The following is a 72,089-nucleotide window of genomic DNA, read 5'->3' as shown; positions in this document are numbered from 1 at the left end:
AATTGGATAACATTTGAAATAAAAAGGGCCAATGCACAAAATCAAAGGCTTTATGAAAATCTAATTTAAGAGAAAAATAGGGCTGGCCACTAAGATGTAAGGAGTGAATGACTTCAGAGGCCAAAATGAATGAATAGTGAATCCTCTTATTCTGGATAAAGGCGAACTGAGAGTTTGAAAAAATTTGGTGAGTTGTGACCTTCAATCTATTAGCCAACACCTTGGCAATCATCCGATAAAGGGCACTCATAACAGAAATCGGGCGAAACCTAGCGATATCAGTGGCAATATCCTCTTTCGGAAATAAAGAAATAATTGCCAAGTGGGTTTGAATAGGCAATCTGGAGTTGCGATAGAACTCATCAAACATGTTAATAACATCAGGCTTCACACAAGACCAATTTTTTTTGAAGAAATCTACATGAAACCCATTAGAACCTGGAGCTTTCCACCTCGACAAACCTTTGATGACCCTAAAAATCTCATCTTCAGAGAACTTCATTTGCATAATTTTGGCTTGATCTTGCCGAATCGAGCCAACAGAAACAGGACCAATAACACCCTTCACAGTAAGTGAAACAGAATATAAATCTTTAAAATACTGAGTGACAGCTAAAATAACGTGTTGATTAAGGTACGAAACACTCCCAATGGTGATTGATGGGACGACATTCATCCTTTGACGATGAGAAGCATATGAGTGAAAAAATTTAGTATTACCGTCTCCGGCTGCAAGTCATTTCACCCTTACCCATTGCTTCCATCTAATTTCCTCTTTGACCCTTCAGTTCTTCAAAAGCGTTGATAACTCAATAGATCTGGACTGCAAACTTTGTAGGTGTGAATCAGATAGAGACTCCAGAAAAGACAAAATTTGATACAATGGTGAAATCTCTTATTCCCAAGTAGCCATTTGCTGAAATTTAACCACATCTCGATTATGGAGCAAAGCTTTGATATCCTTAGCGAGACAAGACAACTTTTCATGACACCGAATAGCTGCCCACTACTCATTGGAGGGCTTGTTCCAAGAGTCTGAAATAATAGTGTGAAAGTCTGGCTCCTGGAGCCACCATTGTTCAAACACAAAACTCCTGGCGTATTTAAAACCATCCTTCCAAATAGTGATTAACTAACCATGGTCCAAGATAGAGGGAGCCAACAAGACACACTTGATATCGGGAATGAGATCCAGCAAATTTGGAGTGACAAAAACCTTGTCAAGAACTCTGTAGCATGGGCGAATCCGCCTATTAAACCAAGAGTAACGCTCCTCAATAAAAGGAATTAAGTAAATGTGGTGCTGATGAACAAAATCTTGAAAACCTCGCATAGATGGATTGAGAAGAACGAGGTTATTAGAATTCTGAATAGACAAAAGGCAATTAAAGTCCCCCATAAGAAAATGATACTCCACGTTTGAGATGACGATCCTATTTAAGTCGTTCCAGAAAGCAGGCCTCATGACAGTGTGATTAGGGCCATATACAGAGAGAGAGTGTATAGCTGACAACGGCACTAGGTGCCAACTCCTGCTCGATGGACGTTGCTCATTAATTTTTTTCTGCTGAATGATCTTTAGAGGCTACTTATGCGTGACACGCACACAAAGTGCTTCAATGCCATCCATCACCCACAATGGAGAGCGCATGTGCATTGACAAGGGTTGGCTCAGCTACTCCTCTCTCTCTCTCTCTCTCTCTATATATATATATATATATATATATATATATATATATATATATATATATATATATATATATATATATATATATATAGGGTGCTTCTATGGTGGTTCACACTTTTTAGGAACATCTAAGCTCCAAAAGAGAAATCTTACCATTGGATCATGTTTAATATATTTTATTTATTATTTTTATGTGTTAAAGTTGACTCAAATATATGATGTTTTATATCTTTTTCAAATCATCCTTATTTTCATTAATTGTGAGCAATTGATTTTCAACTTTCTAAAAAAAAAATCTTATGGTGTATTATACATGATAAAACCTTTCAAAAAACAACTCTTTTAATAGATTTACTATTTGATGGTTAGATCTATACAAACAAGATTGTGTACCACCGAATGCTATCACGGTACATAGCTTTTCCATATATATATCACTACCCTCGTGGGTAAGGAACCCCTTAGTTGGAACTTATAGGGAAAGTTGTTTTGACCAAATCTGGATGTTCATCATGGTCAAAATAATAGGAATCAACCTTGGATCATAGTTCTTTTTATATAAAAATATGTTTTCTTAAGGTTTGAAATTTGGAAGCAGATCAGGTCATGCTGAACATGAGCGTTTTTTCTCATGCATCGTGGCCATCCGATTTGCATTTTAAAAAGCTCAAAAGTCAACAAAACCATGTGGCATTCATCCAAAATGCAAACAGACGGCTACGATGTCGGCATGAGCAAAAACTCTCATGTTCAGCATGACCTGATCTGCTTCCTTGAAATTTTGGTACATTGTAGGCTGTTGATTTTTCAACCATCGTAAAATCTGAGATGTACCTAAGGAAAACAAGAACCAACTGTTTATGTAGATCACATCTGGACTTAGAGGGTCAGATGTGCAAAAAAAAACTGAAAAAATAAAAAAATATTACATTTTTTCACTAGGGGGTTCTTTACCTACGAGGGTAGCAAACCCTACCTATATATATATATATATATATATATATATATATATATATATATATATATATATATATATATATATATATATATATAACCTAAGTTTCCTTTGACCAAGGTCTGACTCTAACCTGGGCCAAGATAGGTGCAGGTCTGATTCAGATCTTGGTTGCTTTGACCCAAGTCCAAACCTGGGTCTAAAAAGATACAGGTCAATCAGACCCAGGCCTGAATCATGCCTGATGATCCAGATTATAAAACGTGGCTGGGGACAAACTCAATAGTTGGAACACATTTGGTTTCGATCAATTCAGTCTTTTTTTCTTTTGAAAAACCAGTTCGATTTAGAAACAGATTCTGAGTCACCATTGGCTGGGAACAAGCTCAAAAAGCCGTCCTTTAAGTTTTGGGTCAGATTTGGGTTGAAATATTCTATAGCAAGCCCAATCTGATATCAAACTGGATCCAATTCAAATCCTGATAAAAAAACGACTTTAAAAAAGCACATATGATCGCCTCTGTATATAATAATAATTATCTAATAAGCAAAACTGATCATAATCAACTGCAACTTGAATTTAAAGTTGAGGGTACAATCTGCAATAAATAAAATATTAAAGCTGAAAGTTTTGTTGCATCATTCAGATATGATGGGTAGAAAGTTTGAAATGTCAAAAGTAGTAGTTTTAGATTGTACCTTCTTAACTTGCATCTTTTTGGTCCATGAATATTGTTTTAAATACCAATAAGTTAAAAACATATTTAAACGTTAAAGAATGCTAAATTCAAGTAAATATGGGAAATCACAAGTTCGTATCAAGGTGATTTTTGATCCATCTGACTTGTAAGGTTCAACGTGTGTGTGTGCCCATTATAAATAAAATATAGCTTCTCAGATTTTCAAGAGAAAGTTGCCGACTTTGACAGAATTTTGTACATTTTCAATAACAAAGCAAGCACACAATTCCATGTGCATCCACTCCATATCTACATTCAGCAGAAAGAATACGAGCTGAGCTATGACTCCATCTACTTTTGAACTGGAACTAAGTAGCAGATTCCACTCGAGCACCAAATGTTTACACTTGAGTCCTATCAATGTAAGATGAATCCATTCAGTTTGATATGCAAATACTCAAGGCTCTGAGCCTGTGACTTGGCTAGACTTCAACTGTAGCAACAAAGCTTGCACAAATATCTAAAGATCAGGAAGCACATGCATTCTTGATATTTTTGTGCACATGCATGCACAGAAAGAAAAAGCAGATGAAATATTTACTGACGCTCTCACAAAACAAAAATTGATGAAACAGAACAGTATCAAACAATTCTCAAACATGCAACAGAACAACATTCACGATACAGAAAACCTCAAGCCCTCAAAATCGGTCAAATCATACAACCAAAAGAAGAGATGCAACGCCCAATGCAAGAAGAACACCACTCAGAATGACACTTCCAACTGCTGTACGCCTTGATGCACCACTGCACGAGTCATTGGTGCCACTGTAGCACCCAGGCCTCTGAATTTTGGCTGTGCCTCCCGGCAACACAAAGCTGCTATTCTTTTTCTCGCTGCTGAACAAAATGCACCAGAAATATGGTGACCCACCATCTGTCCCACTCACTCCAGCACCCAACTCAGTGTGGTTCTTGTCATAAACAATGGACAAGCCACGTGCATCTTTTACCAAAATTTCAGAAAAAGCTTCAAGAGCATGGACATATTTGGTTTGGCAACCAATTAGACGTCCGGTAATGGAGCCCAGTGTGGATGCATCAACCCCACAGTTGGGTGCAAAGACTTGTGCAAAATCAGAATCTGCAGGCTTCTTGGCATCAAGACCTGACACTTCACCACATTGGCCCTGGTAGGCTTTTATGTACTGCAAAGCAATGCAGCCAAGGCCAGGATTGTCATAGAGTGAAGTTGAATTGTGAGCAGTGCGGTTTCTGTTCAGCACAGCGACCAGCTCATCAGCAGGGTTGCCTGTTGAATGCACACACACACAGATGGAGAAGCTTTAGTTATGAATCTTGAAAAAACAGGTGAAATATATGCATGATGGATCAGGGACATATTAGTACTTTCAGAGATCATTGGTAGAATACATGACAGATCATCATACAATGGGAATGGACCTAAAAATAGAATACTACCCGTTAACTGAAGCAGTATTTCCTTTTATTTTTTTCCCTTTGGCATGTCTGTGTAGGTATTTTTTGTCCACAGGATAAATGTTTGTGACATTTTCGTAGGTGAGACACAAATTTGCTAAAGGGAAAAAGATGAAGTCGAGAATTTATGCCACAATAAACAACTTCCAATTGTTTACCCATATTTCTGTATTCCCAGTAATGCAAGAAAATTGTCAGGGTCACTTGCATAGGTGATTAAAGAAAGCTTAAAAGACATAAACATGACCATGAAATGAAAATGAACGGTTCCAGTTAGTTTAAACACTACTGCAACAGAAAAGATTTTATGCAGAAATTTATGTTAGTTTTGCAACCTTCAGTCCGTCCCACGTTGGAGCTGCAAAACAAAGAGAGGTAGAGGAAGAGAGAAAGAGGTTTGGGAGAAAACCGATACCCTGCTGTACATGGGTCGGCTGCTGCTGTGTATTACTTTATATTAACATGAGATTACAAACAAAATTAGGGTACTAGAATACCCTTTTTACAATAATCAATATTACACAATGCCATTAATGAGAAATTGGGTGTCACGGGTCTGGATCTTCAGATCCAAGACCCGTAACCAGAGAAACACTTCTTTTCAATTTAAGCCTTATTTTTGGGATCTCAAGTCAATCAGAAGCACAAAAGAGATTAATATATAGGCTAAGTTTTTAAAACCACCACATGATTACAAATATATGAAGATGTATAAATCAAGCAACAGTAAAACACCATTTATTTTACTGGGAAATTTCTCCAGAAGCCGATTTAAAGCTAGTGTTTTTGTAGAACTACTGGATAATTTATTGAATGTATGTGTTGGGAGGATTGCTTGATCGACCTACTGATTACTAGTATTTTGGTTACACTTTCTGCCCATATATATGATAGATCCTCCTAGCAACGATTGTAAAATCCCAAGTTTGTTAAGTACATTATGGCTTTGAAAAGTTTGGAGATGAAGATATGATAAATTTATTTTACATTTTATTAATTTACAATGCCGCCTCTATGAATCTTTTCTACAACCACATTTCCTTAACAGAAAGAGCCTCATCCATATGCTGTTATAGATTAATCCTTTGCTTGCCGCATGCAGCAGTATTAGCTTATATTTTAGAAAAACAAAAGAAAGGTCGTCCTCTAAATGCACAAAAGGCCTGCTACATTTTGCACATTACGATCATAAGAGACTGTCTAAGTTAATCAGTTGGATTCTCCAAGGAAAGATGTTCAGGTTGACTTTTCCAAACATTTGCTATCCATGATTATAAATCCAAAGTTGTGCCTAGTAAATAGAAGCCCAATTTGACTGCTGATACACCTGTAAACAGAGGAAGAAATGTCCAGATGCACATTCAGTAATTTGATGATGCATACATGCTGCATTTCAGGACAGAATCATGTGGCATACTTGGGCTTTGTTGACCATTATTTTGAATAATCTGCTAGCAAGTGTGAGAGCCTTATGTCATTGTGGAATCAATTGTGGGATTGATCCACCTCCTTTACACTAGCGACATATCTATTTGAGATCAATTGTGGTATTTTGATTTTAGATGGCTCTCGTTATGAGATGTGATCTCTTCAAGATCAATGATAGAGATTAGCTTTACTTTTAGATGGTTGTCTTTGCTTGATATTTACATCTCTTTAAGCTCATCACTCAAGTACCTTAGAGATTGATGAATGGTTTTCTTCAAGAGGTCATGGGTCATGAAGTGCCCAAGCACTTACATGTGTTTGGACAGAAGTATTGGAGTTTTGAACCAAAAAGACCATATTTTTCTGGCATAGCCAGTCAAGCCATAGTCACAGCCCAAAATAAAAAAATGTAACAATTGCAATCAGAACCATCACTATTTAAGTACAATGGTGTGGTTAAGGCAGGGTGGGGGAGAAGGGTTTCAATATGCCACACAGCCCAGATTTTGCATTTGAAGAAAAGAAAACCAGAAGAAACAAAAATGGAACAGGAAAAAGAAGAAACACTAACAAAGATCCAAACTTGAGATTCCTGCAGAAAATTGATTTTCTTCCTTTGATTTTATGGATTTTCTTGTTAAACAAAACTAACAATAAAAGCTCTCCAAGATGCAGTGCCTTAAGTTGTCAATGGATAGACAAATGTCACTTGGATTATAGTAATCCTCGTCCTAGTGCACTTGGTGAATGTAAGACTAGCAATGTCATGTTCTTCTTGATCAACTGAGCTCCATTAGTGTGAAATCCATCAGTCATATGTTAATTAATGCCATGATGGTGCCACTAGTGTTTCGGCATATAAAGAAAGCATCCGAGCTTTGGAGATGGAAGATGTTATTGCTTTCATGCAGTTAGGGAGGATATTGTAGAATCTATACCCATACCAATCATTAGATTTCTTCTCCTAACAAACAAGAATAGTAACAAATTTTCTGCAGCAAATAAATGATAATAATAGCAATATATTCATTATATGAAATTCAAAAAAGTTTTTACCTGCGAAATAGGGAAAACATGGTGCACTGATTATGTAAGAAAGACATCATGATCTTACCCGTTAAACAAATCACTAAGATTCATCACTTGACAATGTGACCCAAACCAAAACAGGGTTTCATAATGTTTCTTAAAGAATCATCAATGTAACTAGACATTGCAGAACTATAGTGGCTTATTTCCATTTCAACATGGTCTTCATGCAGTAGTCAGGCTACTACTATTTTGTAGAGTTTTTCTTAAGTTTTACTTGCTCTTATTATTCACTGGAACATCTACTAGAGTGTTCTTTTTTCAAACTCCAACCTGTTATTGATGGACCTGATTATAAAAGCATGTTATTACTGGATTTCAACCAAAATTTACTTCTGCTAATCTTTTATTTCTCATTATTTAAAAAACCCCATCAATCTTTTTGTTTTCCTTTCAAAAAATGCAATGAGATGGATATAATTATATATTTTATCTTGTGTTTCTGCAAATAGATGAAGCCATACAAGAATAAAAAAGGATAAAAGGAAAACATATAACAGCATTAACCAGAGAAAGGAATAGTAGAAAAGATCAGCTAGTTTCCACCTATACACAGTAGAATGACACTTAAATCCAGCTGGAATTGATCCAATATAAATTCATGCTAGATCAGTAACTATGTCCCAAACATCATTCTCAGAAATTTCTCAACAACAAAGGGAACATTTTAGCTCCAGATAAACCACCACACTTTCTTTACTCAGCGTTCCACTGTGTGTTTAGAGAACAAAAAGGTAACAAGAACAGATTGACAATACTATCTTCATGAGATAGGGTATTTTTTCTATATCATTCAGGTCAAAGTTATCACCATTTCTAAACCACAAAAACTTGGTTTCTAAATGTGTTTTTTTTTTATGTTCCTAGCAGGTTCCTTGTCATAAAAAAAAGTGGCATTCTTTTTTGTGATTCTCAAACCTATTAGGCTGACAAAAAAGAAAAAACCGGAAGATTTCATAGATCAGGAAGTTTGGAATCGTAGATCAGGCTTCCGCATTATGGTTGGTAAAAAATTATATGCAGATCGACAGGAATGCAGGTATGTCGTGCCAAATTGTATAAAGTGCTACGAACTTGTGCGTGTATGAGTGCATGTTTTGAGAGTGGAATATCTATTCTGCGTTCCCCATAAGAATCAAGTGTAGAATGTCAATGCAGGTGAAGAACTGCATCCGAATCGCTTCCAAAACTCTAATAGAAGACTACCACTTTCTCGGATCCACCAAAAAATCCCAAGAAAAGAGCAAGAAAATGAAGATAGAAAGAAAGAAACGCCGAATCAACAAAGCGAGAGGGGGAAATGAGAACAATGTGAGTGAAGAAAAAGAAGAAAGGGACTCACTGGTGCTGTCTGCGGAAGATGAAGCGACCAAGAGGGCTGCTACGAGAAGCCACTTCAAGGAGAGGATCGCCATTGCTGCCTGCGAGCGGTTGGTGGATCTACAGCCTTCTCTTCTCCTCCTCCACACTGATATTACTCTCTCTCTCTCTCTCTGCCGTCCGGTTGGTGGGATAAGATGACCATTGTATCCCTAGTTTTAGGTGGAAAAGATTCAAACTCTCTCGACACGGAAGAACAAATGCTCGCCTTTACGAAAAACAATGGGAGGATAAAATAGGCATTATAGTGCTTCAAAGTCAAGTACTCAACATCAACGTTGGTATGATCTGTTCATTAAGTGAATCGGTTTTTAGAAAGCGATATAATCGGTTTGAATCGAATCGAATCGAATAGGTAAGTCTTTTTTTTTGGATCATTTCGAATGTTGTTTTTATTTAATTAATTTTTATAAGAAAATTTTAAAAAACGACCCTAAGGTTTGGACATTAACAAAAAACATACCTAAGTTTTATTTTATTTTTTTAAAAGTCACCTAAATTTTTGCACCTTGATTAGAAACAAACTTTCATTCATTTAACCTAGGTTATCACTAACCCGATATAAGTTAAAAGATTTAATTTACTAGTTAACTCTCTAAAGACTCTTTTTAGCCTTTTTAAGTGCATTTTTTAAAATATGATGTTAAGTGTAAATGGTAATCTCACATCACATTTAACAACAAACTTTGACGGTAGTAAACTTCTGAGCCTTTTTAATTAACCACAATATTTGTTAAGTGTGTTTTAAATTATTTTCAAAACTTAGGTGCCTTTTTGATTAATGCTCAAACTTTAGGTGCCTTTTGAAAAAAAATAATTTTTTTATAAATATATGTATTTTTAAGGGTAATATTTGGTAAGGTTTAAGTAACTTTTTTTTCTTCCTTTTTATTTTGGCCGTTCTCCATGAAATTAACTTTACAATGCTTTTCTTATAGTGAAAATCAACTTTTAAATAATTTGATTTGGATACATAGGTAGGTTTTTATAAGGGTTCAAAAGTCAACACCCTATACAATGTGTGAGACCTTCTGGGGGTCATAAAATCATGTTTTTTTTTCATTAAAAAAACATGATCCAAACACTGGTTCTTGTTATTTTGAATATACTGAATCCATCCATGTCGTTAGATTCAGTCAAAAGAACCCGTAACATGGAGATCCAGAGGTGTTTGTACATACTGGTGCCATTACCAAATGTTGCCCCCCACCCTTTTTTTTTGAAAGGCAAGCTGTGGTTAGTACAAATATACCATTGGGTTTTGAACCTGCAACGTCCCAACACAAGGTGACGTGCACAAACTGCTTCTACCAGCAGAGGCGGACAGCCCAGTCCTGCCTCCCGAAAAGCTCAGTTCTAGCGCAGCCCTGATTCCATATGAAATAGATTTTTATCCATTTTTTTAGCGCAGTCTCGTCCTAGCCCAGCCCTGACTGCAGCAAATAGTTTGATTTGTCCATATGAAATAGATTTTTATTAATAATTGTAGCCATTTTTTATTTTATCTCAAAAAAATTTTTTTTGGGGGCGCTGCCCCTGAACCCACGACTTTCACACCAATAAATTTTTTTTTGCTACACCCCTGTTTGCCCCCCCCCTCACATGAATCCTAGCTACGCCACTGCCTACCAGACAAGTTGTGAGGTCGACCATCAAATTGAGTTGGTTCCAGGCTCTAAGCTTCGAGGCTCCTCCAAAATTCAATGAGTTGCATCATCGTCAATTGGATGAGATGCTCGAAGCCAGCATCATCCGCTCTTCCAAAGCTCCTTTCGGTGCCCTCATGCTCTTTCAGTTTGAGGCCTCGTTGTTCAAATGTTTTCTCCTTTTTGTAAACATTCAGGATAGAATCAACCTGATTGAGATTTATTCTATTGATTTCGCGAAAAACCAGCTGTTTTTTAATAATACCTAGGCGTTGTTTTGTTTTGTTAAGAGATTAATTCAATACCTAAATCTGTCAATTAGATCCATTTTATTAATATCGATTAACTGTTGGGTTAAACCACCACGTTGGTGGTGGTTACCCACGATGTGGGTAACGCTTCCCCACATGAAGTGTTCCTTCCGTTAAACCTGCAATAAGAGGGAACAGTTACTCAACCGTTCCCATTTTGTGTTTATAAAAGGGTCTCATGAGCAACCCTTTCAATGAGCGCAATACAGAAATTTCAGTGAGGGAAAAGGTCGACTCACCAGTAGCATTCGGAGGCCTGTGCTCTTGGTGGCAGCATACCGGTTGAGTTGAAGATCGACCCTCTCCGACGACCACAGCAGCTCCGTCAATGGCGGCATCAGGTACGCGTATGTTCTGTTTGCTATGCAGGGCCAACCCCATACAGGGATGCCGATTCAGCCGTCGTCGGAAAACCCCAGCCGAACCCCAATATTGGGTTATGGGCCCACACCCCGCTTCCGCTGCGGGGTGTGCTCCGGTTTGACCAGCAACGCAGGTCACCGTGGGGTGACGCTAGTGCTGGTCACCGTCGCCTGTCGCCGGGACCGGCGACTATCGCCGTTGGGCGACAGATAAAAAAAAAAAAAACTTACCTCTGTAATTTTGGGGGTTTTCTGTCGGCGAGGACATCACCGACGTTTCACTCCTTCATCCGGCATTAAAGCGTTGCTGGGACCATCGCCGACGACTATTGAGTCGCCGGATTTCTGGAAAAGTTTCTGCGGCTTCAGTTTTCGCCGGCGGTTGCTTTCGCTGGAGGAGAAGCGCCCTCGGAGCAACGGCGTTGGTCGTCGGCAAGGGTCTTCGCCGGCAGGCGGCGTGGGTCGCCGGCAGGCGACGTTGGTCACCGACCGGTGACATTGGTCGCCGACAATGAGAAAAAGGGGAAAACCCCTCTTTTCTAAAAGATCGGGTTTTCTGCCCTTTTTTCAATTTTTTTTTGTTTCGGGTCGGGTTCATTTTCTGAACTGGACCCGCCCACCCGAATCCGATCCATAAAGATGATTCAGATCGGATCCGGGATTTGGGTGGGGACCCGCTCGGGTCCGACCCGGATAAGGTAAACCCCGGATCAGACCCGGATCCGGTTATTACCGGGTTCGGCCCGGATCCAATCCGAGCCGGGTTAGACCCGGATCCGGTTTGTACCGGGTCCGACCAAGATTCGGTTACAACCGGGTCCAACCCGGATCCGGTCCTTACCGGGTTTGACTCGGATCCAGTAATATCGGGTCCGACCCGGATCCTGTTTGTACTGGGTCTGGACTGGATCCAGGTCTTAACCGGGTCCGACCCGGATCCAGATAACTCAGGGTCCGACCCGGACCCAGCTTGTACCGGGTCTGACCCAGATCCGGATAACCCCGGGTCTGACCCGGATCTAGTTTGTAGTCGGGTCTGACCCGGATCCAGGAGGGTCCAAGCACTATTTGGCCTGAACCGGATTAGGGACTGACTCAGCCCCTTTCCGGGACCGATTCAGAGTCGTTTTCGACCAGTTCCTTCCAGTTTCTCACCTGTTCCGAGATGCTAAGACTCTGTTTTCTTAAATATAAGAAAATATAGGGATTTTGGCATACAGTTATAGGTTTTTTATGAACTTTTGTTCATACTTGACTCGGTTCATAAGGTTTAGAACCAGTTTGGACCCTTGGATGACCGGTTCGGAGCTGTTCAGACCGGTTCAGAGTGCTTTAAGACCAGTTCGTGGAACATATGACAGGTTCATTCAGTTTAAGAACCATTTCAAGAGTCGTATGTCCAGTCCATTCGGTTTACGAACTATTTTAAGATATAATTTTGCATATTAGCATTAAGGATAGTTAGATGAATCAGTGTTTTCATGTCACCAAAGTGACTGAATACACGTGAGTCATAAATGAATTTTATACTATCATACAGTTCCTAAGCCGATATGCATTTTGTACTTAGATTCATGAAACGATAAACGACCCTAAGGTAGTTTTATCGTGTTTGGAATTTAAGTAGGGTAGAATAAGATAAATGTGTTGAGATACATCACACATGAGTATCCAAAGGTACCTTGTGTTGATGGTCTATCTTTACAAGAACCTTAGTTTTACCGAATATGGTCGGTAGGCAAAGTGGTTTCGCGTGTCGGAGCTCTTACCAAAGTAGGACTCTGATGACCCCCTTCACTCGCCTGGAAAGAAGCATATCAAGGGCCTTTATTATTTTGCTTTTTCCACTAAAGTTTTAGTCTCGTATGAATGCTTCCTGATACATGTCTTTTGTCATGCAGTTTCTAGTTTTGTGATTTTAGATGGTTCTAGCTCAATACCTTTTCTAGATGGATCTAATTTTAGTGATTAGAAAGAAACTGTTTTATTTGCATTAGGGTATATGGATCTAGATCTAGCCCTAAGGATAGATGAACCCACTGCCCTCACTGATCAGAGTACTGCTGATCAAAAGATTGCTTTTGAGAAGTGGGAGCGCTCGAATAGACTTAGCTTGTTGCTTTTGCAATCTAAAGTAGCTAAGAACATTCGAAGTGCTATCCCACAATGCAGAACAGTGAGGGAATTCATGAATGCCATTGAGGCACAATTTGTGAGTTCAAACAAGGCCAGAGCCAGTACCTTGATGTCGAAACTGATATCTATGAAATATACTGGAGGGGGAAACATTCGTCAGCACATTTTGGAGATGAGAAACATAGCGTCTCAGCTGAATGACGTGAAACTCACCATCTCTGATTCTTTCTTAGTGCATTTAGTCCTAACATCCTTACCCTTGGAATACAGACCTTTAAAAATCTCGTACAACACACATAATGATGAATGGACATTTAATGAACTCATGTCCAAGTGTGTTGAAGAAGAAGAGAGAATGAAAGGTGAGAAGGTGCAAAGTGCACATATGGCTTCTCATACGTCCAAGGTAGGACCAAGGAAGAATGCATTTAAGAGAAATGCTAGGAAGAAGCCAACTGGGGATAAGTCATCCTAAAATAAGCAATCCAACTCTGCTCCCATAAAGTGCTTCTTTTGCAAAAAGAAGGGACACATAAAGGCAGATTGCATAAAGTACAAGAAGTGGTTGGAAAAGAGAGGTAATTTGTCATTTGTTTCTCTTGAATGTAATTTATTACAAATTCCTGAAAATAGCTGGTGGATTGATTCTGGTGCTACTGTTCATATTTCCAACTGTCTATAACTGTTTCTGAGCAGAAGGGAACCAACAATGCATGAGAAAAACATATATTCGGGAAACAAGATACGTTCACATGTGAAGGGTGTTAGAACCTGCAGGATTACTCTGGATACGGGCGTAGTTTTAGATCTTCATGATGTCTTTTATATTCCATCGTATAGTAGAAACTTAATTTCAATTTCAAAGTTGGATAAATTTGGATATTGTTTTAAGTTTGAAAATTCTAAATTGTTCATATTCAGAAATTCAATTGAAATTGGTTCTGCATCAGTTTATGATGGTTTATATAGATTGAATGTGAATATCCAAACTCAGGAGTCGTTGACTTCTGAATACGCATTAGTTGGAAATAAATGTAGCATGATGAATGATAAATCTTACATGCTTTGGCATCGAAGGTTGAGTCATATCTCTGAAAAGAGAATAAAGAGACTGGTAAATGAAGGGATCTTGCAATCTCTAGATTTTACTGACAATGACCCATGTGTTGATTGCATAAAGGCTAAGCATACAAACACATATAAAGAAGGTGCCAAACGCAGTAGTGAGATATTAGAAATAGTCCATACGGATGTATGTGGACCGTTTTCCCCCTGTTACACAGGCGAAAAATATTTCGTCACCTTTATTGATGACTATTCTCGGTATATGTATCTCTACTTGATTTTCGAAAAATCTGATGTTTTTCAGATGTTTAAGGAATTTAAGAAAGAAGTAGAGAAACAAATCGATAAGGTTATTAAAATAGTCAGGTCTGATAGAGGTGGCGAATATTATGGTAGGTTTACTGAGATGGGGCAAAGGGAAGGACCATTAGCATAATTTCTTAAAGAGGAAGGCATCGTGCCTCAATATACCATGCCTGGTAGTGCCTATCAGAATGGTGTAGCTGAAAGGAGAAATCATACGCTTAAAGAAATGGTCAGGGCTATGTTGAATTATTCAACACTTCCCATAAAGTTGTGGGGTGAAGCCTTAAGGACTGTTGTGCATATTTTGATTAAGGTTCCTACGAAATCTGTGCCTAAAACTCCTTACGAGTTGTGGACAGGTAGGAAACCATCACTGTCTTATATGCACATATGGGGATGTCCTGCAGAGGCTAAACTGTATAACCCCCACATTAAAGCCTTTGATCCAAGAACAATCAGTGGATATTTCATTGGTTATTCAGAAAGATCAAAAGGGTACAGGTTTTATTATCCATCTCACTCACCACAGATTGTTGAAACAGATAAGGCTAAATTCCTAGAAGATGGTTCAGTAGGATTAAGTGCACTTCAAAGCATTGGTTTTGAGGAAATACATGATCCAGCTTCATCACCTGTTAAGGAAAACATCGAAAGATACCACATTGTTATTCCTAATGGTGGTGTGGTTGATCATTCGATTGTTAATGCACAAATCCAAAGTGAACCTATTGTGGACAATGCAGAAGAGCACGAATAGGATGATTAGGTTCCATCTGAGCTTGAGGAACGACCTGTTTGGAGATCCACAAGGATTAGAAGATCTGCCATACATCCTGATTATGTGGTGTACCTTCAGGAGCCTGGTGATTTCATAGATATGGATGATGACCCGTTGAATTTTATGGAAGCTGTTGAAAGCAAACAATCTTCGCACTGGATTGAAGCCATGAAAGAAGAGTTAGACTCTATGGCTAAAAATCAAGTGTGAGATCTTGTCATGTTACCTAAAGGAGTAAATCCCGTAGGGTGTAAATGGGTCTTTAAGACTAAGAAGGACTCTAAAGGTAACATAGAGAGACATAAAGCAAGATTGGTTGCTAAAGGATTCACCCAGATGGAAGGCATTGACTATAATGAGACATTTTCTCCTGTCTCAACTAAGGAGTCAATGAGGATTATTCTGGCCCTCGTAGCTCATTATGACTTAGAGCTACATCAGATGGATGTTAAAACAACGTTCCTCAATGGGGATTTGAATGAAGAGGTATACATGGAACAACCTCTTGGTTTCTCTGAAAATGATCGTTTGGTTTGTAAGCTTAACAAATCAATATATGGACTTAAACAGGCCTCTCGACAATGGTATATTAAATTTTCCCAAGTCATTGTGACTTTCGGGTTTACAGAAAACATTATTGATCAATGTATATACCTTAAGGAAAGTGGGAGTAAGTTTATTATATTGATGTTGCATGTGGATGACATCTTACTTGCAACCAACGATATGAAGTTACTTTCAGAGACAAAACAGTTTCTTGCATCACATTTTGATATGAAAGATATGGATGAGTCTGCTTACGTTCTTGGCATTGAGATTCGTCGAGACCGAGCAAAAGGTTTTCTAGGCCTCTCCCAAAGATCCTATATAGAAAAGGTGTTAAAGCGATATGGGATGGAGAATTGCTCTCCTACTTCTACACCCATATCAAAAGGTGATAAGCTGAGCCTAAAGGATTGTCCACAGAACGATATAGACAAAGCACAGATGAGTGCTTATCCATATGCATCAGTTGTTGGCAGCTTACAATACGCGCAGACATGTTCTCGACCAGATATTTCTTTTGCAGTAGGGGTACTTGGCAGATTTCAGTCTAATCCAGGTTTACCCCATTGGAAGGCTGCCAAGAAAGTCTTGTGGTATTTGCAAGGGACAAAAGACTATATGTTAACGTATCATAAAGTAGACCACCTCGAGGTCATTGGCTACTCATATGCAGATTTAGGAGGATGCTTTGATAGTAGAAAGTCTACTACTGGATACGTCTTCTTACTTGCTGGGGGAGCGATCTCTTGGAGGAGTGGAAAGCAGACGACCACTGCTGCCCACACCATGGAGGCAGAATTTATTGCATTGTACGAGACTACTTCGCAGGCTATATGGTTAAAGAACTTCATATCATAGTTAATGGTGGTCGATTCCATTGGGAAGCCACTGAAGGTCTACTGTGATAATGAAGCTACAGTGTCCTTTTCGAACAACAACAAAAGTACTACATCATGCAAGCATATGGAATTGAAGTATTTTGTTGTTAAAGAAAGGACGGAGAATCATTTAGTGCATATTGTCAATATTGGTACCAAAGAGATGATCGCTGATCCTCTTACTAAAGGGCTAGCACCGGGATTATATTCCGAACATGTAATGAGGATGAGATTGTTAAACTCTTTTTGACATATGCATATAAATAAAGTGATCACTTTCAGTTTTTTGATTCTCATTATGGTTGTTGTTAATCTCCTAAGGATTAGAGCTTCAACTAAGGACCTTTAGAATAGAATATAAAGGCCATTCTATTCATCAAGTTATTCCCATAAGGTTTTCTGGTTAAAGGGTTTATCGTCGGAACAAGTGGGAGAATGTTGGGTTAAACCACCACGTTGGTGGTGGTTACCCACGATGTGGGTAACGCTTCCCCACATGAAGTGTTCCTTCCGTTAAACCTGCAATAAGAGGGAACGGTTACTCAACCGTTCCCATTTTGTGTTTATAAAAGGGTCTCATGAGCAACCCTTTCAATGAGCGCAATACAGAAATTTCAGTGAGGGAAAAGGTCGACTCACCGGTAGCATTCGGAGGCCTGCGCTCTTGGTGGCAGCATACCGGCTGAGTTGAAGATCGACCCTCTCCGGCGACCACAACAGCTCCGTCAATGGCGGCATCAGGTAACCGTATGTTCTGTTTTCTGTTTGCTATGCAGGGCCAACCCCATACAGGGATGCCGATTCAGCCGTCGCCGGAAAACCCCAGCCGAACCCCAACATTAACATAATCACAAATCTTGTTCATGACAAAATATTGGCTAGTAAAAATGTCGTGACATTTTAAAAAATCTAGTTTTCATTGAGAAAATATTAGTAAATTTAAAAAACAAAAAATGTACAAAAAGTATAAGAAAATGTAAATAGAAATACAAATAATATAACAAAAACTATGAAAATGTGCTTTTATAGTGAAAAAGGGAATTTTAAAATAAACAATGTTTGGAAAATATCTTGTTTTCCGGCATAATATTGGTCAGTGGTATCTGTGATATCTATGCTAGTCAATGCCTTGCATGGGATGTGGGCATCGGGTCAGGTACCTGACCCTAGATAGGCTGGAGAAGGGCACTTTGGGTTGGGGATGAAAACAGGCCTGGTACGGGTTGGGCCAGACTGGATCCAGCTCTATACTTGTTTTTGAATAGTGGGAACAGACCCATATCTGAATCTAACTCCAATATCATTGAGAGGTAGCAGATTCTGTTGGAATCTAAGCTTCTTCTGTAGTATTGGATCTGCCAGAAACAGATAAAACCTATTGATATTTATGTGAAAAACTCAAAATTAAGCAGGTATGTCAGACCTGTTCTCAATCCAGATCTAATTACTTTTACATGGCTGATTCAGATCCAGATTGGAAGACATACTATCACGTTTGTATTAAGTTGTAAATGAAGTATCAAGTTCGTTTCTATTGAAATTTTTGCATACAAACAATAATTTTATTTTACAAAATTATTATTTTTATTAAGATTTTTAATTATAATTTATAAAAAAATTATTATACAATAATCATTAATTACATATGTATATTTAACTATTTTAATTTATAAGTGTCTTCATAAAAATATATACTTCCTTTTAACTTTTTAGAAACTCAGGCAGTTTCTCATAGAAACATTATCAATATTTATTAGAAAAACTTATCATTTTCAGAGTCATATCAATATGCGTTTCAAATAAAAATGTACTTGAAACTTTTTAAGCCCTCACGTACCCGTACCAGTACCTCACCTCATACTGATACTAGTACCCATATCCGTTTTTAGCAATTACGTTCTGAAGTTTGATAAGACATGGGCCCAACACAGCCTGAGTAAAAATCAGGATGCTTTCAGGCTAGGGTTTGTTTCGGACCCAGAACTTGGCTCCTATTTTTGGGTATGGTATCGGGTCCAGACCCAAGTCTAATCGGACCCACCATAAGAGAAACCATATCCAGATCCGATAAGAACTACATGAACCAGACCCAGGTCATACCCTGTAAAACAATAAATTTTTTTTTATCATTTTTAAATTGAAAATTTGCAGGTCTTAATTGGAACTCGGGTCGAGCCCGGATCTGGTATAAAATTTCACAAACTATACTCTGGTCTATGTATTAATCAGACCTTTGGATCCAGACCCGGGTCTTAATCGGGTCTTCTTATTTATCACTGTACCCGGTCCCTATAGGGTTCGGTTCGGGTCGGGTCTGGGTAAACCCGACCAGTTGACACTCCTAATTCAGGATAAGATAAAAAAAAGAAAGAAATTCTCAACCGTGTCTATTCATGCAAAGCCCGAGACCAATCGGTTTTAAAACAAGCGTGATCCACCCTAGCTGTTGGGAATTTGACAGGCAAACGTATCATAGAATTGTTGGCAAAGAGAATTAGGGTTTCCTTTAAATTCCTTTCCTAGGCTTTTACATAAAAGTTCAAATAGAGAGGACACATGGTTTGGCATTCTTGGAACTCGTTATCGGATCAGCCACCTGCTACTTGGTAATTATAGGGAGCCAAGAGATCATTCGCCCTAATGTGAGCCCATTTTCTTTACCTGTACACTTGGTGAAGAAAGAAGGCATTTGGAGGTTTTGCGTAGTTTATCTGGCTCTTAACAATATCATGATGAAGGATAAGTTCTCGACCCTGGTCATCGAGAAACTGTTGGCCGAGTTGCACGATACAAGTTTCTTCACCAAGCTGGATCTCTGCTTTGGGTATCATCAGGTGCACATGGCCCATGAGGATATGCGTAAGATAACCTTCTTGACTCATGATGGTCCCTACGAGTTCTTGGTCATGCCTTTCAAATTAACCAACACGTCGACCACCTTCTAAAAGATAATGAATAATGTCTACATATGTTTGTGTTGGTCTTTTTTAATGATATCTTGGTGTATAGCCACATATAGGACACACATCTGCAACACTTGCGTATTATTTTGAGGGCCCTATGTGAGCATCATATGTGTGCGAAGATGTCCAAGTGCCTCTTCGGACAGACCGAGGATAGTTACCTTGGTTATATTGTTTTCGGTAGGGGAGTCTGGGCATACCTAGAAAAAATGGAGGCCATGAAGATGTGGACAAGCCGTAGATAGTGAGGGCACCATGGGCTTCTTAGGTCTGACCTAATACTATAGAAGGTTCGTGAGAGACTGTGGTCTTATCGCTCTGCCCCTTACCTGCTTTTTGAAGAAGGAGGAGTTATCATGGTTCAAAAAGGCCACTGACACTTTCGAGAGGATGAAGGACATGATGTGCTGGGCCCAGTCCTTGCCTTGCCCGACTTCTCCAAGGTATTCATAGTGAAGACTGGTGCTTGCGACACTGAGTTGGTGTTATCCTCTCGCAAGAGGAACACCTCATTGCGTTTATGAGCAAGGCCTTACCCAATCAGAGTCGTCCCTTGTCCACTTATGAAGCGATGCCCCTACCTCCTCGAGTACAAGTTCATTATTCGTACGAATCACTAAAGCCTCAAATACATGTTGGAGAAATAGATCGCCACAATGAACCAATAGATATGGGTTGCAAAACTCATGGGATATGACTTTGAGATCCGATACATAAAGGGCATGAAGAATACAACAACTGATGCCCCATACCGATGTTTTAAGGAGCCTGCAGATTTGCACACCCTTATTATTGTCAATTATTTTGTTTGGAGTCAAGCTAGTGATGCCTAAAAGGTTTATGGCAGTATCCATACAATGATGTGTGAGTTGACTACGGATCTGGATAGCCACATTGGCTATACAGTTCGATGTGAGATCCTATTCTATAAAGAACAAATCTATATATTGTCAAAGAGCGATGTAATTTAGAGTCTCATGTATGAAATATATGACACCCCAAGCAGCAGACATGGCAGAGTGTCCAAGACATACAAATGACTTAAGGCGTTGTTTTATTGGCCGGATATGAGAGGATGTGTCTGTGAATATGTGCATAAGTGTTTGGTTTTGCAAACTAACAAATATGAGGCCATGAAACAACTCAAGTTGTTATGACCTCTACCGATCCCTGAGCATGTTTGACAGGACATATCCATGGACTTCATTGAAGTCCTTCCCCCTTGTGAGTGAAAAAAGGTCATATTGACAGTCGTGGATCAAATTTTGAAATATGCTCACTTTATTGCACTTACATGAGAATACTCCACAGAGTTGGTGGCTAAGCAGTTCGTAAACCACATTGTCAAGCTCCATGGTTTGGCCCGAAGTATCATCAGTGATCAAGACTCTATCTTCCTAAGTCATTTTTGGACTATGTATTTTGCAGTGAGTGGTACCAAATTGAACTATAGCACCACTCATCACCCACAGACAAATGGCCAAACAAAGATCGTTAATAAAGACACTTGAGACCTATCTCCATTATTTTGTTGGAGATCGTTCGAACAAATGGCTCGAGTTCTTACCTTGGGTTGAATATGCCTATAATATGAGTCATCACTCCTCCGTAGACATGACTCCTTTTGAGACATTGTATGGGTCCCCATCCCCATCGTTGATAGCTTATGAGCATGAGAGTGTTGCATCTCTCGATGTAGATCACAACCTAAGAACACGAGATGAGATCCTCACTATTTTGCGACAAAATAGTACCAAGGCCCAACAACGCATGAAGTAGCTATATGACAGAGACCGATTGAACAAGTCATTTGAGGTGAGAGACTAGGTGTGGTTGAAGAGAAGGCCTAGAGGTTAGAAGACCCTCTTAGGTTAGGATTATCACAAGCTCCTGCCCATGTATTACGATCCGTACCTTATAGAGGGGCGAGTAGGGAAGCCAACTTACCACCTAGCCCTACCTAGTGAGGTGAAGATTCATTCAGTGTTCCATGTATCTCGCCTCAAGCCAATCTATGGTGAGCCTTCGACTGTTGTGGATGTGCCCTATGATGAGGACTGCTAGCCCCAACCCACTGACATCCTAAAGACCAAGAAGATCCGCAAGTATGACCATATGATGTGGAAGCACCGTGTAGAGTGGGAACATGGTGGCAAGGAGATTATTGTGACGTGAAAGTGAGAATTTAACCTCAAGAGGCAATTTTAAGATTGGGGGCAAGGTCAACCATAGCATGGTGGAGTTGTTACGAGACTACTTTCAGTAGAAGATTCATACCTAGGCTCTAGAATCCACTCACCATGCCCAGAAGGACAGGAGAGGCCCAGGTAGATCCCCGACAACTGACGTGGCAGTTGAGGTAGAGAGACCGAAAGACTGACACTTGTCATCATGATGAGTAGGTTGAGTCACCAGATAGGGCTTGGGGGGGGAGGGGATCATGAATTGAGAAGTCCCACTTACCCATATTAGTTTTATGGTTGTTAGTTTCTTTTAAACTTCTTTAATCTTGTTAAAAAGTCATGGTTAGTGTAGATCTCTCTCTTGTTTGGTTTTTGTTTCCTATTTCTAGATTATCTCTTAAGTAGTTATAGTTGAATAAGTAGGTCATACCTTCACTTTGTATAAGAGAGTTAAAATACACTAGAATAATATTGATTACTTCTTGAAATCCCTCACTCTTTCTCTCTCCCAAATGTCCCTACTCCCTTTACATCTTTCCCTTCTCTCTCTCTACTCCAAACTTCCCTACCACAGAACATCTCTCTCTCTTGAGTACATATCTGACATGTCCTTAGCTGGTGGTCCAGAATCATCAGAGGGACCAAGCCCTTCATGATACCCCTTTGTCATTTGAGGCCACCCTACCTGAGAATCTGTACGAGAGCCCTGTCAGCCATGGTTCTGTTGATCAATTTCTTCATGCTTATCCCAGATAATTATATCAGTCCCCAAACCTTTGTATTATCCTTTGACCCTTACTACAACCTTGGATAAAGCCCTATACCTTTCTCAAGCCTAGAAACCCAAAACCGCACTCTGCCGATTAGGCAAAATACCTTGTCTATCTTGTTTGGACCCACCAGCCTATAAGACATCCAACCTAAGTTCACAACACCCCACCACCTGTGTTAGACCCTAATAGACATCCCTGGACCCTTAGAGACTGAACACTTTCTCGAAATCACAATGGTCTACTTTTTAACCTACCCAATTTGCCCTGTAGTTTTCCATATCTCATGGACAATCACCATTGGAGGCTTTAGACCCTTACCCCATTATGTCAACTCTAACACATTAGCCTTATGCCCAGAGGGCTCAACACCACAGGCATAATCCTTTCTCTTCTGTCAGTCTTGAATTAGAATACCCGTATGTTGCTAGTCTGAGGCTCCCTTAAGGTCCATGTTCTGAAACTTCAAAGTCGGACCTTGAGGAGGGCCTAACACATGAAAAGTGCGGGTCGGGACCAAGGGGTTGGAGGAGAGGAACAAGCGAGGTTATGTGAATGCACTACAAGAAATCTGTGGATTAACGATGGTCGTAATCCATCGCTAATCCATCACAAATCCGTCGCTGAACAATTTAGCGATGGATTACTTTCATCGCAATTTCCTAGTCGCTAATTAGCAACAAAAAATATCTGTCACTAATTTGCGATGAATTAGCGAATGCCATGATTCATTGCAAGGCCATCGTTAATCTGTAGAGATTTGGTTTTACGATAGATACACATCCGTCGCTAATGTAGCGACAAAATTGAGATGGATTATAATCCGTCGCAAAACATCGACCGATTCAATTTTTGGATGTATAAATATCTGTCCCTAATCCATCGCTAAATTGAAGGCCGATACTAATTAGCGATAGATAATATCTCTCGCTAATCCGTTGCAAAAATAAAAAAAAATTAAAAAAATTTGTTTGAAATATAAATATCGAGAAAAATTTTCTCGTTATACAATTTATATATCCTTTGTATAAACAACGAAGTGCACATAAAAAATACATATACAAAGCCGCTGAAATAATTTATCGATCCACTATAATCCTCACCAAGTTCTAATTATTTACAAGTGAACATTTACAAAGAGTTTCTTTTGAAACAACAAGAAGGTACAACAAATTCAACACATGTGTCTAATCATCGCCAAGATTCTGATCATCATCTTCTTCATTGTCTCGATCAACCCCTTCATCTATGCCTCCATCAGCTCCTCTACGCTGATTATCTCCAGCATCCTATAAGAGAAAAAAATGTTAGTATTGATAAACAAAATATAATGAAATAAATTATATGCAATGTACCTAATCTAAGGCAATCAAAGTAACATGAATGAATTACACATAGACTAGCTAGCAATAAAGTGAAGAACATTAGCAGAATTCAGATATATGTTCTAAGGTTGACAGAAAAAAATTCATAGTGATTCAATCATGCAGATATGTGTTCTAAGGTTGTCAAAAAAATATCATAGTGATTCAAGCATGCATATATGTGTTATAAGGTTGTCAAATAAATGTCTTCTGTATCACAATCATGCTTATATGTATTCTAATATTGTAAAAAAACTCTCATAGTAATTCAATTATGCATATATGTGTTCTAAGGTTATAAAAAAACTTTCACAGTGATTCAAGCATGCATATATGTGTTCTAAGGCAGTCAAACAATTTCATAGTGATAAAATCATGCTTATATATGTGTTCTAAGGTTGTCAAAAAACTTTCATAGTGATTCAGTCATGCATATATGTATTATAAGGTAGTAAAAAAACTTTCATAGTGATAGAATCATGCTTATATGTGTTCTAATGTTGTAAAAAAACTCTCATAGTAATTCAGTTATGCATACATGTGTTATAAGGTTGTCAAAAAACTTTCATAGTGATTCAAGCATGCATATATGTATTCTAAGGAAGTCAAATAATTTTATAATGATGAAATCATGCTTATATATGTGTTCTAAGGTTGTAAAAAAACTTTCATAGTGATTCAATCATGCATATATATGTGTTCTTAGGTTGTCAAAAAACTTTCATAGTGATTCAATCATGCATATATGTGTTATAAGGCAGTCAAAAAACTTTCACAGTGATGGAATCATGCTTATATGTGTTCTAATGTTGTAAAAAAACTTTCATTGTGATTCAATCATGCATATGTGTTATAAGGCAGTAAAAAACTTTCATAGTGATAAAACCATACTTATATGTATTCTAATGTTGTCAAAAAACTCTCATAGTGCTTCAAGCATGCATATTTGTGTTCTAAGGTTGTCAAAAACTTTTATAGTGATGAAATCATGCTTATATGTGTTCTAATGTTGTAAAAAAACTCTCATAGTGATTCAATCATGCATACATGTGTTCAAAGGTTGTCAAAAAACTTTCATAGTGATTCAATCATGCATATCTGTGTTATAAGGCAGTCAAAAAACTTTCATAGTGATGGAATCATGCTTATATGTGTTCTAATGTTGTCAAACTTTCATAGTGATTCAATCATGCATATATATGTTATAAGGCAGTCAAAAACTTTCATAGTGATGAAATCATGCTTATATGTGTTCTATTATTGTCAAAAAACTCTCATAGTGCTTCAATCAAGCATATATGTGTTCTAATATTGTCAAAAAACTTTTATAGTGATTCAATCATGCTTATATGTATTATAAGGCAGTCAAAAACTTTCATAGTGATGGAATCATGCTTATATGTGTTCTATTATTGTCAAAAAACTCTCATAGTGCTTCAATCAAGCATATATGTGTTCTAATATTATCAAAAAACTTTTATAGTGATTCAATCATGCATATATGTGTTACAAGGCAGTCAAAAACTTTTATAGTGATGAAATCATGCTCATATGTGATGAAATCATGCATATACTAGTTTGAAATCTAACGATATAAAACAAATGACATGAAACTTTCATACCTGACAGGCACCTGCAGATGAAGTTTTCCTGTCCCAAAAAATGTTGCACAACTCATTACGGACAAGGTCGAAAATTGCTTCATGTAAATAGTCACGCATTGTGTTCTTAACAAGCTGGTAGACACCATCCTAAGAATTAGCCGGGTCAATCAGACGCTTGAAGTTGATGCTGGCGGGAGAACTCTGAGAGCCCTGGATGGAGGAGGCAACGACTGGTGTGGTGTTCATATTACTCTCAAACCCGAACACATGACCCTTTTTGGGTTCACCGGTTGCAGTCATCCATGCTGTAGGATCAAAAGGCGGATGCTGAGTTGAGTCATCTCCATATCGCTCTACTATCTGATGCTCGTATGACTCCTACAAAGTAATGATTACAGTATGAATTAATAATTAATAATTACAATGTTCATGTTAACTTGTATATTATAATGTTTATTAATACAATAAATACATACTATTGTCGCTCTCACCTTCTCTGATACGAACTCTCTCGTGCTCTTACGTTTATGTGTTTCAACAAACACATCCTTGTAAGGCACAATGCCTCATTTTTCTGCTTTTTACATGGTTAAATGATAAAAAAATTATTTAAAAAGTATGCAACAATACTTATAAATTTGACAATATATATATTGATGAGTTACCATTTTCTTCAGATGGCTCCCCAAAGTCCAAAATCTACATGTGTGTAGATGGGCATCAGGCATCTTCGCTCGGTTTTGTGCAATCTTTGCTGAGCAGTTTTGAAATGCATGCCCCATCCACTTGTCACACATTGCATCTCAAAAATATGACCTGCTAATATGAGGGCCATGGCCCTTCCACTGCAGTGAATCATCTATCCCACTAGATGCTTTTATTGTTGCAGTCTTTATATTGTGCAGCATGTGTGCAAATTGACTAGCAGTCACCTTCTGCCACACCTGCCTCGCATCCTGCTCCTCCATCGCAGTCGCGAAGCGATTCAAAGCCTACAAATAATTTTCAAAAGTTAGTAGACATGACTATAACAAAAAATTAAATATGAAATACATTATCTATAATAAACGATATTGTATACCATGAATGAGGACCACAATCTGTCTAACACCTCCACCGGGTACTCTTTCTATTGAGCGACCGGTCCTGAAAGATGCTGAACTAGTGACTATCTAATCTCTCGTATTACTTTTTGTAGCTCGAACCTCACGCTGTATATGAATTGGTATACATTAACTATTGATATACACTATTTATAAGATAAGTATTGGATACGTGAAAATAAAATACTTATGGTCGATTATCGATATACACTATTTGAATGAGTCATCGTGTGTCAGACTGTGAAGACCTTGCATCCGGTGTTGTCTCATGACGTGTATGAATAGCTGGTGTAGGTGGGTCATGTGCAGGCAAAACATCATTTATAGAAAAATGAGTTACAAATTTACACAATGCATATTTAAACTAATCAAGTATATAATTAGTTAAATGATATACCTATCGAAGCAGCCCGTGAAGATGAAGGCTGAGACTGACTACCATTGGGTGCTCGACCACTGTAACCTCCATGAACCATATTCTAACAAATAAAAATTTTATTTGGATCATTTACAAAACTTTATATCTTCATGAATACATAATCAAATAAAAAATAACTTCATGCAATACATTCAAACATTGCAATACATTAAAATCATACACATTAAACATTGCAATACATTCAAATATAAGGTATGTATTATAAGATGTATTTCACTAGCTCGAGTATGCTTCCTCATCACTTGTTTGACTTTCATATTCTTCTTCTTCATTTTCTTCAGCTTCGTTCTCTTCTTCTTCTTCTTCATGTCGTATCAATAAGGTCGACCAATATGGTAGTTCCCAAAATATAGATTTCTTTATCCAATTGTGATCATTCTCAAATCCAAGGAAGGGCGTCGGACTACGGGCATCTGTCAGTCCATATGAAAAGTATCACAATCATCTTAAAATCTTTATGTCAGACAACCGTATAGGTTGACCTTCCATTTTAGTTATGCCTGCTCGAAACACATTCTTTTATTGTCGGAATAGATGGTCGCTAGTAGAAATCGATGGTGACAATCAAACTAGCACGACTTTCTTCTATGCGTCAATCTAAAAGATTTTGTATCCTTCATGCAGTACGGACATGCCAACCTCCCATGTGTGCTCCAACCACATAACATATCATATGCAGGGAAGTCACTGATTGTCCATAGAACAACAACCTTCATATTGAAGTTTTATTTTTTGTGGGCATCGTATGCGAGAACACCGTCATCCCATAGTATTTTCAGTTCATCAATCAATGACTTTAAATATACATCAAGATTTTGGCCTAGAGAGGCCAGACCTGGGATCAATGGAGACAAGAAAAGATTTTGACACTTCATACACAAGCTTGAAGGAAGGTTGTATGGGGTGATAAATACTGGTCAACACAAGTATGAAGTTGATCTACCCCCAAATGGATTAAGTCCATCTGTACATAAACCTAGCCTAACATTTCTAACTTCCATTGCGAAGGTCTGATGAGTACGATCAAAGTGCTTTCAAGCTTTTGCGTCAAGAGGATGCATGATCTTGTCTTCATCATGTCAAACTTTATTTGCACGCTATCTCGTGTGTTTAGCTGTCTTCGAAGATATATACAATCGTTGCAATCTAGGGGTGAGAGGGAAGTGACTGAGCGACTTATATAACACTTCTTTTGACCTCGTGCTACTATTGCCTCTTGTCTTTGGCTTGAACCAATGATGCCTACATGAAGAACATGATTTGCTATTTTCTTGATCTTTGAAGTACAACATGCAGTGATTTGAACAGACATCTATCTTTTGATACCTCATACCTAAAGCGTTGACCATAACCTTTGCACGATAAAAATTTTATGGTAATTTCTCATCTTTGGGCAATATACTCTTCACAATAGAGCACAGACAGTCAAAACATGATTGATTCAAATTATACTTGGACTTCAAATTTATTAGTTGAAGAACTGCAGACAAGATAGTGTGACTCTCGCAACCATTTCAAAGTGGCTCATCAGCATTTCTAAGTAAATCATAAAATTTACTAGCTGCATCGTTTGCTGTTTCTTCCTCTACCCTAGTTGGTACATCAGTATGACCTATAGTAGAACCCAGTTCTGGTCCTGCGGCATCAAATATCAAATCCATATATGAATTATCGTGCACCATATCCACCCGTGTGTCAAAATTGTTCCAAAATTTTTCACCGTAAAACATCCAATTTTGATAATCACTGACAAAACTCTTTTTGTATAGGTGATGTCTAACGCCATGCGGTTCTACAAATCGATTATTCTTACATATCATGCAGGAGTACCTGATCTGACCTGTGAGATCCATTGCACTGACACTTGCCATTGCAAATTTAATAAAATTGTCAACAACATCCATATATTCAAGTGATACCTCATTGTCAACTATCTTACGGTACATCTATTTACGATTTGCAGTCATTTTGTCCTATGATGTTACAGATATTATCCTAACCAGTTAAAAGAGAATCATAAGAATGCTATAATGAAGAAAATATCTAATTTATCATGCATTCATGGTGGACATTATCCTAACCAGTTAAAAAACCCTTTTCAGTTTTAAAAATAACCCTCTTCCCTCTTATTCAATGTTTTGGCAGGAGCAGTCAATAGACGTCACCTTGTGTTTCGACGGTGCAAGTTCCGACCCCAGATGGCATGGTTGTTGTATAACTGGTAGGGGTTTGCCTAACCTCAGCTTTCTATGTTGAAAAATAAATAAATATACATAGGAATAAAAGAACTTTTATTAAAAACCAGAATAAAAGAACTTTTATTAAAAACCTTCTTTCAAAGCGTGATTGCAAGGTACAATAGTAAAAAGTCAGTACTATTAATCCACACCATACTAGTTACGAGTTCTTCTTCATCTGAGATTTTTAACTTTCAGTCCCAAGGGATTGGGGGGGAGTGAGAGGGGGATTAGCTGCTAGATGAGTTTTCAAGAAACTGAATTTTTAAACTTTCAGTTTTCAAGCGGCACCAATTGATAATTATCTTCTCATTGGGACAGCTAACTATGCAGAAATCATGTAATCATGGAGTCACTAATGGTCAAACATTGCCTGTCAAGATGGAGAATTTGGTTTGGAAGAGTTATTAATAATTGCAACTGACAAAGGCCATTCAGGAGACATTTCAAATCAATGTCTCTTTCATGGATTCACCCTTAATAATTGCCCACCATCTTCTTTTACCAGTGTTAAACTTGGCCAAGAAATGCTTGACGCTCTAAAAACTATTTATTGCCATATTCTGCAGATCTTTATGATTTGCCATATTCTACAAACTCCAAATTCCACCAACACCTCAGACGCTTTGGAACAGGGGTGTCAAGCATTGGAACTAATTTTTGGGTTTTGGTTCAAACCCAAGTGAAATTAGACTTGAACCTAATTTTCGGGTATGATATCGGGTCTGGACTCAAGTTTAATCAGGTCCACTATAAGAGAAATCATACCCAGACCCAATAAGAACTACATGCACCAGACCCCTACCATATCCAATAAAATAATATTTTTTATTAATTTTACATTAAAAAATTATGGGTCTTAATCAGAACTCAGGTCAGGCCCGGGTCTGGTATAAAATTTCACAAACTATACCCAGATCCATGTATTGTCAAAAGGGCTCTCCCCGCCAGTGTCAAGGAAGGTTCCTTAAAAAAAAACAAGCCAGAGTAAATTTATACAGCCCACAAAGGATTCACCCGTTTGGTAGAGATGACTTGTGAATATCACTAAGTTGACGGGACATCACAAGTTCGAAATTCACTGGTAGCGTCTCTTGTGGCAAGGTAGAAGCCGAGTGTACCTCAAGGGTTTTACCACCAGGAGGCCAGCCAATGTGATAGGTAATGCGGTATTTTCTTTTAGAATATATATATATATATATATATATATATATATATATATATATATATATATATATATATATATATAGTCAATGGGTCCGTGCTAGACCCATTTGGTGCTAAACCTCGTGCTAAATAAGTTTTTCAGGCATTTTGTAATCTATGTTATTATGTACTTGATTTTATACGGATCAGCTCTAGAAGAGTTTGACTCTCTAACAGATGGATAGGTTTTTGTAAAGTTCGAAAAAATCAACGGTCTAAAATCTTTGTAAAATTTTGAGCCTCAAAACATCATTTTTTTCATCGAAAACAAATGATCCAGGTATGGATTCTTAGAAAATCGACCATGCCCAACACATTTATAAGGGCAGAACCGCCAAAAAAGTATCAAAGAAGCTGAAAAATCCATTTAGCATGCGGTTTAAAACTAAATGGGTTTAGTACAGACCCATTACTATATATATATATATTCGCTCTTAAAAAGATAAAATGTAAGTTCAAGATAAAAAAGTTCATAAATATTTCTCTTATTCTTGCTAATATTCACGATTCATATAAAAAACTACATTTTGAATGGGTATATATAGTGTACGAAACCTTTCTACGTTATTGATTACACACGAGTTGGAGATTGGCATTATGCTCTTGGACCCACTTTTGGATGGATTAGGCATTATTTGTTTGTATTGGACACGTTCCCTTTATAATATGAACACCGTGAGACTACATGCTTGCAGTGTGGCTTGAACAACGACAAGAAATCTTCTTAGTAAATTACAAATGCCCACTCATTCTCATATAAAGTTTAGTTACCACAAACAAAATTCTTTAGTTTTTAATTACAGAAAATAACAGTATTGTACGGAAAAAATGATATGTTTCTAAAAAAAAACTCGATAAGATCTGTCTGATGTCCAAAACTTTCAACTTTTGGTTGTAAAATAGCTTTTTTACCGTTTGCACATGCAAATTTCCTTAAGATATGCGAACTTCCCTATCAAATATCCAAATATGCAAATTTCTTTTTTTATTTGTAAAATTTCTCTCAAATATAAGAATTTTTTCTCAAAATATGAGAATATGTAAATGTCCTTCCAAATATACAAATTTTCTCCCAAAAATATGCGATTGTCATATTTTAAGATTCTTCCCTCAATATCCATTTTTTGAAACATCTTTAAAGGATTTAACGGTTCTTTTGAAGTGTCACTGGAGGCCCAACAATCAAATACAAGACTGGAAACTTCCTTGAGATTTATTTTTTATTAATAAAACAAATATGAAGAAATGTTAAATTTAAAAATAAAAAGACAAACAAGTAGTCTCATGGCCCAGGCTGGTATTTGAATTTTTCTAATGGTGGTGCAACCACATGAAAATATGCTATGAGCTGCTTGGGGTGCAAATGGACCAGGCATGGTTGGATACCCGACCCAAATCTGACATGTTATTTCTGGATTTAGTTTCATAAAGATCCATGTGTATTGGGATTTGTTTATTAGATTGTTATCGTATTTGGCTCAAACTAGGATCAATATTTTAGGTCAGATCTAATTTGGATTTGGATCAAAATGCAATCTTTTTTTTAATATTAAAAAGCTTGTTTTTTAATTATGTTTGAAACATTTTCTATCACAATTCTACCGTCCTACCTCATTGGATATGATTTGGATCCCAAATCATATTTGGATCTACTGATTACATTTCAGATTTGGATTCAGACCTGGCACGATCCAGTCCATATCCAATCCCTTTGCATGCCTATGAGCCGGTCACAATTTTGTAACTTCTTCAAGCTTTTATCTAGTCTACATAAAATTGTGAAGCTCTCTCTCTCTCTCTCTCTCTCTCTCTCTCTATATATATATATATATATATATATATATATATATATATATATATATATATATATATATATATATATATATATATATATAAAAGAGTAAGGGGTACCTTGGCGCTTTTTTGTGCTTACCACATGCCTACTTATATAATTTTGGAAAGATTGTTTCTATGTTTTATAAAATCTGACCATATATATGTGATCTACATGCTTGATTTTGTGGGAATCAACTTTTAGATCGTCTCATTCCAACACTAAGTTAGGTTTTCATAAGATTAAAAAATCAACGGTCAACAATTTTAAAAAATATTTAATGCTTGAAAATTCATTTTTTTCTTAAAAAAACATGATCCAAGTGAAATTTCCTAGTAAATCGATCATGCAGAACACATCTGTAGGTTAGATTTTTGAAAAAACAACTTGAAAACCCTATCAAAGCTCGGTAGGCACGCGGTAGGCAGAAAAAGCATCACAAATCTACCCTTCTCTCTCTCTCTATATATATATATATGTGTGTGTGTGTGTGTGTGTGTGGAGAAAGCATCAGGTATAGGGATGTCAATGAGTCGGATTTTATTTGATATCCAGTCAAATTCAATTCTGTTTAGTTGTGTTATGTAAGCCAAAACCATATGTGATTATAATTTATTGCAGACATGGTTTTGATTTTTTGCTACTGAATCTTACAAATATCCTAATTTGATAGATATCTGAATCTGTTTACATGTAAACAAGTGGATCTGGTATAAGCTTTTCACCATTTGAATCTAAATCTGAATATGAATTTGAGACCGTTCAGCCAATATCCGATTAGTTAAACATGGTATTGGCAGCATCGAACCTAAATATGAACCATTTACATCAGGTACAATGTGATTGCTGTGAGCCCCAACAGTAGATGGTGGGTGATCAGGGGCAACAACACACCAAAAGTGTGTAATCATATTTTATGCGGTTTGCCCTCCTCTCTGCAATGCGTGCATGCGCACACACAATTAGATCCAGTCTAAAAACCAGATCTAAATCCAATGTGGCCATAGGGTCTCACGTATAGAATACTAAGAGACCACAAACAACTCATAGGATACCCAACACAGTGAGAATCCAAGAGTCACAATCTTAGTAGAGTCCCCACATCTCATTGGATTCCCTACACGTTTGGGAATCGAGGAGATAGTTAGGCTAGAAAATGACTACCCAAGGGAGGCTGATATATACCCAACCCCTGCCTTTGCAAAAAATGATCGATATCAGTATCAGGTTGTTTTCCCTAAAGCAGGTCGTTAATCACCATCCCCGTTCTTATCTCCTTCGTATATCATGTGATTCTCTCACACACTGCATACACCACTATCTCGAATTCCAACAGTGGTATCAGAGCCTGGTTACCAGGTGTGCACAGGATCTCGACATGCATGTGGCTCGGTCACCACCGAAGCAGAGTTGTGTGCATGGGTTCAGCCACCATAAAAAAGAAAAAAAATCAAAAGAAAATGTGGCAAAGGAGAACCCCCCTCTCCTTCGGGTCGCTACCGATGTCATGGGCATAAGAGAACTCTTCTATCGATGTCAATACCGGGGGAGACTCCTTGCGACAGGGTCATTGTCGGAGTCAGAACCAGATAAGACCCCCAGAGACAGCATTGCTGACGGAGTCAGAACTGGCTGAGACTGCTAGAGCCACCAGAGCTCAACGAATGCAAAAAAAAAAAAAGCAAAGGAGAACCCCCTTCCGATTACGGTGGCTGATGCTGCCGAACAATTATGCATCTCTGTCAGTAATGACGTCGACCAAGTCTACTTAAATGGGTGGAGCCCCCTCCACTGCGCAACGACGGATGGGCAACTTTGGGTAGCGGAGTTCCAGATGAAAGTCTGCAACACCAAGTATGCAGTCACTCATGATGGGAAGATGCCCCACATGTTGGCGATGAAGTCGGGGCACCACCACCTGATGGACACCCTTCTAAAGGGTGATCTTCAATGGTCGGGTAGACAATGTCGAGTTCTTGCAGGATCAGGGAACTCAGATCAATGCTAGCTACATGTCACTTGACCTCATGGACAATGCGTGCATGGAGCCCCCTCTATGGCAGACATGCTGACAAGGGAGCACAGAGATGGTGTGACTGTTGCTCGATGAGGACCCTGTGGTGACCTTCAGGCTCATCTGTGAAGGTGAAAAACACACTCTTCTTAGGTTGCAGCACTGACAATCTCGATGTCGTGAGGCTTCTGTTGAAAGAGACAAGAGGAGAGGAGTCGCTTTTGCAATGGGAGGTGTTGGTGCTCGGGTGAAGGGCAACGAAACTGTCGACGAGCAGCAGAGCGTCGATGATCGCCAAAGGCAACAGCCAGACGGGCAAGTACTGCGTCTACCAAATGGTTGTCAAAACTCGCAGCCGTGGAGTAAACAATGGAAGAAGAGGAAGCAAAATAAAATGAAAAGGGAAAGAAGAAGAGAGGGCAATTAGGGTTACTTGAAAAATCGAGAACCCCTTATTTTCATATCTTTTTTTATTTCATTTATTTTTTAGATTCAATTCATATTTTTTGGAATGTTATCTTCTGAGCCCTCTGTTTTTTAGAACAGATACTCTATTTTTGGTTAATTCTAGAAATATACCCATTCTCTGAAAAATATCCGAGGGAAGGTTTCTTGGTCCGATTTTTTTTCAAAACAACAATTAGGCTTTTTGAAATTTTCAAAAAAACCCTTATACTTTTCTCTTTAACTAAAAAAGTTTAGCAAATTTTGTTTTAGTGTTTAAATTTTTTGTTTATTGCCCAGAACTGCCATCTGACTTTTCTGATTTTGTAGAAAAGCATCTTTGGTTTTCTGAATAACTCCCAAAGTTTAATTTTTGTAAAAGACATGTTTGGATCATGGATTATTTTCATGAGTTCGATATTTGAATAAGGTAATATCCATAAAATTTAGATAAATTATTTTTTTGTGATCCAAAAACTCAGTTATAATCTTGATTGGATCCAATTATAATCTAGATTGGATCTCCACCCTAATATGCGAGAGGTTGGATTTGTCTGTAATTGTAGATTGTTTTGATATGTTTTATGTGTTTTGGGTCATAATAAATATGGATCCGATATGGCTTTGTATTGATCCAGTTTTTTATGATGGATCAAGTTCAATTGGACTAGAATCCATTAGATCTGCTGTTTGGATAAATATTAGATCTGATGCTTGGATCAATATTGGATTTGCTGAACCTGATGGATATGGATAGATCCAGTTGAATATTTTTTCATACAAAAAACACCATTGAACATGCTTAAACTTTTATCATACTTGAATGTGTCATTTTATGAGTTTTTGAAGTTATTTGGATGTTGAACAAATAACTCAACATGAATCAAGTATTGAGATCCTATTTGATTTTTTTTTACTCAAAGCTCATAGTAACATATGAACCCAGTTATGGATTAAATAAAATTTGTACATGATACAGGTGAGTTAGATCTATATGAGATCTGATAATATTTTATATAATTGAATTGCATGTGCTTATGAATATCCGTGTTTAGTTTTATAGATCTGTTGTAGAACCATTTATGATTTTATGCATGCATAATTTGGATAGTTCCTTATTGGGTCCTCGTATTGAATAGATATAGTGTTGGATCCAAATACTATAATTTTTGGATATAGGATATGGATCCATATTTGATTTAGAGTTTATGTTGGATCTGAATAGTATCAGGCTGGATATTTGGACCTAATAATGTATTGTATATGAGTTCTGGTTTGACCCGGATAGATCCCAATAAGTATAATGCTGGATGTGTGGTGTGGATCCATTTGAATTTAGAACATAAGGATATGAATTTGGACAATGGTCAAATCTCTAGTGATGCATGATTGTGCATGAGTTATTTAAGCTTGCATGTATATCCATTTTTAATATGGACCGCGTTAGACTTGATAATAACATCTCAAGTTAGTTTTAGATATGGAATCATATAAATTCAATAGATTTGGACATAAATTTTTTTGAGAGGATCCGATAATGGATTTGAACTTATATGTTGACATGCTTATTGTTTGCTTTTGAATGGGCTTATCATGTTTGATATATCTAAATGGTAAAGGGATAATTCCTATTGATTATGGATCTGAGGCATATCCAAATTGAATATGGATATGATGATGACTTAAGCTTTATTTTAAATGCATGTTGCTTCTAGTTTGTGATGACTTAATGCACATATGGCTTAAATGCAAGGCATTAAAAATGTGGGAGTTAAATTATAATTATATACATGCATGTGAATATATTTTATTTGTATATGATGATAAATAATTATCACAAGTCATGCTCCTTATGGTTTGTTTTATGAACACATGAAGGGATATTTTTTATGTGTTAGAAGTTTGTGCATGGTATGCAACATGGTATTATTCATGCTTTTAGTAATACTTATGATTATTCTGATCAAGATATATATTGATCCAAAATTGTAATACGTACCCTATTTTTTTGTAACCCATAAAATTTATATTTTAATATAATGATGTGAGTTTTTAGATGCAATTTATGGTTAATATTATTGAATATTAGATTTTGGGAGGGATGGACCCTGAAATTGTCAAAATCTGGTTTGGACCGGATACGATTTGATCCAAAACAAAAATTTTTTGGGCAAGTGACGTACCAATTTTTTTTTAAAAAGGTGAACGACAAATTTGTCAAGGGATAGGTTAGGAAATTGTTTAAAAGTTTTTGGTTTTATTATGAATAGCAATTTGGTAAATAGGTTTATAACTATGGGAAGTTTTGATATAGGAAGGTTAGGTTTGGAAATTAAACTAGCTATAAGGATTATTTCAGTATTTTGGTAAGGAAAGTTGTCATTAAATATAATAACTCAGCCCCATCAACTGATTTGGGATTGCAACCTTAATCTCATGTAATGATGAGATTAAGGGGGGTTTTATTTAAAATCTATTTTGCCCATAATTTTTCCCATTTACGCATATTATCACTCTCTCTTCCTTGCTATGTATTGTTGGATTCATATGTGTTTTTCTTATCCTGTTGTTCTCTTCTTTCTCCCCTACACATTGAAGATTTGGTGGAGGGCGTTTCTACGAAGGAAGGATAATAGGAGCGTGATACCAACCAAACCTTGATAGATTTGTGATTTGATTTAGGGTTAATTTGATTTTTGGTGGATTTTTTGGATTTCTTGCATATCATGGTGTGATTCGTTTACTCCATGAACCTCTAGGAGTATGTAAATGAAATTATGTTTGAAACCATGTTAGCTTCTTCAATTTTTAGCATGTTTGGTAGGTGATTTAATGTGCATCGTGGGTATTTTCTATTGAGAAATTTGTGGTATGCTACCTGATTTTCTGAAAATGACAAACCATGTTTGAATTGAGCTTTTCAAAATTTTTGCATGCCCATGACTGTTGTATGTTTAGAAAATGGTGTTTCAAAAAGTATACATGTGTGTTTAAGAGGGTATGAGCTTTGAATGTAAAATTTAAGCCTGTTTCTCATAGAAATTTATGTTAGAACTATTTACCTCATGTTTATGACGAGAATCTGTGAATTTCTATTGAAAAATGTTGTGTTGAATTTGAGATTTTTGGTTTGACCCTTTTTGGGGTTGATTCCTGGAGATAAGGAGTCGACTCCTTCATGAATATGCATTATGTTCTTTCCCCAAGGGTTGACTCCTGTAAATCAACGGTAGACACCTCATTTTCATATTTTGACCTATGTTTTGGGGGACATAGGGCCAACCTTAGAATTCAGGGAGTCAACTCATGTGCAAGGGTAAGGGTCGACCCTTGCTTTCTATGAATTGATCTTTGCAGTTGGAGAGTCAACTCTTGAATAAAAGAGTCACCTCCTATAATGTAAGAGTTGACCCCTATAATAACAGAGTTGACTTCTGCAATGTAAGAGTTGACCCCTGTAATAAATGAGTCGACTGCTGCAATATAAGAGTCGATTCCTGTAATCAAAGAGTCAACTTCTGCAATGTAAGAGTCAACCCTTGCTTCCAGTGAGTCGACTCTTGTAGAGCTAGAGTCGACTTAGCAAGAGATGAGTCAACCCCTGGGCTTAGGATAGTCATCTCCTAAGTTACCCAAATATTGTTTCTTGGTGTTTTGAGTTTGGATATGGGCTGTTAAGCCTGTGAGTCGATCGAACCAGCCCAAAATAGTTGTGTATGGATTGACAGTACTAGTATTAGTTGATTTCGTGTAATCTTTGTGTAGTAAAGCATTAACTTGATTTCGGTTGGTCCAAGAGGGACCCACATCATGCATATGTTATGTACTGCATTGGAATGTGGAGTATCATTATTTTTAGTTATGAGTATTACAAGGATAGTAATGCCAATGAGAAGAAAGAGATATATACACATACAATTAGAAATTTAGGGTAATGACCTTAGATGTATCTTGTTACAAGAACATGTTTGGGTGTTGACCCATCATATCGAAAGGGTACATTGAGAGGTTATATGATGCTTAAAAAACTTTAATTAAAAACAAGATAGACTATATGTTGTCATGAAGAGTGATATGAGATCACCGATATTTGTGGCTTGAGCCAGCTTCTCAGATATAAACAAGCATGCACCAACCTTGTGAAAGTTAGACAATTGAGTGAGCTCATGTCTTTTGGATCGTAGAGATTCGTTCTCTACCATAGTGGCTTAGGGTAAGTTTGATGGCTTATCCAGGATTGGATGAAGTGAACAAAAAAGATGAAACAAAACATTGGTTATATCAAGTCCAACATTTGTTTGGACCGTACTAGGAAGCTATGTTTCAAATGTTCATTGTTTGATGATGATGTGCAGACAACTTGGACAATCATCAATAATGGGTCAAAATACTTCATTTGGATCGTATGACCCGATCTATTCACCATTTCACTTCATTTGGATAGTTTATTATGGATTTTTGGCTCAGATATGGATCCAATTATGAGTTCTCTCGAACATCTTATAAATGCAAATTATTTAAAAGGTACTTCAACAACTTAAAATCATTAGATGAATTAAGATAAGCATTCCTAATTATAAGAACCATAAAAGATAGCAAAAAATTTGAGAAACAATAATAAGATACTATCTACTTTCATTATGACTTGAACCAGAACAAAAAGTATTAAGCAATAAAATGAAAATTTTTATCAAAAATATCCAAAAATGTATACAAAAATCAAACCATGAGAAAAACCAAGCCCTAATACACCAAAAAGCTCAAATTTCACAATTAACAACAAAAAATGAAAGGTGGGGACAAGAAGAAAGAGTACAAATCACACCAACAACACGAATTTAAAAAAGAATTCAACTGGCATTCACAAATCCTCTTCGACGAGGCTGAAACACACTAAAATCGATCCTCCGAATGCGAAGAGACATAAACAAAATGATCAAATCAATCAGAAGTGGAGAATAAAACCAACCAGAGATGATAAAAGGAGAAGCGAGGAAGAGCATGGTAGCAGTGCATACCCAAATTGTAGTGGGAGGGGTTGAGCTCGACACGTTGGCTGATGGCAAGCTCGCCCTCTTTAGGAGGAGGGTGCGGGATTTTTACCGAGGCATGAGGGGTTTTTACTAACTTCGATGGAAGGGATCCGCTCAGAAGCGGAGAGTCCACCTAACGGCTGGAGGCTAGAATAAGGCGACATACACCATGGGTTTTGGTGAGTGGATGACTGGAAGACGACTAGCTGAAGGGGTGGAGATAAAAGCGGAGGAGGTCCCTCACACACACACACACAAAGAGATAGAGAGAGAGGGGGGGGGGGGGGGGCACCCATCAAGGCAACTTCGTTCCACTCATCTCTGTTCTTTTTGTAACATGGGAGAAGGTGAAAAAAATAACGTATGTTTATGGACATGGTGGATGATGTTCAACGCATTCGTCACATATAATGTTTGTTAAAAAATGCATTCTCAATGTCTATGTCGTCGCGCGGGATGAACCATCAAATTTGCCCTTAGGGAACATTGGACTCTGATATTCAAGGCGGAGATGGAACTGATGCCTAGTAATGCATTACATTGAATATAAGAAGAGGGATAAGGTCTCAGACTGTGGGTCCAAGAAAGAGGGACGCCTTGACAAAGGGTCTCAAACTCTGGTGCAAACATCACAATGACTATCTAGGGTTTAATAAATGAAATGGATAAATGAACACCCCTTAAATGGCCTGGTGATGCCCATAGTGTCGAGGGAGTGATGCCCTCTTAGTTGTAAACAGGATCGTAACAAAAGTTTTCTATGAGCATGGCATGTAATACCAAAGGAACTAAATAAAAAGATGAATAACATATTCATGCAATATAGTTAAGCATAGTGATCTATGCCTAAGGGTCGACCCCTGAGTTGTGTTGGTTGACTCCTCTTTGTTTCTGAATGGTGGTCCTGTTGGGCTGAGAGTCGACTCCTATTCTAGTTTTGTGTTAAGTTTTGTTCTAAGGGTCGACCCCTAGTTTAGTAGGATCGACTCCTCTGGTAATTTTTTCTCAGTGTGGGTTCTTTTGAAGGTCGACACCTGATGAGTTAAGGGTCAATTCTTCTTGTTTGGAAAATGAATTTTTGAACTAGTGGTGTTTCAACTCATTTTAATTTTGTGCTACTACCTTGTGATGCTTCTATTGAGTAGTTGACTCACTCTGAGATGTGTGTTATCCCATCTTTCGATTGATGTTATTTTCAAGCGCTCGATAGTTGGTGGATGTGGCAGCTGAGGACATGTGAACAACTCATCGACATTCATGAAAGTGAACTTGATACTGCATCTGTAGTTTTGAGAACTTTGTACATAGATATACATATCGATAAACATTTTGTATAAGATACATTTTATGAAATGAATGACCCTTATGCTTTGCATAAGTGTGCAAATTGTCTTATGAATTTGAATCCTAATTTGAAAACTTGCATTTAAAAAGTAGTTTTAAAGTAATAAGAGTTTTTCACTGTGTTTTTTTTTTTGAAAAAGAGAAATTAAGAAAAAATAAAACAATAAAATTTTTACGTTAAAAATTTAATAATTGCTCTTGATGTCACAAAAATGATCAGGTGGGGGTTAACCTGATGAGAATTTAAGCATATTGCATGTGATAATGAAGCACATGGATAATGGGAGTATTGACTATGGTAAAAGTTTTGAAAAGTAGAAGTAATTGTATGTTTGACAAATTATATTTTATCATGGATCCATGAATTAATAAAATTCATAGTACTCCACTAGTGTGCATGAAGAAATGATTGAAATTCCACTAGAGGGGGGGTGAATAGTGAAATATGATAATGATCGATAAAATAAAATAATTAAGCAATAAGGCACAACACATAAAACACAGAAGTTATACTGGTTCGGTCAATTTCCAGACCTACATCCAGTCCCCAAGCAAACCACTTGAGATTCCACTATAACATCCGAGTTACCGGATAAATAGTACAACACCCTCTTCCCAAGAGGTCTTCTTCTCTCAACAGAGAAGGGGCACACCCTCTTCCCAAGAGGTCTTCTTCTCTCAACAGAGAAGGGCAACACCCTCTTTCACAGAGGTCTACTTCTTTAAACAAAGAAGGAGTACAGTGAATAAACAGAGTTACAATACTTCCTATAGAACCTTCAGAATGATATGAATGCACAAATGAAGGATTCTAAGAATGTTCTGTTTGTCACTCAGAAGATACTCTTTGTCAAAGAGCTGGACTTGACTTTTTCTCTTTTCTTTCTTTTTCTTTTTCTCTTTCTTTTTCAAGGCTCTCTTTTCAAATCACGAATAGAATATTTTTCTCTTTGTAAGCTCACACGTCTATTTCATTCCTCTTATTTGAATAGTTTATGTGTGTGTGTTTATATAGCTTATAAAAAGTAGTCGTTACATTTTGGAATTGTAACTTTTTGAAATATGAAATGTTATGTCTTTTCAAAAATATCTTTTAGAGAAGATCGAGAATGCCTTTTTCCAGAAGAGTAAGATAGAGGGTACACTAGTCGTTGTAGTGTTTTAGGTAATACATTTTTTATGTAAGAAGGTCTATTTCTTACAATAGTATATTTGAACGTTGGGTTGTAGTTTTGTCTTTATTCTAATTAATGATTTGAGGTACATAAGTACTTCTTTACTTTAAATGAGTGTAAGTACAATGAGTGCTTTGAGATATTTATTTGTACATAGTCATGTTAAGTGTTTTCTTTATGTTGTGGTTTTCAAAGTCTTCAGAGAGAATGAGGACTACAAGAAAGTCGACATTCTTTGAGAAGGATATTAACAAGGATTTCTTACAGGAGGTATTTAATGCTTGTACAAGGAGAATGATGACTTCAAGTAAGTCGACATTCTATGGTTTTGTAAAAAGGTAACTAGAGTCTTTTCAAAACATATTATATTTATATTTTATGTTTATGAGTAAGTCGACATTCTATGGGTTTGTAAAAAAGTAACTAAAGTCTTTTCAACATATATTATATTTGTATTTAATGTTTATGAGTAAGTCGATTTATGTTTTTGTCTTCTTCTTGTATTAAGAAACATTTCATTAAAGAAGATACTTAAGTCTTTTCAAAAACATATTTTATTTGTTTTTCTTATGTAGCCGATTTTATGTTGTCTTGTATATAGTGTAAGGTATAATGACAAAATGTCTTTTTCATAAAAGGTTGTAAGAAGGTACAATTATTATATGACAAAATATCTTTTTCATAAAAGGTTGTAAGAAGGTACAATTATTATATGACAAAATATCTTTTTCATAAAAGGTTGTAAGAAGGTACACTTGTTGGTTTTCAAAAAAGAACCTTTTTGAAACTATCGTATACTTTTATGATATAGTATGTATGAATGAGTTATGTAATATGCAATATGCAAGTTCCTGAAGGTTCTGTTACATATGACTCTAAAGAAGAAAAAAATCTTCAACTTGAGGTAGCCGATTTCTTCATTTGAACTTTAGGAAAGCATGGCTCATCAAGCTTTTTCTTCAAGGAGTATGATTGCACCATAGTTGTACTTGAACAGGAAGTCTCCATCCTTATTGGGTGAGATATCCTTGCATCAAATACTCGTTAGATTTAAGGCAAAACATATTTAGTCATAATATAACATTATTTCAAGAGAACATATTATCATATCATACAAAATTAAATAAGACAGTGTATCATATTATGTGACATCAAAACCGAGTTTCTCAACATTCTCCCCCTTTTTGATGATGACAAAATATGCTCCCCCTGTCAAAAAGACATTATGCATAGAAATAATAATATGATAAAAAAGGTGAAATAATGTTTAAAGAGACAGGTTTTCTCCCCCTTTGTCATGGACAAAAAGGAGGGATCAGAGTAATAAAAAATTATTACAGACCGAAAGTACCAAATATAATAATAAAAAATGAGTCTATCTCGAAGGTGGAGAAGGTGAAGTTGTCCGGTTGGCACGATTCCGCTTGCGAGTCTGCTGCAACAGGGCTTGATTACGAAGGATTCAATCTTGAGTTTGCTCGATATCCATCATAGCAGAAAAGTAATTGAAGGAGGACAGTGGATCTGCTTCATCAGAGCCGGGCATGTGCAGGGACCTTAGATTGAAGGTGGTAGCATCGAGGACGTGAGAGGGTCGGAGGATGACTTCGTTGTGAAGTGGTACTTGGAAGTATTTGAGAATGGGAGTTATAAAACACCCAAAAAGAAGAGGCTCAAATTTCTGATAATGAATAAAAAGGTCGAAAATAATGGATGACCAATTTATCGAAAGAGAAGAAAGGATTGCGTAGATAAGAAGAGAGATTTTTCGAGGAACTAATCCCTGGCGGGGATGCTTGGGATAGAGGTTGTGGAGAAGAATCTGGGCAAGTAGCTGAGCTTGAGGTTGGAGATTCCTCATGTGCCACGGAAGTTGGTAGCAGTTGGTGCAAAGAAGTATTTTTCGAAGTACCGATCGGTCGATTGGTACTATGGCGTTAAGGTCGGTACCGGTGGAAGGTAGATTTAGAATTCTACCTAGGTCGGAAGCATTGAAAATCATCAGCTGTCCTCGGACTTTGCTGGTGATTGAGGTTTGTTCATGATCAGAAGAGAAGTTGGTATAAAACAGTCGAACTAGTTCAGGATAATAGGCGGCTGGGGATGAAGATCCTATGAGAGGTTTGAGTTCGGGGAGATAGGTGTCTAAGTCGAAGAACATGAAGTCGTCAAAGTTGATCAATTTTCCTTCATGAATGGGGCGAGAGCAGAGTGAGGTGTAGGTGTGAAACAAATCAGGATACCTTAGATCGGCGGAGGTGATCACATTGGTAGAAGAGGAAGCCATTTTCGAGTGTCTTGAAAATAAAGCACTAGGAGAGAAAGGAGCTAGAACTGAGAGAAATTTTGTATAAGGATAGAAAAGATCGAATGGAATGGTAGGAGATGAACCAATTGATTAAATAGAAGGAAGAAAATAATTGTTGATATGAAATGAGGAAATGCGTGAGTTGTAAAAATAAGAGACTTGTGAATGACAAATCAAATCAATTTTGGAAGAGAGTGTATTATATTAGCATAGATATTAAGAAGGACATAGTTTCGAAATAATTTTTCTATATATGTAACAAATTTACTATGGGCAATCTTGTTGGATAGTGAGAATAGTCATGAATTGAGTATGGAGTGTCATATTAATCGTAAGAGAAAGAATGATTCAAGAGTTTTTAAAGTTTTTCGTGAAGATCATGAAGAATAGAGAGTGAATAATGGCCTAATAAGAACAAACAACTTTTTTTTTCAAGAATTTACTTTATGTGAAAGCATTCCAAAATCGTGAAGAGGGAGTTTGGAATAGGACAAACATGAGAGTATGAGGAAATGCAATAATTTCTTATTTAAGAAGTGTATATTTTGATATACGTGAAAGGAGTGGGAATAGATATAAAGGAGGGTGTTACGGATATGTAAAAGAAATGAGAGTGGTCATAAAGGACACCAATCAGTTGAAGTTGGATAGAAATTGTATGACATAAAGTGGAGTGAAGGACAAGGTTTTAATGAATCTCGATTGGAGAGAGGTATAAAATATATGAGAGAGTCATGGTCATGGATGAAAAGGAACTTCGTATAATGTAGAGAGAGAGAGATAAAATGGTGATACAAAACGTACTAATGAGTGGAGTACAAGTTTTTGAAAAGAGAATTTTACCGTACTTTTTCGTAAAAGATGTAAACCATGAAGAGATGATAATAGATTGTTCTTAGGCTGTGATATAATAGATGATATAGTAAAAATTTATGTGAAATATAATAACTTAAAAGGTGGTACGAGAGGATAATCATTTGAATTTTTCATGAAGGGCATTAATGTCTTAGTGAAGTGTCGATAGGATGAAAGGAAGACATGATAAAAATAGAGTGTACATACTATATGATATAACAAATGATATAGTAAAATTTATACGTAAAAATATAGCAACTAGATCTTTAGAAGAAGAGGGTAAAAAGAACAAAAAAAATCATTCGATTTTGACTAAAATTTGAAAAGTAAGATTTCTCATAAAATAATATGTTATCATGTTGAAGGATCAACTTATCGTAAGAGAAGTTTTCACAAAAGGACAACAAATAATAAAGGAGATATGAGATGAGTGATGTGAACAATGTCATGATAGCTTTTAATATGATTAGTTCTTATGGATATGAGTAAAAGGAGATAGGACAAGGAGTCATTATGGATGTGTACTTGAAAGATGACAAGTTGAAAGACACAAAGAATGTTTCTTATAAGAGTTTAGAGTATACGTGAATATGGAAACCTAGTTTGACTAACAAAAATCGATAAGAAGAAAAAGACTTTTAAAATAAGATTTTAACAAAACTTATAAGAAGTATTATATTAAGATTAATTTATAAGTCACTTAGTTTACATATTCCTAGTTCTCTTCTAATTCGTGTGAAGTCTTCATGTCTTAATGGTTTAGTGAATATGTCTGCTAACTGTTGATTAGTGGATATGAATTCTAGTTTAATTATGTTGTTTAAGACTTGTTCTCTTAAGAAGTGGTGTCTTATTTGAATGTGCTTAGTTCGTGAGTGTAAAATAGGATTCTTAGATAGGTTTATAGCACTTGTATTATCACAAAAAATAGTTGTATTTTCAAAATTTAAACCAAGATCTTTTAATGTTTGTTTCATCCAGATAACTTGAGTACAAGCTAGGCTAGCAGCAATGTATTCGGCTTCAGTAGTTGATAATGATACACAATTCTGTTTCTTACTGAACCATGATACCAGTGAGTGCCCTAGCATGTGACATGTTCCACTTGTGCTTTTTCTGTCAGATTTACTTCCAGCAAAGTCAGCATCACTGTATGAGATTAGATCAAATGTAGAGGATTTTGAATAGAATAATCCAAAATCAACTGTGTCTTTTAAATATCTCATTATTCTTTTTACAGCTTTAAGATGTGATTCTTTTGGGTTTGACTGGAATCTAGCACACAAGCAAACACTAAACATTATATCTGGACGACTAGCAGTTAAATAAAGAAGTGATCCTATCATACCTCGGTATACCTTTGTATCAACAGTCTTACCATCTTCATCTTTGTCCAACACAGTAGTAGTGCTCATAGGAGTGGATTTTGAAGCAGTTGAGTTCATGTTGAACCTCTTCAGAAGTTCATGAGCATACTTAGATTGGTTGATGAAAACTCCATCCTTGGTTTGCTTAATATGCAGTCCAAGAAAGTAGGTGAGTTCTCCCATCATACTCATTTCGAATTCCTTCTACATGGACTTAGAAAAATCTTCACAGAGAGTGTTGTTAGAGGATCCAAAGATGATGTCGTCGACATAGATTTGAACAATTAGGGTATGATTATCCACTACTTTGACAAATAGTGTAGAATCTGCTTTGCCAACAGAAAAACCAGTTTTTAATAAAAAGGTTTTAAGTCTTTCGTACCAAGCACGAGGTGCTTGTTTTAAACCATACAAAGCACGTTTGAGTTTAAAAACATGATCTGGGTATTGTTCATTTTCAAATCCTGGAGGTTGTTTTACATAGACTTCTTCATTTATAAAACCATTTAAGAAAGCACTTTTAACATCCATTTGAAATAATTTGAAATCCATATAGCTTGCATATGCTAAGAGCATTCTAATAGATTCAAGTCGAGCAACAGGAGCAAATGTTTCATCAAATTCAATACCTTCCTCCTGGTTGTATCCTTGAGCTACTAGTCTGGCCTTGTTTCTTATAACATTACCTGTTTCGTCTAGCTTGTTTCTGAAGATCCATCTTGTCCCAATGATTGGATGATCCTTTGGTCTCGGCACAAGATCCCAAACGTCATTTCTTTGGAATTGATTCAGTTCTTCAGTCATGGCTAGCATCCAGAACTCATCAATGATGGCTTCATCAATCTTCTTTGGTTCAAGTTGAGAAATGAATGCCATGTTTGCAATCCGTTCTAGCTGAGCTCTAGTTTGAACCCTCTTTGTTAGTTCTCCCAAAATCTGCTTTTGAGGATGATCTTTGATATCGACAAAGGTTCTTTGGTGATCATCTTCATTAGATTTAGCTGTGTTATCTAAAAATAAATCTGTACTTTCAACATCATCATTAGTTTGTATATGAACAGATTGATCAATAGATTCACAAAAACTAACATGCATAGATTCTTCAATAGTATTATGACACTTATTGAAAACTCTGTATGCTTTACTATGACTTGAATATCCTAAGAATATGCCTTCAACAGATTTAGCATCAAACTTATCCAGGCTATCTTTTGTGTTTAGGATAAAGCATTTACATCCAAAGACTTTGAAGTAGTCTATTCTTGGAGTTCTGTCATAGAATAGTTCATAGGGAGTTTTATTTAATAAGGGTCTAATGAGAACTCTATTTGTTATGTAGCATGCAGTATTAACAGCTTCTGCCCAAAAAGATTTTACAAGATTATTGTGTTGGAGCATAGTCCTGGCAGATTCCTGAAGGGTTCTATTCTTTCTTTCTACTACACCATTTTGAGGTGCAGCTCTAGGGAAGGCAAAGTTATGAGAAATACCATGCAAGTTACAAAAATTTTCAAAGAGTTCATTTTCAAATTCTCCTCCATGGTCACTACGGATTTTAACAATAGAACATGATTTTTCGTTTTGTAATTTTTTACATAAGATTTCAAACTGACAAAACGTGTCACTTTTGTTTTTCAAAAATATTACCCAAGTAAATCTTGAGTAATCATCTACAATGACAAAAACATATCTATTATGATTAAGGCTAGCTACCCTAGAAGGACCAAAAAGGTCCAGGTGGAGAAGCTCTAAAGGTCTTTTACTTGAGATGACATTTTTTGATTTGAAAGGAGATTTTGACAATTTTCCTAATTGACATGCATCACAAAAATAATCCTTTTTAAAAGATATGTTGGGTAACCCACGTACTAATTTATTTTTAGCTAGTTTGGACATGTATTTTGAATTGACATGGCCCATTCTCATGTGCCATAGATGTTGAGTGTCATTATTAGCTATAAGACAATGTTCTGTGATGTTTTCTAGGTATAGTTCGTATATATTATTCTTTCTTATACCTTTTAAGATGATGTTTTCATTTGTGTCAGCTATGAGGCATGCATCATGATTAAAGCTAACATTATAACCTGTGTCACACATTTGACTGATACTTAGTAAGTTATGTTTTAAGCCTTTAACAAGGAGAACGTCTTTGATAAGAGGTTTGTCTATGTTACCAATATTTCCAATACCAATTATCAAACCTTTGTTGTTATCTCCAAAGGTGACGGTTCCTCCTTCTTTATGATGAAGAACAACAAAAAGGTCTGGATGTCCTGTCATGTGCTTTGAACATCCACTATCTAGTATCCATCTGTTCTTCTTTGAAGCCTGCAAAACATTAAGTAAATCTTCTTTTTGGTACCCAATCGGGTCCTTTTTTGTTAGACTTTGGAACCCATATCCATTTGGATTTGGGTTTGTCTATCTCTTTAGAGGAGTTAAAAAGATTATCAATATAATACTCCTTATTTGGTTCAGATGAACTTTTCACAAATGTGGTCTTTTGATTTATACAAGAAGGTTTTTTGAAATGAGAATAGCCAATCCCATTCTTGTAAAAGGAGACCTTCTGAGAGGATAAGAGTTTATCCAAGTTCTCTTTACCTTTAGTAAACTTGAAAACCGTTTTCATGAGGTTCTCAGTTTTACTTTTTAGCTCTGAAACTTCTACTTGCATATCTTTAGTTTTAGAGCTAGTAGAAGAAATTTCAGATATAAGCAAAAGATTTTTCTTTTTCAACTCAGAATTTTCACTGCTGAGTTTTTCATTCTCTTGAGAAAGCTCTAAATTTTCAGATTTTAAAGCTTTATTTTTGAAACTCAATTTTCTAGATTCTTCAAATAGTTCTTGAAAAGCATCTAGAAGTTCTTCAAAGGAAAAATCAGAGATTTCACTTACCGAACTTTCGTTTGCCATGAAGCACATATTTGCAGTTTCGGCTTCATCATCACTTGACTCTTCACTAGTAGATGATTCTGAATCATCCCATTGAGCATGCAGAGCCTTTTTCTTGAAGAACCTCTTCTTTGGTTCCTCAGTCTTGGACTTTCTTTTGAGAAGGGGACAGTCACGTTTTAAGTGCCCTGGCTTATTACACTGAAAGCACATGGGATCTTCTTTAAGATCTTTTCTTTCCTTGTGCTTGTTTGGAAGCCGGTTCCTTCTCATGAAGCGCTGGAATTTTCTGGTAAGTAGCGCAATTTTTGATTCTTTATCTGAGTCTTCATTCTCAGATAGGGCTGGGAAAGCTAGAGTTTTCTTTACTGGTTGCTCTTCTTCCCTTCTTTCTTTCATGTGGACTTCATAGGCCATAAGATTGCCTATTAAGTCGTCCAATGTAAGCTTAGATAAATCTTGAGCTTCTTCAATAGCAGTGGTCTTTCTCTCCCAATCAGTTGTGAGAGATCTCAAGATTTTCTTCACCTTTTCAGTCTGGGAATATGTTACACCCAGAGATTTCAGATCGTTGGTGATGTTGGTGAATCTGGTAAACATCTCTGTGATGAGTTCATCTTTGTTCATTTTGAACAACTCATATTTTCTAACAAGAGATGATATTTTGGCTTCTTTAACTTTGTTGGTTCCTTCATGAATCACCTCCAAAGAATGCCAAATGTCATATGCAGATTCACATATAGATATTCTGTTGAATTCATTTTGATCAATGGCACAATATAAGGCATTCATAGCCTTTGCATTTAAGTTTGCCATTTTCTTTTCTTCATCAGACCATAAGTTATAGTCTGCGGATGGAGATGTGTATGGATGCTCAACAATTTTCCATACAGCAAAGTCTATGGATTTGAGAAAGATAGCCATTTTGCACTTCCAATATCCATAGTTGGAGCCATTGAAGAAGGGAGGACGAGATGCGTGTTGACCTTCAATATCACGAGCATAAGAGGTAGATGCCATTTGTGCTGGAAGACTTGTTACGTCGAAACCAGCAAACCTGCTCTGATACCAAATGAAATTCCACTAGAGGGGGGGTGAATAGTGAAATATGATAATGATCGATAAAATAAAATAATTAAGCAATAAGGCACAACACATAAAACACAGAAGTTATACTGGTTCGGTCAATTTCCAGACCTACATCCAGTCCCCAAGCAAACCACTTGAGATTCCACTATAACATCCGAGTTACCGGATAAATAGTACAACACCCTCTTCCCAAGAGGTCTTCTTCTCTCAACAGAGAAGGGGCACACCCTCTTCCCAAGAGGTCTTCTTCTCTCAACAGAGAAGGGCAACACCCTCTTTCACAGAGGTCTACTTCTTTAAACAAAGAAGGAGTACAGTGAATAAACAGAGTTACAATACTTCCTATAGAACCTTCAGAATGATATGAATGCACAAATGAAGGATTCTAAGAATGTTCTGTTTGTCACTCAGAAGATACTCTTTGTCAAAGAGTTGGACTTGACTTTTTCTCTTTTCTTTCTTTTTCTTTTTCTCTTTCTTTTTCAAGGCTCTCTTTTCAAATCACGAATAGAATATTTTTCTCTTTGTAAGCTCACACGTCTATTTCATTCCTCTTATTTGAATAGTTTATGTGTGTGTGTTTATATAGCTTATAAAAAGTAGTCGTTACATTTTGGAATTGTAACTTTTTGAAATATGAAATGTTATGTCTTTTCAAAAATATCTTTTAGAGAAGATCGAGAATGCCTTTTTCCAGAAGAGTAAGATAGAGGGTACACTAGTCGTTGTAGTGTTTTAGGTAATACATTTTTTATGTAAGAAGGTCTATTTCTTACAATAGTATATTTGAACGTTGGGTTGTAGTTTTGTCTTTATTCTAATTAATGATTTGAGGTACATAAGTACTTCTTTACTTTAAATGAGTGTAAGTACAATGAGTGCTTTGAGATATTTATTTGTACATAGTCATGTTAAGTGTTTTCTTTATGTTGTGGTTTTCAAAGTCTTCAGAGAGAATGAGGACTACAAGAAAGTCGACATTCTTTGAGAAGGATATTAACAAGGATTTCTTACAGGAGGTATTTAATGCTTGTACAAGGAGAATGATGACTTCAAGTAAGTCGACATTCTATGGTTTTGTAAAAAGGTAACTAGAGTCTTTTCAAAACATATTATATTTATATTTTATGTTTATGAGTAAGTCGACATTCTATGGGTTTGTAAAAAAGTAACTAAAGTCTTTTCAACATATATTATATTTGTATTTAATGTTTATGAGTAAGTCGATTTATGTTTTTGTCTTCTTCTTGTATTAAGAAACATTTCATTAAAGAAGATACTTAAGTCTTTTCAAAAACATATTTTATTTGTTTTTCTTATGTAGCCGATTTTATGTTGTCTTGTATATAGTGTAAGGTATAATGACAAAATGTCTTTTTCATAAAAGGTTGTAAGAAGGTACAATTATTATATGACAAAATATCTTTTTCATAAAAGGTTGTAAGAAGGTACAATTATTATATGACAAAATATCTTTTTCATAAAAGGTTGTAAGAAGGTACACTTGTTGGTTTTCAAAAAAGAACCTTTTTGAAACTATCGTATACTTTTATGATATAGTATGTATGAATGAGTTATGTAATATGCAATATGCAAGTTCCTGAAGGTTCTGTTACATATGACTCTAAAGAAGAAAAAAATCTTCAACTTGAGGTAGCCGATTTCTTCATTTGAACTTTAGGAAAGCATGGCTCATCAAGCTTTTTCTTCAAGGAGTATGATTGCACCATAGTTGTACTTGAACAGGAAGTCTCCATCCTTATTGGGTGAGATATCCTTGCATCAAATACTCGTTAGATTTAAGGCAAAACATATTTAGTCATAATATAACATTATTTCAAGAGAACATATTATCATATCATACAAAATTAAATAAGACAGTGTATCTTATTATGTGACATCAAAACCGAGTTTCTCAACAATGATGATGTCTTATGATATGATTATGGAACAGCCATAAGAACACCATGACTTACTACATAAGTGAGACTCACAATATGATATATTTATTTGAATATGATATTGCCTATTAAGGGTTATAATTTTAATTGTGATATGATGAGAAACCTATATGATTATGTGAAATTAGTGCATGCAAGAACAATGTCATCACTAAACTTATATCATATGAAAAAAAAAATCAGTATTCATATTAATGATGAAAAGATCCACATGACTATGTGAAAAATAACTCATAGAATGTGTGAAAAATATCATATTTAAACATAAAGAAAATATACATGGCTATGTAAAAAATAATCTATAGCATGTGTAAAAACCTCATACTTAGAGATTGAATGACGAAAAAGTTCACATAATTATGTGAAAAATAACCTATAACATTATGTGAAAAATATCATATTTAAATATTGAATCCAAGAAATTATGTGAGTTTATTTGGTGCTTGTTTTATTATGAAGTAATATATAATATACTGGTTGTAATATAATATGGGTGCTCGGCCCATGTCACCAAGTGTAACCATATGGTCTCACATATGGATTCACAAGAGACCACAAATAATGTGGTGAGGCCCATAACTCATAGGATACCCAACACAGTGAGAATCTAAGAGCCATAATTTTAGTAGGGAGCTCACATCTTATTGGATTCTCAACACATTTGGGAATCCAATGAGACAATTAGGTTGAGAAATGGCTACCTAGTAGAGGCTTATTTATACCCAGCCCCTGCCTCTGCAAAAAATGATCAATATCAATATCAGGTTATTCCCTTGAAGCAGATCATTCATCACCATCTCCATTCTCATCTCCTACATATATCAGGTGCTCCTCTCACACACTGCGCACACCACGGTCCTGAATTCCGACAGACACACACACATGAAATCCCGAATGATCAAAATGGTCCATATCAAACAAAAAACAAAGAACAGATTCAGCTATACTTTTTGGTACATGAAGTCCATATCTAATGGATCTAGCTACACAAGTCCCATAGCATTTCTAGTGTTTTGCTATTTTGATACGCCCAAGTCTATCTCCGTGCGTATCTTAAAGTTGCCTTCTCCTTGGGTTGGTTTCTATACAAAGCTTGAGTTGGGCTGCACTGGGCTCGCCCATCTCTATCGCATGCCAAAGTTTTCCTCCACAGACACAGATCAACCATCGTCACCTACACAACTTGCCCTTCTTGAGGCGTCTGGAACCGCACTCCCTTTTTCTGCACACCAACAAATAAACAAGCCATGAGAGATCGGTTGAAAGCAAGCAACTGACCAAGTTTCAATTTTGGACCCGCAAATGGGTCAAATCCAGGATAGAGGTTTTGCAAATTGTAGCTGTCCTGGATTCGACATGGATCTGATTCTTCATGTATTTAGCTGTTTTGGATCCGACCCATTTGCATCCCTACCTAAAACAAGCTAGTGACAATGGGGATGGCAGTGGGGCGGGGCACAAGGTCTCCACCCCCGCCCCGCCTCAAGATTTTATCCTCCACCCCCGCCTTAATCCCCGTTTCATGTCCTCCATCCCCGGTTCAAATGGGGATGAGGCGGGGCGGGGCAGGGATATTGCGGGGAAAAGTGGTCGGGGTGGTGTTGAGGCGGGGATTGTGGCGGGGGCGGGGCGGGGAAAAGTGCACGTCCATCCCCGCCTCCATCCCCGGACGGGGATGGATTTTAACCTCCTCCATCCCCGTTTCATACCCTTCATCCCCGGTCCAAACGGAGCAAGGCGGGCGGGGCCCGCTTTCCCCCGGTCCACTGCCATCCCTAAGTGACAGGTACCTAAAATAAACAATCAGGATAGATGATAGGTAACGTGATGCAGAATTGATTTAACATGGCATCAATCTATATAACCCACAATCCACCATTTATTTACAAGACAGTCGGATCTCGTGTGGGGCTCATGCCAGATGGACCTCAATTGTCAAGACTGTGGTATTCAAACGCAGCCTTAAAAAGCTATGTCACATAGACACGAAAAAAGAACACAGTAAAAACCATTTGTGTAGTATTTTTTTACTAAGAATTAGTATATAAGAGGGGCATAGTGACAAAAGTTTGTATCGGCAATTTCTCGTTTTTCAAAAACTCGTGAGAAATTGAAAAAATTTCATAAATCTTGCATTTTTTTTTCGGTAAAATCTTGGCAATAAAAAATTAATTAAAAAATATAAAAATTATTTTTATAAGAAAATATTAATAAAAGTTATTTAAAATAAAAACAGAAGATTTTTTTGCTATAAATAACCGTTTAAAATGTAAATATCGGTATTTATGTTTTTTCATAAATCTCATGATATTTTGAAAATCTCACGAGAAATTATCGTTTTAAAACTTTCAGGCAATTTCTCGCGATATTATTGTAAGATTTTCATAAATCTCGCGATATTTGTCACACTAATAAGAGGACGCCACACTACACACTAGAGCAAATTGGAGTATCCCTGTGACATCAACAAAAGGCTGGCTAAATGCCAAAAAAAAGCATCCCATATGCTTCTTTTTGCCTTAATGGTATTTTTTTTGAAAGGCAAGTTGGGGTTAGGCAGACCCTACCAGTTATACAACTATACCATTGGGTTTTGAACCTTCGACGACCCCACACAAGGAGACGTGCACTAGCTGCTCCAACCAGACAAGCTGAACCCCCGTTGGTACCCCCTAGTAGTATTGTTAGAAGTGCTTTTGACAAATCTGCATGGGGGGCAGGTGTAGCATTGCATCATAGTGACAATTCTCGTGAAAAATTACCCTAGAGTTAAAAACGGTAATTACACGTGAGTTTTTTGTAAAGAACATAAATATCACATTTTAAACACAATATTTATGTTTTTATCGGATATTTATCATGAAAAAACCATGTTCTTTTATTTCTAAATACTTTTTATGTATACTATCTTATAAAAAAAAATTTTTTATTGCCAAGATTTTGTCAAAATATGCAAGATTAAAAAAAAAAATTCAAATTCTCGTGAGTTTTTTGCTGCCGATATTTTTCAGTTTTTCACCTTTTGTCACTATGCTTTGCATACACAAGCACGCCGGACACAAAACTGTCAATCATAGAGGGGAAAACTTACGATATTTTGAAAAAACAGGATTCACTTGAGAAAATATCAATATATATGTTCTTTTCTTCTTAGATTGGCAAGCAGGGGTTAGGCAGAGTCAGACCCCTCACCAGTTCATTAATTATCAATCTGTTCTAAAATATATAAAAATAATATAAAAATCAACGCAGAAAGTGCTTTTTTGAATTATTATATGGCTAAAAACACGGTATTTTCAAACAGGCGATATTTTGAAAACATCTCTGGTATAAATATCACTCTTTTGAAAACATGGTTATAGATATTTTTAAAAATCGGCAATAATTGTGACTACTTTTCAAAGGGATCATTTTTAATTACTCGTGGCTTTTGTGAATGTATGACGAGACAATGTCTCTCATCCATGATTGAACTAAGAGGCTTCACAAAAGGGACTGTCACAAGCAGCCGTCCATCTAAATATGAACGGTGGCGCAGCTACACACGTATAGGTAGTTTTGATGTGCACCGGTGTGCGCCCACCTTGGACCACTCTGACCAAGGAAATAGGTTTGGGTCAGTGTGAGTGCAACAGAAAATATTTGCAGGGTTTATAAAAAAGGAATTTTTCATATACCCCTAATAGGGATGGCAGTAGACCGAGCATCTCAAAATCCTGCCCTTCATCCCTGCCCCGGGTCTGGATTTTAACCTCCATTCCCGTTTCATGTCTTTCATCCTCGGTCCAAATGAGGCAAGGCGGGCAGAGCCCTGTTTTCCCTCAATCCACTGCCATCCCTAAAGAAGGATCGGAGACAGGACGGGCCGGGCAAGGCGGAGATCGGAGACGGGAACAGGAAAAAGCATAATTTAATCTCCGCCTTCATCTCTACACAGTTTTGATTTTAACCTTCATGCTCACCTCTATCCCCGTTTCATGTCCTCCATCCCTGGTCCAAACGAAACGAGGTGGGGCGGGGCGGGGCCCCATTTTCTCCCACTGCCATCCCTAACCCCTAAAGTTTTTAGTCTAATTTCAACAACAGATGAAGGGCAGCCATGTGCAGCCGCACACTTAGATTGTAGAATGTGATCGCACCTGATCTACCCTCTGATGCGGCCTATATATGTGCTTTTTTTCGACAGATAAACAGGGGTAGGCAGACCTCTACCAGTTATACAATCATACCATTGGGATTGAAACTTGCAACGTCTCAATACAAGGTGACATGCACTAAGACAAGCTGAGCCCCCTTTGGGAGATGGATTGGGGTGTTTACCTCTTAGATGGGTTCCACAAATTTTTTTCCAAATAGAGAATGAGAGAAATTCACTGGCTGATGTTTTTTGATAAAAGTGCAAGAAATATTATTTTTAAATGATTTAAAGATGGTATTTATTTTTAGTTTATTTTTTTTTCATTTTTTTAAAACTATGAAAAAATAAAAAAGTTTTAAATTATCATGAGAAGGTTGGCCGCCAATATTAAATTTTTTTTTTTCTAATTTTTAACGATGAGGATAACAAAGTGAGGTCTTTTTTTTTAACCCTATTCAAGTGAGTCCCGATAGGGTGCAATACGGTTGCACAAAAAATTGTGCATTAAACACCCCCATCACCCTCCATCAGGTCTTGGGTCCCACACCTAACAAGCCTTGTTCCTAAGATGGAGAGTGATGAGGAGCTTAATGCATAAATATTTGTACAATCATATTGCACTCGATCTTTTCACTTTTCGAGTGCAATATGATTGACAAAAAATTGTGCATTAACCCTCTATAACATCAGGTCTTGGGTCCCACACCTGACAGGCCCTCTAACTATTTTTTTGACTAGCAAGTCTTCCATGGATTCTAACCCAAGATCCTTAGCTATTGATGGCCCAACCAAACCATCTAGCCATCTCATTTGACCGTCGGCTTAGAAAAGTGGTTCAAGTACGAAATAATCCACCAGAATTCTATTAGACTGGAACATTTTTTATTGTTCATGCATGCAAAATTGAAAAAGAAAATAATGTAAAGAACAAATGATCCCTTTGAAAAGTAGTCACAATTATTGTCAATTTTTAAAATATCTATAACTATATTTTCCAGAAAGCCACGAGTAATAAATATATGTGAGAGCATGAAATTTTTAACCACGAGTAAAAAACAAATGAACCTTAAGGAAGATGACAAGGTAGAACCCTTAAAATAAAAATATTTAACCAAAAACTAGAAAAAATAAAAGAAATAACAACACAAACATATAAATATATGTGAAAGCATAAACAAGGAAAATAACGCCGAATTCATTTTAAAAAACATCAAAATAGCACCATGGTAGTGACAACATCAAATAACATAATAACGTGTAATTGACATTTTTAAACGAAACTCAGAGAGAGAGAGAGAGAGAGAGAGAGAGAGAGAGAAATCACCTTCCATCACCATCTCCAAAAGTATGCATGTCTCTCTTTTTAAAAGGTAGCCTAACAAAATTTGTTAAGCATTTTTAACTTGGAAATTCTGATGGGATCTGGTACATTACATTAGTGTTGGTGCGGTACTAAAACAAAACAAAACTCATTAAAGGATTTATAATAACCTTTCTGTGCAGCTTGTTACTGTTTAAATTTTAAGTCCAGAAAGTATGAGAGCTGAGAAACGGATCCCATCATTTGAAATCGAGAATCATTTAGTCATTGATTGGATGGTTATGATTGAAAGTATGATGAAACCCATCCTATTTCATATTTACACAAAACTGTTCTCAGGATTAAAAAACTAGCCGTGTTGGTTCTGCCGGTGGTACTTATGATCATTGTTCTGGCAGCACAAAACTCCATGGATTTACTCATTGCCTTGTGTAAGGGATGACGCTCATGGGATTTGAACCTATACCGCTTGCCTAGCTGCCTAATCCCTCATGGTGACAACGAATGAATAGAACCTGATAACCCTGATCATCGATTCTATACAAATCTCCACTGCACATCTCACTCGAGAACCGTGAGAGTGGGGGACACGCACATCTGAGATGTGCGGTGCGGTGGGATTCGATATAACCGAATATGACACGGCAAAGCAAGATGCAACGAACAAAGGAAGGGCAAAGAGAAAAGGAAATTGGAGAATTACCTGACGGGCCGTGGTCTTGGCTGAGCCGGCCTCCTGGATGCTCCCGAGAGCCGGCTTCCAGGCGCTGAGATTGCCGCTCTTGCTGCCCTCGGCTACAGCGGCGCCCTCCTCCTCCCGGTTGAGGCAGAGGCCAATGATCTTCTCGGCAGCGTCGGCGGCGTCGGAGCTCCCCTGGACGAGCTGGGACACCTGAGACTTGGGCAGCCTCATCTTCACCCTCATCATGCCCTCCTCCTCGCCGGGGCCCTTCACGTACGTGAGGTCAGAGGCGGAGCGCTTGGCCAGCATGAGGCTCTCCAGCCGCTCCTTGGCGCCCATCTGTATGCCCGACCTCACCCGCCTGGGCTCCCACTCTCTTTCTCTCTGCCTCTGCTGCTGAGGCAGCAGCTTCGGCAGCTCCACCAGGAAGTAGAGCTTCTTCTTGCCACCGCGAAGTTCGTGGTCGTCCTCCAGCGGCCTCGCCTCCGTTCCGAGCCTCTTCACCGCCTCCGAGTCCAGCACCGCGTGGTTGGGGTACTGCTGCACCACGTCCCGCACCAGCATCGGCCCCTTCAGCTCCAGTGTCTCCCCGTCCACCTTCATCAGCCGCACGCTCTTCTTTCCCCTCAACACCATCGCGTTCCCCATCTCTCTTTTGATTTCTTTAACTTTCCTTTCCCCTTTGTTTGGGTAGCGGTGGTTGATATATAAAGGACGGGGAAGGTTGTACTCCTCTCCCTCTCTGTTTCTCTTGCTTTTTTTTTTTGCCTTTGGATTCAAGCCAAAAACTCACGAGAATTTGATTTTCTTTTCAAAAATCTCGGCAATAAAAAAATATTTTTTATAAGAGTATACATAAAAAAAATAGAAATAAAAACACACGGTTATTCACGATAAATATCCGATAAAAACATAAATATCATATTTAAAATGTGATATTTACGTTTTTAACGAAAAACTGGCTTGTAATTACCGTTTTTAACCTTCAGGTAATTTCTCGATAGATTTGCCACTATGATTGTAGGCGACTGATCTGGTGAATGGTGGTGATATAAGAAGAGGAGGAGGAATGTTTAAAAAAAGGGTGGCTAATTTTGGGAGGAAACAGTCTTCTTTTCCACTGTCTTGCCCCCACCCTTGACCCTCTCCTTCCGTTTTGGTTCGCTGGTTGCTAACGTTCAACAGGGTAGCCTTTTTGGACCAACTATCGTGTTCTAATGGCACGTGGGTCTTTGTTTGTTTGTTTGTTTATTTATTTATTTATTTATTTATTTATTTTTTGGACCAACTATTGTGTTCTAATGGCATGTGGGTCTTCGTTTATTTATTTATTTTTGAAAAGTAAGCTGAGGTTAGGCTGACCCCTATCAGTTATACAACGATACCATTGAGATTTGAACTTGCAATGTCCCAACACAACACAAGCTGCTCCTACAAAATAACGTCTATGGTAGAGAATTAGATCACGGAACCTTGTGTCCGACTTGTTTCATATAGGTCACATCGATACGGTATAGGGACCCATTGAAACGTGTCGTGCCACTTATCTGCTATGTTACATGGGTACGGATTGGGTTGGGGGGGGGGGGAGGCATATTTACATGGTTAAAAAAAGAAGAATAAGAGAACTTGTTTTTTTTGAATAATTAACGTGTAAAACATTTTAGGGAACGTATTGGTACAAACGTACCTATAAACTACAAACAACCATATAAACCGGCACTTACCAACCAAACCAAATTTTTTACTACTGTTTTGTTTTGTTTTATTTTTTTTTGTGTTTTTTAAATCTGATCATACAGATGTGCTTTACATGCTTGATCTTATAGGAATCATCTCTTAAATTGTCCGATTAGGGTGCATAAGCAGATTTTTTTTTTGACTTAAAACTCAATGATTGAGTTTTTGTAAGTATCCAAGCATAAAAAATCATATTTATTCATAAAAAAAAACATGATCCAAGTATCCATCCCTATCAAAGCACATAACTCTTAGATGGTGAGTCCTGCATTGGATAGAGATTGACTAATCTCACCCAGCGTTTGCAACCACAAAACCCACCCTCTGTGCATCATCCTACTTGTACTGTAACTACAATGCAGAGGGGGTGGGTTTTGTGGTTGTAAACGCGGGGTGAGATTGCTAATCTAACCCAGCTTTTGGCAGGATCTGCTCTCGAAATAGAAAGAGTTTTGACATTATTGTGAGAGGCCTTGTAGGGTACTGTGGATTGATTGGATCCGGGTTGGACCCATCTCTTATCAGACATCTGCAAATGGGATATGACCAAGTCAAGGTCAAATCTGGGTTTCACCATGTGGACCATGGATTCAAGCCCTACATGGACTAGGACCAGGTCCGTCCAAAATAGTTTGGCATCCTATCTTATTCTTTTGACACATATTTGGCATGTAGGAGCCAAACTATCAAACAATTTAATTTATGGTCAATATAACATCAAAGCTTAGAATAAAATTCTTGTCTTCCACATGGCCATTGACAGATACCAATAAATTATGTGGAGAGAATGAAAATTGGACCAATTTGGAAGTTCCTGGATTCATTAGCACTAGGATTAGCAATCTAATTTGAAAATTATGCACTATTATTTCACAATGAACATTCTACAACTGCGTTCTATGGATCTGACTAGGACCCATCCCGGTACAGATACATATCCAACATATTATATATAATTGGTTCATAGCACGGTGCCAATGAATGTAGCAGTTCGGGTTGCCGACAGACCGGGCACTACAAGAAAAATGCTAAGTAGCGACAAAAATTTGCGACGGAAATAATCCATCACAATTTTGCGACAGATTAGCGAGAGAAAATTAGTCATCCCTAAAATTAAAATTAGTTATGGAATTTGCGACAAAAATTTTTTGTCACAAACTCTATCGCTAATTAGCGACAAAAACATTTTGGCACAACTTTGCGATGGATGAGAAACAAAATTTTTTCGTCGATCATCCGTCGCTAATTAGCGATAGATTTTGAGACAAAAATTTCCCGTCACTACGTTTTGATGTAAAATGTTGCAGCTAGGGCACATAATTTACTCTGCTGTCGCTCACCCCTCTTCAGCCGACCAAAAGAGCATTGTGCCTCCCCTCTCACGGCAGCCCTCATCCCTCTTTGCCATCTCTCCTCTCTCATTTGACCTCCAGCCTCCAAAGCAGCGCCATCGCCAACCTCCTCTTCTTCCTCTCCTCACCTCCTTCCTTTCCCATCTGCAGGTTGCCGGAGCGGCACCATCGCCGACCTCCTCTTCTTCCTCTCCTCACCTCCTTCCTTCCCCATCCGCAGGCCATCGAAGTGGCACCACCGCCGACCTCCTCTTCTTCCTCCCCCTCTCTGAGTCCTCTTCTCACCTCCTTCCTTCATCCGCAGGCCGCCAGAGCAACGCCATCACCGACCTTTCATCCCCTCTTGTCTTCCCCTTCTTTCTTTTCTCCACCCTGCACCACCGTTGTCGTCGGAACTCACTTCGTCTCCCTGACGAGTGCCGACCTGGAGGCCCTCTACTGTCGCGGTTCTCATCAGTTGGTACCAGATTCCCCATTGCCCCTTCTTTATTTTTTTTCTTCTTTTTCTTTTCTGCCCTTATTCGTGCAAGAATAGCGGTGAGCAATTGTGTATCAGTCGAGCTCCATCCATCTCGTTGGGCCTTTGACCTGTATCCACCAATCATAAATGTCTGTTCGGGTGATGATAAGTTGGTCATTATATGTGTGTGTGCAGCTGTAGCATTCTCTCCTTATGAGAGAGACGAGTAGATTATTTTGTATTGTATTATTTTGTATATTTATGTTTTGCAGGTGTGTAGCTGAGCTAATTGCATGATGCTTAGTGCTAAGCATCGCATGCAGTTAAAAATGCAATGCAAAAAGAAATAAGAAAAAAATGCAAAGGCAAAAGCATGCAAATCGGGGAAATACCCGTGGTGAGTAAATGATGCAAGCTGATCATATGTTATTTACTGTTTTGGATGCAACACTTTTCTGTTCACACACTCACTTAGTTGTGAATATCTAGGACTGCTTTGCTGGAGTTTGGAGATCATGCTGAGCATGATTTGAATATATAGAAATAGAAGTGCTCTTATTTTTATAGTTTAGAGTCCATGCTAGTCATGGTAGTAGTTAGCAGGATATTGAAGTGTATTTGTTGTAGGTACATGTTTGACATTGTTGTGATATGAATGATTGAATGTATTGTAATGTTTGATGTGACTGTATCCATGCTTGCATGAAGTTACTTTCGAATTAATTATGCCCTCCATGTGAAATTGTATTATGAAAACATGCTTAAATTGAATGTATCATGTTTATAAATGTGATTTCATCTTTCTAAATATCTTTGTGATATATATATATATATATATATATATATATATATATATATATATATATATATATATATATATATATATAAAACCATTTTTCATTTTTTTGTTATAAGAAGCTTAATATGAATTCCCTAATTTCTGTTGCTTCAGTCAGGGCACTGTTGCGGGCCAAGCCGTAGAAGGTATGCTAGTCAACCAGAAGCATAGGGCAAAATATAAGGTACTTTATTGCTCAATTTGGCTTTTATGGAAGCTTTAACAATTTACGGCATGATCGTGGCATTAGCACTTTTATTTGCTAATCCCTTTGTGTAATCTGAGAAACGTGAAAACGTGAAAAATACATACTTCTTTTATTGCTTTGGCCCTGCCTCTTGTCTTTTTTAAATTATATAAACTCAACACTTCACTCCTACAATCCTAGACAAACATGATTGGACTACACTAACAAGTTAACTTGTTTTGACCCTATCTTTCTAATCATGCATGCTTTTGATGTATGGTTTAATGCGTTTAGTTTAAATTATAGCAAAAAACTAAATTTGGCCAGTTTGAATGTCAAAATCACAATTAAAGTAAAATTTTCCTAAAAACAAGTTTTTTGAGCAGTCAAACCGACTTGTTTTGGTTATAACTTTATGTTTAGACATCAAAATGACTTACTTTTTTAATTTTTGGAAAGATATTCATCATTCTTTGCACAAAATCCTTTCGGATGTTGTTTTATAAGCAAAAAATATAGTAAACATAGAGAGTATGTCGAAAATGACCCTGGGCAACTTGTTTTTTTGAAATTTGACCATACACAAGACTACTAGACCAAAATTGGGGTGCTTACAAATTGTATCTCTTTGTTATCAAGCATGTGAAGATGACAAAAATGTAGACACACCAATTTTGTAGAATGAATAAGATTAACATTGAGATCAAATCCATTTCTAAAAAGTTGTTTTTGACAAAGATGAAGATGAAAGTATGAATAAGCAGCTTAAAACATGTATGCAACTTAACACAAGGGTCTCTCTATCATAATCAGTTTTCAAAAACTCTAATTGATTTCACAAATCATTGATCCTTCACAAATCATTGATCCTATGATAGACCACCAATCATTTCACAATCAATGTTAATCATAATCCAAATTGCCTTTTGACTGACCTTGGGCATTTTTTAAGCCCCTAGTAATGGGTCGACCTGGACCTAAGGTTGGAGTCAAATTTAGATTTTTGGTCCATATTGGTTGACCTTGAATATCTCTTGGATGATCTAGAAATCTTAGTAGAATCCAATGATGTATGTATTATGATTCATATCGAGCATATAAAGGGACTCGAACTCGCATCGTTAGCTTGGAAGGCTATGGTTATAGTCGGCATCGATTCAACATTTTTAACGTCTATAATTCAAAACCGAACATGAAACTTTGGTTTCATTCGGCTCCTTTACAGAATATGGATAGCTTCTTGGATTTAGGGCGCGAAATGACCTAATTGAAAAAATTTATGATGTATGATATATTACGTGCTTAATTCATTAATTATTTTAGTACCTGAAATATATGATTAAATTATGTAGAAGAGAAGAAAAAGAACTGGTTGAATCAAAATAATTCTTTCTTAAGCTCCATTTTTGTGAGAGGGTACTACGAATGTTCTACCATTTTCGATCAACACACTAAAGGGTTATGCGAGATATTCGGTGTAGAAGTAGGCAACATTTTTATAGGCAAATAGGAGGTTTTCAAGTGCATGCCCAAGTACTTATAACTTCTTGGGTCGTAATTTCTATCTTATTAAGTAAAGCCGGTATAGCCGTTCGGAATCCATAAACTATTTTGACCAACAACCAGAATTTCTTCTGATATGTTTTTGATTTCATTATTGGTGTATATATATCAAATCATTATATACACCAATAATGCATGATAAATTTGATATTTTTTTCATCGACGCATTATTATGATTCTCTTTTAACTGGTGAAGATAATATCCGTAACATTATAGGATAAAATGACTGCAAACCATGAATAGATGTACCGTAGGATAGTTGATAATGAGGTGTCGCTTGAATATATGGATGGTGTTGACAATTTTATTGAATTTGCAACGATAAGTATCAGTATAGTGGATCCCATCGATCGAATCAGGTGCCCCTGCACGATGTGCAAGAACAATCGATTTGTAGAACCTCATAGCATTAGCCATCACCTATATAGGAAGAGTTTTGTGAGTGATTATCAGAATTGGATGCTTCATGGTGAAGAATTTTGAAATAATTTTGACGTGTGGGTGGATGTTGTGCATGCTAATCTATATGTGGATTTGATATTTGATATTGCAGAACCAGAATTGAGTTCTGCTATGAGTACTAGTGACGTACTAACTGGGGTAGAGGAAGAAGCAGCAAACGATGCAGCTAGTAGATTTTATGACTTACTTATTGATGCTGATGAGCCACTATGGAATGTTGCGAGAGTCACACTATCTTATTTGCAGTTCTTCAACTATTGAATTTGAAGTCATAGTATAATTTGACACTACAAGAAAAATGCGTATTGGCGACGGATTCTATCTGTCGCTGTACATGTTTATGACGGATTTTGCGATGCACTAGTGACAGATAGAATCCGTCGCATAATCTTAGCCGCTAAATTGCAACAGAATTTAGCTGTCGCCAATCCGTCACTATGTTGCGATGGCTTAGCGACAGATTATGTACGTCGTGAATTCATCGTTAAACAAAGACCAATTTGGTTAAGCGACATAATTTAATCTGTCGCTATTTCCATCACTTCCATTTATCGATGGATGAGTATTCGTCGCTAATTGGAGATGACTTAAATTCCATCGCTACTCCAACTGCTTCAATTTGGCGATGAAGTAGCAATGGATAATATCCATCACTATTCCGTTGCTAATTTATAATTAAAATTTAATTTTTTTTTGAAATATTTTGAAAATCAAGAAAATTTTCTCATACAATTCATATATCCTGCTTATAAAAAATAGTACAAATAAAAAATGCATACAAATTAAAAAGAAATGCTAAGTTAAGCAAACTTTAACTGCCAAGTACAGTCCTTGCGAAGTTATAATTAGTTACAAGTTTGTCAAACAAATTAAACAAAAAAATCTAATCCTCACCAAGATTTTGGGCATCATCCTCTTCATTTTCTTGATTTGCCCCTTTCTCCATGCCTCCATCAGCTCCTCTACGGTGATCATCTCCAGCATCCTACAAAAGAGAACCAAAATGTTAGTATTTATAAACAAAACATAATGAAATAAATTATATGTAATCCACCTAATCTAATGCAACAAAGTATATGGTTGAATGACACATAGACTAGTAATAAACTGAAGGACATTAACAAAATTATAAGAAAAAATTTATAGCAATTCAATCATACATACCTGACGGGCACCTGAGCTCATGTTGAATGCAAATGAAGTTCTCCTGTCTTGAAACAAGTTTCATAACTCATTACAGATAAGGTTGAGAATGACTTCATTTAAAAAGTGTTGCATTTTGTCCTCAAGACGCTGACAAACACCATCCCAAGACATAGCAGGGTTAATAGAACATTGGGAGTTGATACTGCCGGGAGAACTCTGTGAGCCCAGGCTGTAGGAAGCAATGACTGGTGTGGTGTTTATGTTACTCCTAAACCCAAACAAACAACCCTTTTTGGATTCACCTGTAGCAATCACCCATGCTGCATGATCAAAAAGTGGAGTCATCGTCATATCGTTGTATCATTTGCTGCTCGTATGACTCATACAAAGTAATAATTAGAATATGAATTAATAATTAATAATTAATAATTACAATGTTTATGATAACATAATTCAAAGTAACTTGTATATTATAATGTTTATTAATACAATAAATACATACCGTTGTCGCTCTCGCCTTCTCTGATACAAAATCTCCCGTGCTTTTACGTTTATATGTTTCAACAAACACATCCTTGTAAGGCACAATGCTTCCTTTTTCTGCTTTCTGCAATGTGACATGGTATAAAAAACCGATTAATAAGTATGCAGAAATACTTACAAATTAATTAACTCGAGTCACAAGTTGACTCGCTGAGTTTTCCAACTATGCTTGCAGGTATGGTCACCATGGTTTGTTTAGTAGGAAAGGACCTTTCAATGATCTAATTACAACATATGAGCAGGTTTTTATAAAGCTTCAAAAATCAATGGTCCAAAATTTTTATAAATTTCAAGATTTATAACAAAATCATATTTTTGTCATAAAAAATACATAATTCAAGAATCAGTTCCTAGCAAATAGACCATGTTAAACACATATATTGGGGTCTGATTTAAAAAAAATAGAACCTGAAACATAAAGAATTAGCACCTTGTGATGCTCTAAATATCATTAGTCATTAAGATAATAAATACGTAAACGGTAAATGATTAACTTTTAATCCTATTTATTTTCAGGAAATACGCTGGCGGCTCGAAGAAAAGAAGGTAGATTTGAGCTTTAAGGTGAGATTTAGGATAATGTCTGAGGTCGAAATAATGGATGATGGCTACATATGGAGGAAATATGGAAAGAAGTCTGCAGATATGGAACTTAGTAACACCAATGAAAAATCACAAAATAGAGACGAGAAACGAAAACCTACGAGAAATTCCCATGTAAATAAATCACGATCAGGCTTCTTATCTTATGCAAATCGTCAATAATTCCACCACCAAAGCCACCTATCAGCCTCAGACTCAGGAACAAACTCCACACCTCTCTTCTCGGCACAACACCCTAACAGGCACCCAATACAGGAGTCAAAATAAAACCCAACCCTAAAACCAAAAAAAGGAAAAAAAACTAAAGAGAAGGCGGAGCCATCTTCTGCAACCAATCACTGCCACCATCGCCTCGCCGGAGCCATCTTCTGCAACCGAGAAGGCGACGACTCTATTTTTACAACATCAAAAGGGGATTTCTTCCCTTTTGCTTCTGTCGGGAGGCCGATGGTGGCTGACCGACAACCATGATCGATCGCCGGTGGAGGGAGCAACCCCGACAAAAAAAATGTGCTAACACTTACCTTTGCTGGGGTTTTCGTCCTGGGTAGTCCTCCGAACAAGGGGGTGACCTTCGTTGGGGGTCACCGATTCACTGGCAGCCTAGCGTTTCGATAAAGAGTGGGAGGGAGCGTTAGTCGAAGAGAGGGAGGGGGCGATCGACGGAGAGCAACGCGGGTGAGAGAGAGAGAGAGAGTGTGAGAGAGAGAGAGAGAGAGAGAGAGAGAGAGCAAAAAAAATTGAATTCGTGCCCTAGGGCGTTTTACATCGACGGAGGGGTGACAAATTGTTTCTGTTGTAAACATCATCGCTAACTAGCGACGAAAAACAATCCGTCTCTAAGTGCATTGGGTTTTGCGACATAAAACTTCGATCGCAAATTCATCGCTACTTAGCGACTGATTTGGCAGCGAAATGTTTTTCATCGCTAATTTCGTAAATATTTACGCAATTAGCGACGAATGGTTTGCTCTTGCTAATTCGTCGGAACGTTGTGACGAAAAAAATCCATCGCAAAACTCCGTCGCTAATTAGCATTTTTCTTGTAGTGTGAGACAATCATGTTTTGACCGTCTGTGCTCTATTGTGAAGACTATGTTGCCCAAAGATGAGAAATTACCACAAAATTTATATCGTGTAAAGGTTATGGTCAACGCTCTAGGTATGAGGTATCAAAAGATAGATGCTTGTCCAAATCATTGCATATTGTATTTCAAAGATCAAGAAAACAACAAATCATATCCATCATGTGGGCATCATCGATTCAAGCCAAAGATAAGATGCAATGCTAGCACGAGGTCAAAAGAAGTGCCATACAAGTCACTCTTGTACTTTCCTCTTACCCCTAGATTGCAATGATTGTATATATCTTCGAGGGCAACTAAACACATGAGATAACATACAAATAAAGTTTGACATGATGAAGACAAGATCACACATCCTCTTGACGCGGAAGCTTGGAAGCACTTTGATCATACTCATCAGACCTTCGCAATGAAAGTGAGAAATGTTAGGCTCGGTTTATATACAGATGAATTTAATTCATTTGGGGGTAGATCAATCACATACTCGTGTTGGCCAGTATTTGTCACCCCATACAACCTTCCTCCAAGCTTGTGTATGAAGCGTCAAAATCTTTTTTTGTCTCTATTGATTCCTGGTCCGACCTCTCCGGGTCAAAATCTTGATGTATATTTAAGGTAATTGATTGATGAACTGAAAATATTGTAGGATGACAATGTTCTCACGTACGATGTCCGCAAAAAAAAAACAAAACTTCAATATGAAGGCTACTGTTCCATGGATAATTAGTGACTTCCCTGCGTATGATATGTTATCTGGTTGGAGCACACATGGGAGGTTGGCATGCCCGTACTGCATGGAGGATACAAAATCTTTTAGATTGACGCATGGAAGAAAGCCGTGCTGGTTTGATTGTCACCATCGATTTCTATCCAGTGATCATCCGTTCTGACGACAAAAGAATGTGTTCCGAGCAGGCACAACTGAAATAAAAGGTTCACCTATACGGTTGTCAGGCATAGAGATTTTAAGACAATTGCGATACTTTCCATATGAACTGACAAATGCTCGTAGTCTAACGTCTTTCCTTGGATTTGAAAAGGATCACAATTGAATATAGAAATCTATATTTTGGGAACTACCATATTGGCCAACCTTATTGATATGACATAATTTGAATGTGATGCATATGAAAAAAATATGTTTAATAATATGTTCAATACGGTAATGAATGCCAAAGGAAAAATGAAGGATAATCTGAAGGCCCATATGGATTTAAAACTAATATGTAAAAGACCAGAATTGGAACTCTAAGAGTACAATGGCAAAATACTGAAACCAAAGGCAAGATACGTGCTTGGACCTGATCAAGTAAAGCAGGTATGTCAGTGGTTGAGACAATTGAGATTTACAGATGAATACATCTCTAACATTGCTCAGGTTGTGAAGATAGACGAGAGACAATTATATGGGTTGAAGAGCCATGATTGTCATGTCATTTTGCAACAGTTGATTTCCCTAACATTTCATGATATGTTAGACAAACCTATATGGGGGGTATTATCCAAGTTGAGTAGATTTTTTAGAATATTGTGTACATTGAAAGTTATAGTAACTGAGGTAAAGAATCTCGAAGATTTTGTCGTCACTACTATTTGTCAGCTAGAGAAGATATTTCTGCCAGTAGTTTTTGATGTTATGGAACATGTGATCATACATTTGCCATATGAACTTAGGGTTTGTAGTCCTGTGCAATATCGGTGGATGTACCTATTTGAAAGGTATATTTTTATTTATATTTTTCTCCCTAATGCTATTGGAAATTTATTGTATTACGAGAGGTATATTGTTGACATGCATGTTTGACCTTAAAAAAAATGTTCAGAAAAAGCAAGAGTCGAGTGTTCAATTTGTGAGGCGTACACTTTAGAAAAGATTTCAAATTTCTCATCTATGTACTTTAAACCTCACATTCTAACACGTTACACTTGCCCATCTCGTAATGATCATGAAGAACAAGTTACTGTAGCTGAAAAACTATAAATATTTAAACCACTTGGGCATGCCTTTGACAGTTGTCGGTCAAGCCTCTTAGAAGATCGAAAGCAAGACGCAACACAAATCTATATCCTTTTTAATTTCTCAGTGATCAACCCCTACATCGAGTAAGTATACTTAATATGTAATACTAAGTTCTCTACGTGCGTACATGGTTCGATAATATAAATATTTGTTAATGATCCGCCATGGTGATGACATGCATTCTTTTCATGTAAACAATAATATGTTACTTAATTGGTCGTGATTACAGTCATTGTTTATGCTTGTAGGTCTGTCATGGTAATGTTAATGATCAAGTAATATGTGATTTCCAAAATGGTCCGACCAAAGTTGTGCAATGTTACAACGAGTACATCGTAAATGGTTATCGATTTCATACAAAAGACTACGGTGTAAACAAGTCAACAATGAATAGTGACATGTGTGACAAGGGTAGCAGTTGCGATAAAAATGAACTTGACTACTACGGTGTTATTGAAGAAATAATGAAGTTGACTTATTTAGGCATAAATAATACAATAACTTTATTCAAGTATCATTGGTTTGATCCCACAACAACAAGAGTCGACAAAGCCTCAGACATTGTGTAGGTGAATCATAAATCAAGTTTTGGAACATATGAACCATTCATATTAGCCCGAGTATGATCAGTTACAGGAAGACAAGATTGAATGATTTCATCATTATGAATTTTTTTTGACTGCCTTATAACACATATATGCATGATTAAATTACTATGAAAGTTTTTTCACAACCTTAGAACATATAAGCATGATTTCATCACTATAAAAGTTTTTTGACTGCCTTATAACACATATACACATGATTAAATCACTATGAAATTTTTTTGACAACCTTAGAACACATATAAGCATGATTTCATCACTATGAAAGTTTTTTGACTGCCTTATAATGCATATATGCATGATTGAATCACTATGAAAGTTTTTTGACAATCTTAGATCACATATAAGCATGATTTAATCACTATGAAAGTTTTTTGACTGCCTTATAACACATATATGCATTA

General features: G+C 37.1%; 2 protein-coding genes across 3 annotated transcripts; both read right to left on the bottom strand.

The window, feature by feature from the left end:
- Positions 1–3,843: 3,843 nt before the first annotated feature.
- On the bottom strand, positions 3,844–8,846 carry LOC149816493 (uncharacterized). Its single transcript, XM_089987676.1, has 2 exons — positions 8,682–8,846; positions 3,844–4,634 (listed from the first exon to the last, which is right to left on the bottom strand). Exons 1-2 carry the CDS (start codon positions 8,752–8,754, stop codon positions 4,039–4,041), a joined length of 669 nt encoding a protein of 222 aa, XP_089843802.1. The 5' UTR covers positions 8,755–8,846; the 3' UTR covers positions 3,844–4,038.
- Positions 8,847–23,682: 14,836 nt separating this feature from the next.
- LOC149816492 (uncharacterized protein At1g66480-like) lies at positions 23,683–59,760 on the bottom strand. Of its 2 annotated transcripts, none has more exons than XM_089987325.1 (2): positions 59,102–59,760; positions 23,683–23,952 (listed from the first exon to the last, which is right to left on the bottom strand). In XM_089987325.1, the coding sequence occupies exons 1-2, from the start codon at positions 59,726–59,728 to the stop codon at positions 23,851–23,853; spliced, it is 729 nt and encodes a 242-aa protein (XP_089843451.1). In that variant the 5' UTR covers positions 59,729–59,760; the 3' UTR covers positions 23,683–23,850. The 2 variants fall into 2 exon arrangements, with proteins under 2 accessions (XP_089843451.1, XP_089843452.1); XM_089987326.1 differs by lacking the exon at positions 23,683–23,952 and adding an exon at positions 53,835–54,161.
- Positions 59,761–72,089: the final 12,329 nt, after the last annotated feature.

Source organism: Nuphar pumila, chromosome 14, assembly GCF_984573655.1.
Source record: "Nuphar pumila chromosome 14, dmNupPumi1.hap1.1, whole genome shotgun sequence".
Taxonomy (NCBI): Eukaryota; Viridiplantae; Streptophyta; class Magnoliopsida; order Nymphaeales; family Nymphaeaceae; genus Nuphar; species Nuphar pumila.
This window is presented reverse-complemented; position numbering and strand designations above follow the sequence as displayed.

Coding starts and splice junctions, on each gene's coding strand:
- LOC149816493 (XM_089987676.1), bottom strand. CDS start 8,754: ATGGCGATCCTCTCCTTGAAGTGGCTTCTCGTAGCAGCCCTCTTGGTC. Junction 4,635..8,681: donor ATCTTCCGCAGACAGCACCA/GTGAGTCCCTTT, acceptor TGCATTCAACAG/GCAACCCTGCTGATGAGCTG.
- LOC149816492 (XM_089987325.1), bottom strand. CDS start 59,728: ATGGGGAACGCGATGGTGTTGAGGGGAAAGAAGAGCGTGCGGCTGATG. Junction 23,953..59,101: donor CCAAGACCACGGCCCGTCAG/GTAATTCTCCAA, acceptor TTTCTCTTATAG/GATGCTGGAGATAATCAGCG.